This window comes from Schistocerca serialis, chromosome 4 (assembly GCF_023864345.2).
Source record: "Schistocerca serialis cubense isolate TAMUIC-IGC-003099 chromosome 4, iqSchSeri2.2, whole genome shotgun sequence".
Lineage (NCBI taxonomy): Eukaryota > Metazoa > Arthropoda > Insecta > Orthoptera > Acrididae > Schistocerca > Schistocerca serialis.
The window spans coordinates 408,285,131-408,357,219 of NC_064641.1; the positions used below are offsets into that span (position 1 = coordinate 408,285,131).

General features: G+C 41.7%; 1 protein-coding gene across 1 annotated transcript; it reads right to left on the reverse strand.

Moving 5' to 3' along the window:
* Positions 1-7,702: 7,702 nt before the first annotated feature.
* LOC126474105 (uncharacterized) lies at positions 7,703-48,610 on the reverse strand. The gene is made up of 2 exons (XM_050101527.1): positions 48,046-48,610; positions 7,703-8,166 (listed from the first exon to the last, which is right to left on the reverse strand). Exons 1-2 carry the CDS (start codon positions 48,515-48,517, stop codon positions 7,823-7,825), a joined length of 816 nt encoding a protein of 271 aa, XP_049957484.1. The 5' UTR covers positions 48,518-48,610; the 3' UTR covers positions 7,703-7,822.
* Between the last annotated feature and the right edge of the window lie 23,479 nt (positions 48,611-72,089).

Genomic DNA, 72,089 nt, shown 5'->3' on the forward strand with positions numbered 1-72,089 from the left:
TAAGTCCCATAGTGCTCAGAGCCATTAAGTAAGCAAGAGTGAGACCTATCTTAAAATGATTACGTTAATAATTATGTGATAGCAGTTTGTGTTAGTTGATAGATATAGCTTGACTAATTTATTCACCGAATTGTTTTTTGGTCACGAAATTTTTTGGCCATGAGACACAGTCCACCAGTAGAAAAATAAAATCTTACATAAATATCTCATTTATAACTGAGATTAACATATAGATCAAGAAATTACTACGTAAGAAAGTAGCGTGAAACTAATAAATTTTAATGGAAAACGGTATAAGTACATGATGTTTTGTCCACCAATAAACAGAGATCTGTAAATTATGAAATATCAGTTAAATATACAAAATACGTAAAACGTATAAGAATCAATGAAAAAAATTTCGGGAACTTGCAGAGAGATCTATTAAGTAAACAAAGTAGTGCAGATAAAAACGGAAAATAAGCATTTGATACTGAACAGTTGAAAATTATTTTTAATAATTTAGTTCTTAGTGAAGGAAGAATTAACAAAAGAACAGAGTTCTGGGATATAAGAAAGAGGGATGCGAGATATTACATTCCAAACAAACAATGAACTAAGCATTTTTTTCTTCAGTCATCGCATAAAGAGAAGTTTTCTAAAAGTATTCCTTCATTCCAATTGAAGAATTACCGCCTTAAGTCAAATTTTACATTTGAAACTCTGAAAGTATATTCTATCGTAGGCATTTGATTGTGGGATACATCACGTACCAGAGGCGAGCAGGAGGAGCGGAATCTGGGAATCAAGCGGACATCTGGCGGTGGTTACCCAGATACTTCAAGAAGCTGCCGCTAGATGCCACTGGCTCATTTGTGGATCGTCCTTCGTACGAATAATCAGTTTGCAAGGATGACATGTGTATTAATTACCATATAAACGGTAATAAAAGTTCATGTTACCAGCTCTGCTCTGAAAAACAGCTATTTGATGGTTCACAGAAATACTAAATTAGCACGTATAACAAAGTGAGGTAGCCATCTATCCAAGAGCGATTTACCGGAATTATAAAGGCGTTAGAAACATAAACGTCATTATAAAATACCTCTTCAACACAGATAATTTTGTCGGCGAGGAACTTGTGAAGAGCCTTGATCTACAACACAGACAATGTATGGAAATGTGTAAATAATGTTTTATTAACATCATACACATAACTCAAGTAATCTTCAAAGATACTACACTTAATTCCAGTCTAATACATGAAAACACCAAATTGAACAAGTATCTTTCTCGGAAAAGAGTTAACCTATTAAAATAAGTAACCTGGGTAATATGTCACTCAATTCGACAGAACAAAAAATTACAGTTTTGAGTCAATTTTTATTTCACAATTACTTGTCTTAGAAATGAAGTAATTATAACGCTCAAGTGAAAAAAGCTTACTTCAGTTACAAATCGATGTCCTTATCTCAGGGTTTGGATTCTAGGAAATCACTTAGGTCTTTGATTAATGTTTGTCATATTGCTATTTGCAGTGAATGAAAATACATCACCAATATGTTTAATGAGGGACATGCTGTTTAAGGGCAAAGAGTTAAGTGAGTCCTCCTGCATAAGAAGAAGGTCATTACATAGTTGAAAAGCGGCGATCTGCACGTAGGGGTTAATAGGGCGCTCGCGAAAATTAAAACGAACTGTTTACCAACTTCCATCTCTTAATTTAATGTTACAGACTGAAACGGCTATAGACTTGCTCTTCATATATATTTGGCACGTAAGCAAAATAAAAGCACAGTGTTAGTCCCATTAGAAAGTTAAGTGCTGCAGGCAGTTAAGTAGCACAGTACCCCTTTTCGATAAAAAAAAGTAATTTTGCGGGAACAGTTGTGCTTACAGATATTGTCACATCGATGACACGGGATGGGGACCAATCTGAATCTCGTTTCACGTAGTATGAAGTTTTATTTCCGTAAATAAGGAATGACGGAAGATCCGGGTTCTGTCGACGATAAGGTCATTAAAGATGGGGAGATTTAAGGAGATGAAGGCAAACGTCCGTGCTCTTTTCATAGATATTGTCCCGACATTCGAGGAGGAAAGGAAATGTAGCTCTGGAAGTATGCTGTTACTGAACAGACATTATAACCCGTTTCAAGATACATGTATGGACAGTCCAGTATTAAACTCCCCACAGTATTCTATAATACGATCCCAAGAATTGCATACTAACATGATTTGGGTTGAAAAGTAATCCAACCCAACCTCGTGAAAACGAAGTAAATTCAACTGTCCAGCAGTAGAGATGCCAACGGCCTTGCCGCAGTGGTAACATCGGTTTCCGTCAGATCGCCGAAGTTAAGCGCTGTCGGGCTAGGCTAGCACTTGGATGGGTGACCATCCAGTCCGTTGAGCGCTGTTGGCAAGCGGGATGCACTCAGCTCATTTGAGGCAAACTGAGGAGCTATTTGATTGAGAAGTAGCGGCTCCGGTCTCGGGAGGCGCCAGTGACGCCTGAGGATAACACGGCGGTCGGTCGGTACCGTTGGGCCTTCATGGTATGTTTCGGGCGGAGAGCAGTAGAGATACACTATTTTTTCCACACATGTTTTGCTACGTATACCGTGTGCAGGCGTATCCAACGCCAACCAAGAAAAGCAGTGCGACGGAACTTTGCAAAACAAGTGCCATGAACTGATATGTGGAATTAGAATATAAATAAGAAATATGAAAACTTCATACAAACTATTTAAAATGTGTAATGCTTAAACAAAGTGTTTGATAAAAGGTGGGTGAATTAATTAGCCATCCTCGTGAGTGCTGATACACCCTATAAAAGGTAATGGTAGATTAATCAAAGAATGAGGAAAGTTCTTAACTGATTCCGGAGGGAACAATTCAGCCCGTGAATATAAGGTACTTACAGAAATTATATTGTTTACAATTCACATCGAAAGATGAAAAACAAGCTGTACTCCAGCAACATTACCAAAGTAATTTTGTCTGCGTATTTTTCTCTTAGTTTATCATTAGGTACACCGGCACTAAAATTAGAAGCGGAAATCTCGCTCGGCTACACATCGGTGGCTGAGTGAATAAATCCAACACTTGGTGTAGCGAAATCTACTTCTGAATGTTCCAACTGAGTTTGAAATGTGCATCTTGCTAGATAAACATCCCCGACTTTGATATCTGCAGCATTAATTGTGGAATAGCCAGTCATTAAATACGAGCGACTGGAAATTCATCGATAGCAAAACAGTGCTGCTGAAGGAAATACTGATTAACTATTTCAGGAAGACGTATTAAGAGAATCACTTCGTCAGAATTACGTACTTTCCCTTCTCACCAAAATTTTGTCAATAAAATCTAAACAGCTGCAGTGATAATATAAATCACTTTTCGGTCCAAGTCGTGTCTCACTGCTCTATTGATATCGATGCGATTAGATGAAGACCACCCCCAATGTGTAAACAATGCAGGGTAGATGAATTTGTTCTTTAATTGAGGAAAGTGTCGTGCTCCCCGTATCATTATTGGCAGAACCGGTCAAATATTGGATTATCATTCGATTTAGGGTGTTCATGAATATGACTCTAAATGAGACAAGTCCCCTTGAATCACGAGTTCGGTTCAGAAAGCGACGACTCGACTAATGACTTCGAATGGTTCCAACAACGAACACGCTTCGCAGTTGATTTACCAAAATGATTTTGTCGGTAAATGGTTTTCAAACGGTTACTTTGGCATTCATAATCGGTCTTCAAATTTGTTCTTTATGCGCGGCGATCATAGGAACATACCGCCATTTGAAAGGGTTATATTAAGGTAAGAGTTTCTGACTTTTTTTTTTTTTTTTTTTTGCTTAGGGTGGCCTGAAAGTCATAGACCCAGTCGAAATCGTAGACTGCGCCTTCCTTACCGACGAAAGGTGTTCGTCGCTGCACCATATCGGCAACAGTGTAACAACATATGATTAGACGCAGTATCTTCTAGATATCTCATTGGCTAGTAGATAACACTGGAATCTTAGTGTTCAACAATAATTAAAGTTGCATAGACTATCTACTTGAAAGAGTAAAAGGATCGCTCATTTTTGCGGTATATATAATTGGTGTATCAGGTAGCGTCATTAGAATTCTAAACTTAGTCTCTGGTATCTGCAAGGCAGTCTCGTCTCTGTATTATTAATTATAGGGAAAAATACAACCAATGAGTGACGTGCCATAGCATAGTCGTGCGTTAGCGGCCCCGTAAATGCGTCCGTATAAATCAGCAGTTCCCAAACTTTTTATGCCTTTCCCCATGAGTCCAAGTAGACATTAGTTAGTACTCCAGCCTTTCGCCACCGCCCCCACCCTCCACCGTCTGTTGCCTCTCCCATTCCCCCACATTATCACCAACTTTAGCAGCTAACTAAACAGTAGAATGAAAGACTTTACTTGGAATATATTTATTTTTAAAATGATCAAAGGCGAATGATATTTAGTTTGTGTGTGTGTGTGTGTGTGTGTGTACGTGTGTGTGTGTGTGTGTGTGTGTGTTTGTGTGTGTGTGTATGTATGACTTGCTTGACCTACACACTGCAACCCCATTTAAAACCAACCAAGTCAAAATGTGTGCACTATACTTACTGTTTGTAAATCACTTTACTATTGCACCCCTTACATCTGAACTGGCAGAAATTGGAAGACTTCAGGCTGTTAATGCTTTGAGTCTGATCACTAATAGTAATAGTAATAATAATAATAATAATAATAATACTGTGTACAGCTCTACAGCTCTTCTCATGTAGTTACTGCTGTGTCCTGCTGTCAATTATTTCATTTATCTATTTCGAAGGGAGTAACGAAGCAGTTTCTGGACTACTGCAGGTACTATCTGCAACTTGGAGAAGACATTTTCTTGAGATATTTACCATTTGTTACGTATATGTCTCACTTTTATGATCAGATATGTGTAGAACAAAGCACAACATGTGTATGTAGTGGGTGGACTGTGAAGGGAACCTGTAACATCAATCGCATTAATGCACATTGCCGAAAAATAATTATTGATAACTTATATAATCAGTATCATAGTCTTACAAAATAGTGATAATTGTAATGATCTTTTGAAACTAGTTTAGGTTCGAGACTGAAACAGAAGCAAATCGTTTACTTTTTGGTTTTTGCCCCTCAGAAAATTTCATTTTACCCCTCAAGGGGTAATTACCCTCAGGTTGGGAACCAGTGGTATAAATTAAGCACATGAATTTTTACTGGATGTGTTGAGTGACTTTTTCCTGAGAGGTTCGGAACTAATTTCAGAATGTTCGTATATACGCTTCCTGCGGTTGTTATTTCCATCTGAAGGCCACTTGTAACAGGGGCCGAAACTTTGAACTATGAAAAGCCCAAGTTCCACTGAACAAGCTGAAAAACATTTTCCGCAACGTATTAATCGGATTCATTACCACATTCCTGAGCACAAGTGATAATCAAAACCTACTGAGAGTTCAACAGTAAGGGTAAAGTTCTTTTTGCAGGATTGGAAGATGATAACCATGGCTTCAGCACTGCAAAACTCAGATAAAGTACTGGAGAAGTCATACAACTAGTAAGTACCGTTTCATTATCGGTTCGTTTGAAAGGGAAACTGCAACAAGGAAAGTAAAACCACAGTAAAATATTCCGTTGCAACAGAACAAAGTTCCAAGACCACATCAGCAGTCACAAATACCTAAATGAACTTTGAGATTCGAAATGGTTCCCCATCAACTTTGTTCTCCTATTTTACTCTCAGTTTACTAATGTGCTGGAAATAGGTCTTCTACAGACGAGATGAATGGTGTCACTCCTTTTCTTTAGGAGGGGGTGGGGGGGGGGGGGAAGAGGTGGGGCTCCGAAACCTATATCTCCCTTGGGAGATACAGATTTGCCACACTTATCGATCCAAACGCGCAGTATTATTGTACTCCGAATCAAACTATTCCAATCCCTATAGTTTTTACCATCTACAGCTCCCTCCAGTACCACGGAAGTCTTCACTTTATGTCTTAATGCACGTCCTGTCACTTTGTCCCTTCATTTAGTCTATTTTGCCTCGTATTGCTCTCCTTGGCAATTTTTCAGGGATCCTCATTTCAAATTAGTTCACCTAATTATCAGCATCAGCCTATTGCACTATATCTCAGATGCATTGCTTCCAATGTACATTCTTAGATATTTCTTCCCCGAATTAAACCTGATATTTGATACTACTAGACTTTTTTTGGCCAGAATTGGCCTTTGTGCATGATCTCGTCCGATTTTTATGTCCTTGCTCTATCCGTCATGTATTGCTTTACTTCCAACGTTGCAGAACTCTTTCACTTTATCTACTTTGTGGCCCCCAATTTCTGTTAAAGGTTATCGATAGTCTAATTTCTGCTGCACCTCATTGCTTCCGACATTATTTTGGTTTACTCTCACTCCATATTGTGTGCTCATTATACTCTTCTTACTTTCAAAATTTTCTGTCCTTCATCTCCATCTTCAGTAAGAGCAGCAATATTATCAGAGAATACTATGATTAATATCTTTCCAATATTAATTTTTGTTCCCTCTCCTGAATTGTCGTTCCACTTCTGTCATTGCTTTCTCAATGGACACGTTCAGCAGTAAGGAGAATGACCGTGCCCCTGCCTAGCGCCCTTTGTAATACAAGCGCGTGTCTCTTGGTCTTCAATTCTTATTTCTTCTTCTTCTACATCTAAATCTACATGATTACTCTGGAACTCACAATTGACTGGCAGAGTGGTCATCGAGCCACCTCCAAATCATTACCGTTCCAGTCCAGAACAGTGCGGGGGAAAAAGGAACACTAATGTCTATCCCTTCGAGCTCTTTGCCTTATTTTGTTATGACGATCGTTTCTTGCTGTGTAGGTGGGGGCCAAAATAATATTTCTTCGGAGGAGAAAGCTAGTAATTTAAATTTCGTGAACATTTCCTGTCGCAATGAAAAATGTCTTTGTTTTAATGATTTCCACCTCAGCTCTTAGTTCTCCCTCACCTATACAAAAAGAGCTTCCCTTCTTTAAACCACTCGTATTTAAATGGCCTCCGTCTGATGTGGATCTCACGCCTCTACTGCACAGAAGGGCTGACAAGCGTAGTGTAAGCAGTCTCTTTAGCAGACCTGTAGATTTTCTTAATGTTTTGCCAATAAAGCTGAGTCTTTCGTTCGCTTTTGCGGACGACATTATCTATGTAATCGATGACGTTTAACTCATTCGTAACTAAGTGTTTAGTAGAATTCCCAGTCTTTAGATTTGTGTGATTCCTCATGTTACTGAAATTTAGCGGATTCTTTCTAGTGCTTATGTCGATGACTTCACACTTTTCTTTACTTCGAGTCGACTACCACTTTTCGCACAATAGAGATATCATGAACCTTGTACATTCTTTCCTGATGGCTTATGACTATTTTAGGGATACTTCACACATCTTCAAACATTTTTGGTTGTCTAACTTTTTTTCTGAACTAACAAATCTTGTGACAGCATCTTGAATTTTCTGAAGTTTTGCTTCAGTTACCAAGCGTCAGTTCAGAAATAGCTCCCTGGCGCATTGTCCTAAAGCCAAAATAATCATCATCTGAAAGGTACTCAATTTTTCCCAGTTTTCCGTAAATTACGAAGTCGTTCAAATTCGTACCATGGTAAATTCAACGGGTGTCACTGAGAAATAAGTAATCGTGGATATTACTGCAAAATCTTCTTTATTCCGTTTAAAATAGAGGAGTTATAAATATATAATGTGAGTAATGGGTTAAATGAATAAATAAATAAATAAGTTAGGTGCGTTTCGCGTGGCGGGAGCCTACCGGCGAGCGTCGGACCCTGTCGGAGCCTGCGCGCCGTAGGCGAGGTAGTGGGCGTCGTGGCTGGGGGCGGCGCGGCGGCGGCGGTGGTAGCCGCCGTGGTCGCCGTGGCCGACGGGCACCACGCTGACGTGGTGGCCGCCCTCGTCGCCGCCGCCCATCTTCTTGACTGCGGCGGCCGCGGCCAGGATGAGCGCCATGCCGGCCAGCGCGATGGCCTTCATGGCGAGCAGCGCCACGCCCGCCATGCCCATGGCGCCCATCATGCTCGCCATCATGCCGCCCATCGCCAGCACCAGGCCCGCGCCGCCCTTGTCCTTCTTGCGGCCCTCGAATGGTGTTCCTGTAACACGTGGGCCATTCGATTCTGAATCAGGAGCGTCATACAGTAAGTAAGAAGGCTCCGACATACACTCTAAGACAAAAAAAGGACAGATGCATCACGGAAGAATTACCCATATGTGGTGGAAATGGATAGATGTGATGTACGTACACAGACAAAAAAATTATCATCGATTAATAAAAAGAGAAACAATTTCACAATTAACACACTGAATAATGCGTTGGTCCACTTCTAGCAGCTATTCAGCTTGGCTTCGATTGGCGGTGTTGTTTGATGTTCTCCTGAGGGATCATGGCAAATTCTGTTCGACTGGCGCAACAGATCGTCAAAGACCTGAGATGGTTGGAGGGCCCCACTCCAAAAGGTCTCAAATGGGGAGAGGTCCAGCGACGTTGCTGGCCAAGGTAGGATTTGGCAAGCTCGAAGACATGCAGTAGAAACTCTCTCCAAGTGCGGGCCGGCATTATCTTGCTGATATGCAAGCCAGGATGGCTCTAGAGGAATAGTAACAAAAAGTCGCATAGAATATCGTCGACGTACCACTGTGCTGTAAGGGCGCCGCCGATGACAACCAAAGGGATTCTGCTACGAAAAGATATGGCGCCCGTGACCATGTTTGGTTGCTGGGGCATATAATAGGAGACAATCAGGTTGGTATTCAACTACTGTCTGGGGCGTCCGTATCTCCGGTGGTCATCGGGGCTCCGTTCAAAACGGGAGCCATCAGTGAAAACTATTCCACTCGATGGGTTACCTACCTGATTGTCGTCCTCCATATTGCCCGACATCCAGGATAGATGGTCTCCAGTGCCACTTCCTTTCATAGCAGCACCACTTTGGTTGTCATACGCAGCGTCCTTACGGTACGGTGCTATGTCGACGATATTTTACGCCCCATTTTGTTGACCTTCATAGAAATCCATCCTGGGCATACATTTGAGCAAGGTAATGCCAGCCCGTACATGGCGAAAGTTTCTACTCCTTATCTTCGTGCTTGCCAAACCTCATCTTGATTAGTAAGATCGCGAGACATCTCCCCAAATGAGACTGTAACATAATAGGCAGGGTCTTCCAACCAGCTGGGGATTTTGACAACCTAACGGGCCAGTTGAAAAGAATCTGGCACGGTACCCCTCAAGAAGATGTGCAACATGTCTACCAATCGATGCCAGGCCGAATAACTGCTCGCATAAGGACCAGAGATTGACCAGTGTGTTACTGACAGAATCCCTTTCTCTCAAATAAATCATCAAATTTTTCTGAAACTGTAATCATTTGTTTGCCTGTACGTATACATCAAATCCTCCGAGTTCCATCCGTTGGGATAATTTCTTTGTTGTGCACTTTTCTTTTCTGTTTCGTCTATTTTGATGATTTGTAGAGATTTTGCGAAAGCTGAAGTTTCGGTTCCACATGAAGTTAAAAATAAAAGATAAATATAAAATAAGTAATGAACAAATACTCTCCGATATAGAATGCTGGTATTATAGCATATCAAAGGAAAATCCACCTGAATGTACCTTAAAGAGCAAGAGCAACATTTACATGCCATGTCACACGATAAAATTGCAGTTTTTCATAATCCACGTTGCCTGTATAGCCTGCAAGGTAAATGCCAGCTGGTAGCGTCTGCCACATTCGTCACACAAGAACACATGAATGAAAAACATATCTCTCAATTAAATTAATAGCCGGCCGGTGTGGCCGAGCGGTTCTAGGCGTTTCAGTCTGGAACCGCGCGACCGCTACGGTCGCAGGTTCGAATCCTGCCTCGGTCATGGGTGTGTGTGATATCCTTAGATTAGTTAGATTTAAGTAGTTCTAAGTTCTAGGGGACTGATGACCTCAGATGTTAAGTCCCATAGTGCTCAGAGCCATTTGAACCATTTGAATTAAATTAATAGTAACTACGTTGTTGTTCAGAATACTGTGAAGGACGCCCACTAATGTTGAGTATGTGGATAAGTTCATTGCAGGGTGAGCTAAATCAAAGACGCCTGTTATGCATCAGACTACGTGGATATCTTGGCAAGGGCAGGTACTAATTGTAAGTGTCCTAATGTCATTCCACTAATGAGTCAAAATGAAAATTCGCACCACGAAACTGTCATAAGAAACTTTGTTCCTCACATATAAGCATGGTAGAAGGCCTTGGTTAATCTACACTGACGGAAAAAAGTTGCAACACTGAAAATTAGTTAATGTAGAGCAATGAAATTTCGCTAATACATTTGTCCAGATAATATATTTAAGTGATTAACACCGCAAGATCACAGGTTGAAGCGAGCGTGCACTGCAGATGTGAAATACTGATACGTTAATAATCGGCCTAGCCTCCTGAGTGTTGAATTCAAGCATGAAAACGTATATGCATTGTGTTGTACAGGTGCGGGGAGTCAGTTTGTGGGACGGTGTTCCATGCCTGTTGCACTTGGCCAGTCAATACAAGGACGGTTAATGCTGGTCTTGGATGACGACGGAGTTGTCGTTCGATGATGTCCCATATGTGCTCGACTGGAAGTGGGTCTGGTGAGAGAGCACTACAAGGCAACATGTCGACACTCTGTAGCGCATGTTGGGTTAAAACAGCAGTATGTGGGCGAGCGTTATACTGCTGGAAAACAACCCCTGGAGTGCTGTTCATGAATTGTTGCACGACAAGTCGAATCACCAGACTGACGTACAAATTAGCCTTCAGTGTGGTTGGGATAACCAAGGGAGTACTCCTGCAATCACTAGAAATCGCACCCCAGACCATAATTCCAGGTGCAGATGAAAAGTGTCTTGCATGCATGCAGGCATGCAGGTAGGCTCTCAACTGACCGCCTATTAACCAACACACGTCCATCACTGGCACCAAGGCAGAACCATCTCTCATAAAACAACAATAGACCTTCACCCTGCCCCCCGAAGTACTCTCGCTTGACACCACTGAAGATGCAAATGGCGGTGATGCGGGGTGAGTGTAATGCAAGCTACAGGGAGCCTGGCCGGAACTGTCCTTGAAGTCACCGATTTGTAACAATGCGTTGTGTCACTGTGGTTTCAACTGATGCTCAAATTGCTGCTGCAGATGCAGTACGATGTGACATAGCCATATGGCGAACGCGATGATCTTACTGTTCGGTAGTGCCACGTGTCCGTCGTGGGCCCGGTCTTTTGGGACCGTACATTCTCGTGACAATCACTGGACAGCCATCATGTACTGTGGATACATTTCTGCCACCTTTTTCTGCAGTATCGCGAAGGAACATCCAGCTTCTTGCAGCCCTATTACACGACCTCGTGCAAACTCTGTGAGGCGTAGATAACGGCGTCTCTGTCGCCTTAAAGGCGTTCTTTGCTAACATCAACTCACAAGTCCAGCCTCGAAAGTAACTAACGCTTATAACCGTTACAGCATGCATTTAAAGCAAACCTTATTTGCAATCCCATAGTGACGCTACTAGCGCCACTCTTGTGCGACTGGTGCTTAACTTGAATATACAACGTTTTTCAGATGGAGGAAAACGCCTACCAACTTGCGTTTCAGTCGCACATCTCCTTCTTGGTGTTGCGATATTTATTTCCGTCAGTGTGTAACGCCGGACATGCATATCCTCCTATTTCCATCTATTGCACTGCAAATTTCTTTTCCTTATTTTGTTACCTGAAGATATAACATTTCTGTGTCTTTGTATACTGTAATTATTTTACTATTTGTATATATTTATGCATTTATGTCGATGTATAATTGGTTTGATTTGTAAATATAATTTGTATTTTTACGCTGGGTCTTGCCTAGGGAAAACTATGCTATCGAACGAATACGTCGATAGGTCGTGTGGAGAACCAGAGTGTTTAGGATCTTTGGTAGTGTTAACTCTGTCGCGTGGAGCGCGGGCAGAGAGGGTCGGGCTGGAGTAGCGAGTGGAGCAGGTGTGTTGTGTGACGCTCCCGCGAGTTGCCGCGCTTTCGGGGTTTGGCAGCATGTAATTGCGCTCGACTTGCGATGATAGTTTCTGACATGGTGTCGCGGACGGGAGGCATTAGCTGGCGCACATCGAGAGCCCGTTTCGTCTGGTGACCGTGTCGAGAAGAGGGCGCGCCAACATCCAGCTTCTGCAACAGCGACGGCCGACAATGAGTGACTGTCGCCACCTTCTCGATCGACGGTTTCAAACCTTCAATCAACCAACAAGGAAGACTGGAAGCACGTAAAGTTTTAGAACTGTATGGCAGGCCGCAGCTTTTCAAACTTTTAAAATTGTTGCATAACAGAATTACAGCAACTTAGCATGAACCTTTGTTGCTCAATGTCCGAATTGCATTGCCAAGCAGGGTCCCTTCCTTTTCCGAAATGAGCCCGTGTGTCGTTGAAATTCAATCGCCAGCATAATTCGATTTCACTGCTTTAATTTAAAAGTTCAGTTAAGGTATTCATAGCTGGCTGCAATATTTAGATTGCACACGAACAAATTAAGAGCGCGAGTTTTGTTACCGTATTTTAGTTACCTGTGACTGCAGCTCAGCTTGGTACGTACTAAATTTTACTATTGTTAATTGTTCAGAATCATTTAATTCAAGTTCAAACTAAATCTCTTATTTCTAAATATATTCAAGTAGCTTTTGAAATGATTGTTGAGGTAGTCGAAGACTAGCCGTATTTTACTGAATTTCGATGTGCTTCAGAAAGAAAGCTCACTATTAACTTCAGTCACTAAATTAACTTTCGATTTTCCAGTTTTATTAATTCTTTTGCTAAATTAAGTCAGAGTGTAGCGAAATTTGTTTCTTCTGACAAACTTTCAGTTTTCACACTACACGTGTCAACCTTCAGTTGCCACGCTTCTAGTGCTAATTATATGTGTAATAACCTTTCTTTTTTCAGTTACTGTAGTAATTGTCCTTAGGACAGGCGACCGTAATTTCCCCCAAATCTCAAATATCTAATTACCGCTAGTTAATTGTTAACGTAACGGCCGCACATTTACTTTCTTTATTAACTTTACCCCTTTTCAAAATTAATTTCCACCAGTTTCATTTGCATTTTTCCTTTCATTTAGATGTAACCCTTTCCTCCCTCTTTACCGACAAATTGACTTCGGTGACGATTGCTTTTCCCAAATTTCCATTAGGTACACGCGGTTTAATTTTTCACTGTCATTAAGGTCGATAAGTGAGGGGGAGGTTACAAGTGTATACTGGAATGACAACCAATCAATGAATCTTCGAAATGATATCAAGCAGAATTCAAATATTACACATTTATTGTACAAAGGTCTACACACATGGTAAAAGCTAAACGTGGTGAACGAATTCGTTCAAAAACAACACAAAAAACAGTAAGTATTAATCTGTCTCTGCTACAGGTAATGCGTAAATGGCGAGTCCGCAAGATACTGGTAAACACAGTGTAAAAGAGGCGTTACTTCCAGAGATCGCTACTGAATAGGTTTTAAATGATGTGCCAGAAATAACTGCGTTACCCTCGATATTAAGGAGAAGTTAGACACGCACCAGAATTATTACATGTACCAGGAGAGTTAACGAGGAAGTAAGTGGTAACTAAGGATTCACTGTAACAAATGTTGCGTCCCGAAAAGCGAAAGAGTTGAAACGAAGACTTAAAAATAACGACAATGGTCGTGAAACCACTCCAAACTGGCCTCAAAGTTCCAAAGCATGTGATGGAGATACCGGTTAGATCCTAATACTGCAGCGAGAATACTCATTAGTCTGGCTACCGCCTCGAATCTTGAACGCAGAGCAATTGCTCTCCATCGATCTCAGATCAGTCTTTACTCTGCCGCTCTCCGGAACAGAATGTTCCCTGAGTCGCTCACTGAACCTGAAGTTCTGTGTACTCATCCGTTTCTCTAACTCTGGTGTCTCAACAAAAATTGTTCCAACAAAACTCTCGTCAGCCTACAAAGGCTAGTGGTTTTTCCTTTCTTTTTTTTTTTTTACTTATCGATAGGGATAAAATTTTCGACACAAGTCGCCTCCTTTTCCTCATATCGACGCCACTTATTTGCGCCCAATGAGAACCCTAGTCTTGTCGTTATCCTGTGAGACATGAGCAAACGCTCGTTTCTCCCCCAACTGTTCTGAATATTTTCCGAAAACGTTTCAACGCTTCCCATACTTTTGGTAAACACTTTGGGCCCCTGTACATCTGCTGCGGGCATCACTTCCTACCTAATCAGCAGACTGTCAACTTTCTACTGGCTCCAGTATGTCGTCTGGAGGTGGACACAGTCGCCATTCCGGTCGGGAGGGCGGAGCCATAGTGCCTGCAATAGACGTGCCTCTACCGTTAAACAGTGAAACATCCTTCCTGGTGGATTCTTCCGATTACAGGCCATAAAGAACCACAGCCAAGCGAGTAAAGTGACTGGTGTGGGCAGCGCCTCCTCTGAATGCCGGAAAGTGCACGCGACTTGCGTGTGAAGCTCAGCCGTTCTAACATTACCTAGTATGAACGAAAAACTGTTACTTCAATAAGATCTGACTTGTTTGTTCATTGATCCGTTAAGAGGATTATCATATTGTCTACCCAGATTCTATTAAAATTAGCTAAATAAGGATGTTAAAACGAGCTAGCCGGCCGGGGTAGCCGAGCGGTTCTAGGCGCTACAGTCTGGAACCGCACGACCGCTACGGTCGCAGGTTCGAATCCTGTCTCGGGCGTGGATGTGTGTGATGTCCTTAGGTTAGTTAGGTTTAAGTAGTTCTAAGTTCTAGAGGACTGATGACCTGAGAAGTTAAGTCCCATAGTGCTCAGAGCCATTTAGAGCCAAAACGGGCTAATTACGCCTGTGATTGCAATTGTTTCTACTCTGTTCACACTGAAATTATAGGAGTAAACCAATTTTACTGACTTCTAATCATAGCACGGTAGAATGCTAGTTGTGAGACACACTCAAACACCTTCCCATATTTCTTTTATTAATCTTCCTCTTTGTGATTTGTTGTCACATTGGATTTTCATGTTACTTGGATTAGGAAGGAAGTTAAGAATGCGGATATAGTTTGTCATTTATCAAACATACGTCTTTCTGAAAGGCCGGTTCTTTTTGCAAATATTTAGAAAATGACAAGCGCCCAAAAACAATTTAGAAAATCACGAAGATGTGGGAGCGATCTGACAGAATTCTCTCAAATTTTCTTCGCAATACTTGATTAAAATCTGTGGTTTATCAGGAGTAAAATCATTAGAAAAATGTGTCCAAATGTTTAATTTGAATGATGGTCTGTGGCAACACGTACGCTGTGCCTGAAACCGCGAAGGGGTCATCTTTCGCGGTCCTCTGCCCACAGCAGAGGTTAGTAGACGAATGTTTGGCTCACAGAACAACAGCAAAACAGCGACCATAATGGGGAGTATGGCATGGCGACGACAGGCCTGCGGCAACGCCCTGCATATGGTCGCCGTCTGCCATTGAAATTATTTGATCTTTTTCCTTTTTTACCGCTAGTAAATCACAAATTTTAACCTGTTACTTCCAATAACGTGATTCTCAGTATAAACATTAAAATCACTATCAATTTAATTTAGAAAAGTTTTCTCATTCAATGAGTAAATCCTGCTGGTAGTTGCCTTGCACAATGTCGATTCTACCAGGCGACTACTTTATCCTCTGACGTACCACTTAAATTTTGCTGATAGGTTCGATAGGTTACTCTTGTAACCACTTGAGACATTTGATGTGTTATAATAAAAATGTTGTATATTCCAATGCATTTGTCTACAGATAAGATAAATGAAGAAGCCACATCGTTCCATATCGAGTGGAAATTGCCTTACTTTTTCGTATTGTTTGAGGGCTATGCAGACTGCTTAATATGCCATCACACTACTATGATTTGGAAAATTCCTTACTGGCACGTTATTACAACACCAGCCGCAAAGACGACGTGATACACTTGTTTACTGACGAACGAGATCGAATGCTGGCTGAACTGAAAACGATCATTAGGAAAAGAATGAGTTAAATGTGAGGAGACAGGTGACAAAATGTTTCATGTTTGACATCACCAACTGTTTGAATTCATTTTCTTAATGCAAGGGGAGGAACATTTCGTGATATATATGGCAGATGATATTGATGTTGTCACATAAAATGTAATCAAAAAATGTTTCAAATGGCTCTAAGCACTATGGGACTTAACATCTGAGGCCATCAGTCCCGTAGACTTAGAACTACTTAAACCTAACTAACCTAAGGACATCATAAACATCCATGCCCGAGGCAGGATTCGAACCTGTGACTGAACCAGCAGCGCTGTTCCGGACTGAAGCGCCTAGAACCACTCGGCCAGAGCGGCCGGCTAAAATGTAATCCTATGGAAAGTCAACATCAGATTCAAGATACGGAATATTTTCCGTAACCTTAGATAGCCATTTGTGGACCAGACATGATTGACTAAGTTTCAGTTATTGAAATGTTTCTTAATGAGTTCTCAAAGAGATTCCAAGACACAACACGGTGGAAGACGGATTGAGATTTATTTGGCACGACTTTGGATGCAATTGAACTCCATTACTTCCACCTTCAGCTGACACACGTATAGGTAGCACCTAGTTCAGCTGCGTCCAGTTTAGAGATTTGCAAGGCTTTTATAAAATGTTACTCCAAGACCAATAGCATATACTGTATAGACAATCTGCTAAAGAGATTTAAGTGTCTGGTTCAGCATATGTGTGCTATGTGTGCAACGTCTTTTTTCCGCTATAAAAGTCTCTCCAGATTTTAATCTGCAGTGTCTGTTTGTATCAAGAACCATAGTTACAGGTGAATTACCTATTCTAAAACCGAAATATGTGTAAATTTATAAACGTCACAGCATAATGTTAAATGCCTTGCTGCAAAGGTTCTGCTAACCGTATTAGAACTATCTAATCTATTTATTTACCGATGTTATTGGAGTTAATGCTTTGGTGGAAAACTAAAAGCCTGAAAATAAACACAAGCCATAAAACCCTGCTTATAAAAGTATGCTATGATATTCTTCCCTCATAAGTAGTTGTACTGCGTTCCAAATACGTCTTAGTTTGCCACATGTGCAACATTAGGCGTATAGCCGTCTCACTCGCACACCTGCTCTGGCTAGCGCAATGATCAGGGAAGCCGGAGCGCTGGGAGACTCGAATCCTGACGAGGGATGCCTTTTAACGTCCTGGTTGCTTGTCAGGCCTACTGCAAGAAGTTTCGCTTGTGATCTGTCAGAGTACAAGCAAATGCTCGCTATCCTCATTGATCGTGAGGAAGAATTACAATACTTGTTACTCGAAATTCACAGTCTAATGGACACATACTGCAGACTGTGCGTAATGCAAATAAAGACGAAAGTAATGAGGGGTGGCAGAAATGAAATTAGTGATGAACTTAATATCAAAATTGCAGACTGCGAAGTAGACGAAGTGCACGAATTCTATTACCTTGGAAGCAAAGCAACACGCGACTGCCGAAGCAAGGGGAAAATAAAAAGCATTCTACACAGTGCAAAGTGGGCATTCCCGGCCACATGAAATTTACTAACATCAAACATGGGCCTGATATGAGGAAGAAATTCCTGAAAATGTATATTTGTATTAGAGCATTGTATGTAAATGAATCATGCACTGCAGGTAAACAGGTAAAGAAGAGAACTGAAGTATTTGAGATACGGTGCTACAAAATGAATCTGAAAGTTAGGCACATTGGTAAATGACAAATGAGCCTCTGTAGAATCGGCTACGAGAACGTGAGGGAAACACAGACAAGAAATATTAAGACTTCAAGCCATAACTTCGAATATACTTGAATGAGCTATAGAGAGTAAGAACTTGAGGTTAAGACGAAGATTTATACATATATACATACGATGGATGATGTTGGGAGGAAGTTGTTGAGTGAAGCAGTTGGCACATGAGAGAAATTCGTATCAAGCCGTATCAAACCAATCGGAAGACTAATACACCCAAAAGAACGTCACGAAAGGGTGACTCGTGACGTGTGTTGAGTACTGCTGACTTTAGCGCCGAGTGGCGTCTGTGGATGTTAGTTCCCGGACGAAAGATTCCTATCCTCAGTTGCATCCTCTACCAAAGTGATAACTGAAGAAAGCTTCAAAAGCCAAGGTTGATAGAAACGTATTTTATTGTTGACCGGTTTGAACAGAGCTATGCTGTCGTCATTGGATCCTCTGTCGAAACTGTTCATCCAATAAAAAGCTTTGTTAGTGATCTCCGATTGTGAAATTTTTTTCAGCTATCGTGTATTACAAATCGCTTCCGGACTGACAATGTCAGGAATATATAGCGCTGCCATTAAATGTGTTTATTATTTGTTAGATCCATATGGTACTTCCAGATAAAACTGTGGGAAGATCTCGACCTTGCACGTAAGGAGTGAGCTCTTTCAACATTTTAAATATTTAAATATTTTAGGATTGACGAATACTTTCTCTACGTTAGGTTCTTTACACGTAGAAATTGAACAGCTTTCAATTATTTGCTGGATATGTTCCAATCTCCGGCTTCCTCTAGTACCATGGAACTAATCCATTGATTTCCTAAGAGATGTGCTACCATTCTGTCTCTTTTACTTGTCAGTGTTTCCCATATATTCCTTTCCTCGCCGATCCTCGGAGAACCTCCTCAATCCTTACCTTATCAGTCCACTTAATTCTGAAAATTCTTCTGTACCATCGCGTGTCAAATGCTTCGATTCTCGTCTGTTCCGATTTTTCCACAGACCATGTTCCAGTACGATACAATTCTATGCTCCAAACGTACATTCTCAGTAATTTCTTCCTCAAATCAAGGACAATGTTCGATACTAGTAGACCTATCTTGGCCAGGATTGCCATTTCTGAAAGTGCTACAATGTTTTTTATGTCTTCCTTGTTCTGTCCATCATGGGTTATTTTGCTGTCTAGGTAGCAGAATTCCTTTACTTCATTTACTTCGCCCCCCATGAACCATGGACCTTGCCGTTGGTGGGCAGGCTTTCGTGCCTCAACGATACAGATAGCCGTACCGTAGGTGAAACCGTAATGGAGGGGTATCTGTTGAGAGACCTGACAAACGTGTGGTTCCTGAAGAGGGGCAGCAACCTTTTCAGTAGTTACAGGGGCAACAGTCTGGATGATTGACTGATCTAGCCCTGTAACACTACCCAAAACGGCCTTGCTGCTGTGGTACTGCGAACGGCTGAAAGCAAGGGGAAACTACAGCCGTAGTTTTTCCCGAGGACATGCAGCTTTACTGTACGGCATGGAGAGCTGCATCAAATCAGTCTCAGGACTCAAGATTACAACAACACAACAAGAACAACATTTACTTCGTGATCACTAGCCCTGTTGTTAAGTTTCTAGCTGTTATCATATCCTCTGCTTCACATTTGTTTCGTCTTTTTTCGATTTACTCTCATTAGACTGTTCTTTCCAATCAACAGATTTTGTAATTATACTTTACTTTCACTGAGGACATCAATGTTATCAGCAAATTTTAACACCGATTTCATTTCACCTAGACTTTTAATTCTACTCTTCAGTCTTTCTTTTATTTCCGTTATTATGAGAGTTTTATGATCGTGGAACTTGCGATCAGCATATCCTGAATTTCTCCAAAAGGTATTGGCGGTTGATGAGTTCTGATGATGCCTTGTTTCTTTATTCAAGCAGCTCCTTAGTTGGTCTCACGAAGCTCCCTACCTCAGAAGAAAATCTGAGAAGGTACCAGGAATCGCACCCTGGTCCTTGCGCACCAGGGACAGCAACGCTGATCATTCTTTTTCTTTTTAGTTCGAATAATTAACTAAAAAAACTAAACTCCGTCCGGACAGGCCGTGAATTGACATAATAACAGGAATTCGAGTGCTTTTTTTTAACTAATTGGAAACATGTCATCATGCGTACGTCCTGTTACATTTAAAATTATGGTGTGGCACGATAGACACAGCATCGTTCCGCGACTACCAGCTGCGCAGTCTTGAATTTCGTAGCGAGCGCTGCGTGACCACGAGAGGGCGCTAAAGTCCATACGGCTGATTAGCCAAGACCGGCGCACGGAAGGACTGCTGTGGTAGAGCTTATGAGGCCATTTGCTTCGGTTCATTTTTGGGAATGAAGCCGAGTGTGTTGGCACCGTCCTACATAGCCACGTCAACAGGAATTGTGATGTAACTTCCAGCTACTCAGGAGCATCCTTGAAGAGTTTCCTTGGAATAAAGTGCTTAAGGCTGTCTCCGAATTCACATGTGTGGAAAATGATTGATCAAATTTGCGTGTTAATATGTTTCTCTGTCTGCATTAGCGCTAATTGCAGTTTCGGTGTAGGGTTTATATTTCGGGCTGTTGTATTTACTTTCTAAGGGTTTTGTTAAAATTTTGGTAAAGTGGCCGTTGGGCCTAACCATTGAACTTAAATTGCTTCCTGCTACAGTACATACTGTGTATTGGTCGTTAAATTCATCTCTCAAATTGTTTGGTGAAGTCGCCACTGGACCAGACTGTTTTAAATGTGTTACATGTGAAAGCTGTACCTTATATATTTCGTTGAATAGAATATAACATTTTCTTGATATATGTATCTGAACTATAAAAATTCGTGAAAATGTTGTATAGAGAAGCATGTTCAACAGTTATGTATAGTAATAAGAAAAGTAAATCAAAGTAGCAACTAAAACTACCTTTTCGTTTTCACAGATTTATAGATTTCAAGGTAAATAACACGTTTCCACAGCCAATATGTCTCCCAATTTTTCAAGGTCACAGAAATCTCAGTAAAAACGAAAAAGCTAATGATTTGACAGTAGCAGTAACTTTTAAATCGCTGTAGAGAGTTAAAAAAAAACAATTAAAAAGTTAGAAGAATAGCTAAAAAACGTTAGTTCAATTTTTGGTTCAAATTTTCGCTGTATTGAAATTACAACAATGTGAAAAATCCTTAGGGGCTGCAGTTGTCAAATAGTAAAAGTACAAACCGTATTGCTCAGCACATGTGTTATTGTTGAAATAGCTTCATGAATCTGGTGACCGTGTGCATACATTTTCATTCGATATTTGTTTCCCAAAATAAATCTTAAAACCGCTAAAAGTTGTTACATTAATATTTTTCATTATTTTCGGCAAAGTTCTTCTTCAATCACGATCGGGTCATCAGGCATTATGAATATAACGTCGAAGGGCGGTTCGTTGAAATTAAGAGGACACACTGATCAAGGAAGTCCTCCGTATCAATCATCGTGGTTTTACAAAGTAGTTTCATTTCTTAACATTGTATGAATAAGTCATGCGTACCCACTCTATCGTAAACAACCACTGGAGGGGTCCCGTTGCCATTGTAGATTCGTCTCCTGGTGTGGTGTTACCTTCAGTTGGTGCACCTTATTGAATACTGTGATGAATATCCATGTCAGTGCTTGGACAACTTAGTTAAACGAACGTGTTTGTTTATTTGTGTTGTTTAACGACTTTGTATTTTCCAACATCCATCCAGAGCTACTCTGGGCTGGTCGTTCAAATCATCATTCACTTTCTGCATCATCTGTGCACATGGATTACGCAGGCGGAAGAGCCGCGCGTGCTAGCCCGCCGCTAGCGGGTTTCGCTAAGGCGACGGCCCCAGACCGATACCACCCGGCAGATTATCTACGAGGTTCGGGGTGTCGGCCAGCATAGGTGCGGTTTTTAGGCAGTTTCCCATATCTGGAAAGGTGAATACCGGGTTGGTTCACGTGTCTCCCCTCGCTTACGCAGTTTTCACATGGGATAACGCTGGATGCAGACTGCTAGGGCACACAAAATTCCGTCCTGGAGGGAAAAAGTGTGTCGACAGTTAGAGAATCCAGCCACTGTCTACAGCTGCCATTTCCAGATCCGAGAATTACCTTGCCAACCTCGTGAAGACCGGGGATAAAGGCAAGAGAAGAAGAAGGTTTGTGCTCATGGATTCCGGCACGCAAATGGATTTCGTCAAGAGAATCAAGTTTGTTCAATTTGAGCACCTTCTGCTCGCCAGGCCACTGTATCCCTAATATGTTTGTGCGATTTGAATCTAAAATACTGTCGTGTTTAAATGCCTTTACTTTGACTTCTTTGCTTCATGGGGCCTGACAAGGGGAATTTTATTTGTTTTACACTACGTACGAGTAATAGGGTGTCATAAATAAAGTAATCCAAAGTTTCGATAATCTCGTAGAGTTTTTGCATACTACTTTCAGAAGTACATTTCAGCATATCAGCATCTACCATGTAAGGAAATCTGACACGAGATTGATGGTTGCAGTGAAATTAGTTTTTGAGAAGCAGACAACGTAGTAAGTTTACCTGAAACGAACGACGTCAGCGGATACTGAGTTAAATTTGATAGGACTCAAAGATATTCTGTAAGACCAGTATACTTCATGTTCTACACTAATGTAAGTGTGACACGGCGTTAGCTGAAAGCTCGACGCTTTTTGGGATTAAGTAGTTATCTATAAGAAAAGAGTTCTCGTAAGAGAAATATATGCACATATCCTACTGAAACAAGACAAGGCTACCGTCGCTACAGATAACTCTAAGTGCGAGGATGCATAAATCTACTCTGCAGGAGTTACTTCAGTAGTCGATGTCACTGAAGCACGACTGTGCGTGGGTCTCGACTTGGAAGCCACCGATTCATATTCTAATGGTAAAAAATTTACATCGCCGGTATTTGGTCGATGGTCGAGCAAAATTTGTGATCACGATATTCATTGAACCGATGTCAGCAGACATCTGCTCGTTTACAAAGCTGATAGTTTGAGAGTTTATTGTAAAGTCGATATTGGAATATTGGTGCTATGTAAGAGTCTGCACAACGCTTGGTAGCCAAAATTTAGGGGGAAGCAGTGAAACTGAAGTCGTTTCTCAGTGGTTGCTGAAACCTATACGGTGCATTTGTTTCCATACAGTGGTGGCAGAAATGTGGCCTTAAGGCTTCACAAGCAAATCGGCTGCGATCAGACGCCCTGTATGGCTCTGAATGTATCTTCGGAGGATAACGTTCAACTGTCAAACACTTGTGGTCGTACTGCGCGGCGATTTACGCATGCAGAAACAGTGTGTGGTAGTGAACATCCAACCTAGCCACTGCTGAACTCGGAAACCCGAATTCCTTTCGAAATCTCCGATATGCTCTGACCTATGCGTCTTGATCAACCCACGTTCGAAGTCGGTTAACTCTCGACGTGCTGGCGCGTTCAGTACACTTCTGTCTGTAACAGACTGCTCAAGTTTTGGTATACACTCATGCCATAAGCTGTTATCAGCAGCAATTTTAGGGCGTTATACACGGCACAAGATCAGGTGGGACAAGTTTCCACATGACCACTTTTGGCCACTCACTTTAATTTGGTAAACAGATGATATCAAACTTCTAGAACCGAAGGTAACACCGATGGTCGCCTAACTGGAACACTACTTTGAAATACTGGCGAAGTCTCAGAGGAATCAAATAAAAATACAATATTTGAAAAATCGGATTTCAGTGAAGTATTTAGGAATATTCCATAGACTGCTTGAAATGTGTGTTTACGAATTACCATAACAAGGTAAAACGAATTATTTCGCCAACAAGGCTGCATTCACTTGTAGTGTTGAAAAATGCTAACAGACTTATGCCCTTAAAACTGTCGTCATTCACTAAAAGTCGACATCGTTATAGACTGAGAAATAGACCAGATGATGTTCTACCGGCTGCTAGCCGAACACTTGGAATGGTAGTAGAAGATACAACGGTTGAAGAAACGCAAAATGAGCAACGTAGCTAGTTGCTGGTGATTTACTTCTTGTGGGTCTGACGTTTCGTTGGGAGCCAATTAATGCCGCCCGCTGGCAGAGGAACGCTTGTTGAACTCGTGAACAGCCAGTGAACTCACTTGGAGCATCCACTGGCACATGACAAGTTACGGCTGCTGCTAATTGCCCTAAAGTTATTATACAAATGCGTGCACCACTGGTTGGGTTCCGTCGTGACCAGCGAACGAGACACGCGAGAAAGGTGTCAAATATAATCACTCTCGTATTCCTCACATGCTTGGATGAATGTGTGTGTGTGTGTGTATGTGTGTGTGTGTGTGTGTGTGTGTGTGTGTGTGTGTGAGACACGTAATGTCTCAGCCAGTAGGACACATTCATAGTGCAAATGACCATCGTGCTGCAGTATAACATCAAGTCATGTATACTTCTGGTCTACAGCACATTCAATAATAGAGGTTAGTTTCGATTGTGAGTATTCCGCAGAATAGTATCATGCGAAACTAGCTACAGGCACTTACATATACATTCTTAGTAGCTCACTGACTATATATTCACAAATTCTCTCAGGGAACTTCTACAAGATTTGAAGAATCTACAACAGTTAATCAAACGAATGGGAACTCATGTTATGGCGTGCAGTAGAACAAAGATACAAATCTGCATTAAAGCGTTATGATACGTATTGTGACTTCGGAGCTTTTCACTTTCATAACGATCTCACCTGATAACAACGGCCAGTGATAACATACGACCATACGTAGAGCGCCCACATATCTGCGATTGGCTTGAAGAATTTTTGATTGATAAAACCCGTTGCATTATAAGGAGCTCCAGTGTTCAGCAGCTGGAAATAAAATATCGAATATGCCCGAAGGAAGCGTAATACAATGATTAATTTCATAGTTTTTCTCCAATAGGACCAGCAGTACTATCAGATGCAGTCTGCGAGAAAGTGTCGTCGTTGAATGATAGTAGCGAAAAGCACTACTCTGACAGGATTCCCACATAGTTAAAAAAAGGACAGCTATCTTTGAATGTTGATAAACGTGAGATAATGTCTACAACAAACAGAAAAAGCCCGGTAACAAGGTTTGTGGTAAACATCTGGATAATATTACAGTACTGAGAAGCGGTAAGAAAAAGAGACTAAAAGGTGAAACCATTTCTTGAGAATGAACTGATAATTAAATCAAGACCCTAAGCTGCCGACAGGCGTTGATATACATCAATGGGGACAGTTGAAAATGTGTGTCCCGATCGGGACTCGAACCCGGGATCTCCCGCTTACATGGCAGACGGTGTATCCACATTTTTTTTTTTTTTTTATCGGTATTGCTCGTTGCGTATGGTCTGGGCGGACGTCATAAGACATCCGTGCAAGTTGATCGTTGATTCCTTTTGCTCAGATTTTTATTACAGAGAGCCAACAGCCAACTGACCGAACACGCTGAGGTATCGTTCCAGCTTCTATCTGAGCCACCGAGGGCACAGAGGATAGCGCGACTTCAGGGATTTATCCCTTGCACGCTCCCCGTGAGACCCACATTCCCAATCTAATGTCCACACACTACATTCGTAGAGCCCCTCCTCATTACACTTATTATTCGGGAAGACAATCTTACCAAGTCCCGTAAGAGTTCGGGCAATGCGTGTGCATCCGCACATTTTCAACTGTCCCCGTTGATGTATATCAGCGCCTGTCGGCAGCTTAGGGTCTTAATTTTATTATCGTTTCATTCTAGAGAGCTTCACGGTCACCGATTGTATCTGTCCTTTCGGACATGTCCGAAGGAACAGATACCATCTTCATATTTCTAGATAAGGCAAATGGATGGCTTACGTATGTTGGAAGAGTTTTTAGAAAATTCAGTGCATCCGCAAGCTAAATAAGATGGAGGACGCTTCTATGTCGAATTCAAGTATTGTACCCGCGTTTGACGAATTCCGTGACGCACTGCTAGGATTTTTTCATCCTTTTCCTGTTTTGAAGCCAATAGTCAACTGACTGATTTGATGCTGCACATCACGAATTCCTCTCCTGTGCCAACGTTTTCGTCTCAGAGTAGCAGTTCTAGCCTACGTCCTCAAATATTTACTGGGTATATTCCAATCTCTGTCTTTATGTACAGTTTTTACACTCTACAGCTCCATCTGGTACTATGGAAGTTATTCCCCGATGTCTTAACAGATGTCCTATCATCCTGTCCCTTCTTGTCAGTATTTTTCATATGTTTCTTTTCTCGCCGAATCTGAAGATTATCAATCAACTTCATTTTCAACATTCTTCTCTAGCGCTACGTCTCAGAGGCTTCGATTCTCTTCTGCTCTGGTTTTCCTACGGTCGATGTCTCACTGTCATACAATGCTGTTCTCGAAACGTACATTATCAGAAATTTCTTCCTCAAATTAAGGCCTATGTTTGATGATAGCAGACTTCTCTTAGCCAAGAACGCACTTCTTGACAGTGCTAGTTCGCTTTCTATGTCCTCCTTCCTCTGTCCGTCATGGGTTACTTTGCTGCCTAGGTAACAGAATTCCTTAAATTCACTTACTTCGTGATTCCCAATTCTGTTTAAGTTTCTCGCTGTTCTCATTTCTGCTGGTCTTCATTTCTTTCGCCTTCCTTCGATTTACTCTCAATCCATAGTCTGTTCTCGTTAGACTGTTCTTTCCATTCATCACATGCTGTGATTCTTCTTCACCATCGCTGAGTATAGCAATGTCATCAGCAAATCTTATCATAGGTATCCTTTCACTTTGAACTTTTGTTGAACCTGTTACAATGTATTGATTGAACAGCAGGGGCGAAAGACTGCATTTGTGCTGCACCGACTTTAACCTGAGCAATTCCTTCTAGGTCAACCACTCATATTACTCCCTCTTGGCTCTTGTACACTTTGTATTTTATCCGTCTCTGCCTATAACGTATCCCTATTTTCCGCAGGACTTCGAACATGTCCCATCTTTTTACATTGTCGAACGCTTTACAGGTCGACAGACTCCTTAAACGTGTCTTGATTTTTTCCTCAGTCTTGCTTCCATTATCAACCGCAACGTCAAACTGCCTCTCTGATGCCTTTACGTTTCCTTAAGCCAAACTGATCGCCATCTAATAGATCCTCAATTTTCTTTCCCTTTCTTATGTATGTTTATCTTGTCTGACACTTCTTGGCTCAAGTTGCCTTCGTAATGTGGGTGATGTTATTCCGAAAGTCTGGTGGTATGTCGCCACTTTCATACATTCTACACACCAACGAGAATAGGCGTTTTGTCAATGATTTCAGAAATTCCGATGAGATGTTATCTGTCCCTTCAGCCTTACATTATGTTACGTCGTCCAAAACTTTTTTTTAAAGTTTGATTCTAATACTGGATCCCTTATCTCTTCGCTATCGACTCCTGTTTCTTCTATTATGTCATCAGAGCAGTCTGCCCCCTCCTAGAGGTCACATCCGCTCCCTCTTCTGCATTTAAGAGTGGAATTCCCTTGCTTTTAATTTCACCGACGGTTGTTTTTTTTCTGTATGCTGAGTTCGTCCTTCGGACAATCATTTCTTTTTCGATTTCTTCACATTTTTCATACAGACGATTCACCTGCTCGATGACCTCAGCAGTTTGGTTCATCAAGATCTTACCTACCACAATTCACCTTAACTTCCCGCCTCTTCCTGTTTGTTTCGTTCCTATGCGACGTGTGTTTTTGTATCCTGAATTTCCTTGAAAATTTTTGTATTTCCTTCTTTCGTTGGTCAACTGAAATACTTCTTTAGTTATCCATGGTTTCTTTGTAGTTACATTCCCTGTACCTACGGTTTCCTTTCCAACGTTTGTGATTGCCCTTTTTAGAGATGTCCATTCCTCTTCATGTCAACTGCTTACTGAGCTGTTCATTATCGCTGTATCTATAGCGCCAGAGAACTTCAATCGTGTCTCTTCATTCCTTAGTACTTCGGTATGCCACTCCTTTGACCATTGATGTTTCCCAAGTAGTCTGTTAAACTTCAGCCTTCTCTTCATGACTACTACATTGCGATCTGAGTCTGTATCTGCTCCTGGACGCGCCTTACAATCCAATATCTGATTTCTTTCTCTGCCTGACAAAGGTGTAATCTTCTCGTATCTCTCGGTCTTTTCCAAGTATACCTCTTCCTTTTGTGATTCTTGAATGGAGTATTCATTGTTACTAACTGATATTTATTCAAACTCATGTAGTCATCCTCATCTCTCGTTCCTACTAGCAAGCCCATTTCTGCAGCATCCCTTTCTTCTACTCTCCTCCATACAGCCACATTCAAATCCCCCATGACATTAGATTTCATCTCCCTTTTCGTACTGATGCCCGTTCAATATCCTCATATACTTTCTCTAACTCTTCATCCTCTGCTTGCGACGCCAGCAGGTATACATGAACGATTGTTGTCGGTGTTGTTTGATTCTGATGAGAACAACCCCATTGCTGAACTGTCGACAGTAACTCACTCTCTGCCCTGCCTTGCTTCATAGCAAATCCTACTCCCGTTGGCCACTTCACTTCACCCCCCCCCCCCCCCCCCCACTACCCAAGTGTATCCAGACTGATCCTCTGTATTTCCCTTTTCAGATTTCCCAGGTTCCCTACGACGTTCGACTTTTTGACATTCCTCGCCACGACTCGTAAAACGTCATTTCGTTGGTTATTCAGTCTTTTTCTCATTGTCACCTTCCCCTTGGCAGTCCCCTCGCGAAGATCAGCCAAAGGAGAGATTATCATGACACATTTTCAAGTACATACCCCATGTCTTGTGGATACATAGTCATTACGTGTCATTAATGCAATGGTTTCCATTGCCTTGTGCATCGCCATGCCATTGACCATAGCTGAATCTTCTCCCTTGTGGGAGAATAAAACTGTGTGCCGGACCGAGACTCGAACTCGGGACCTTTGCCTTTCGCCGGAAAGTGCTCTAACAGGTCCCGAGTTCGAGTCTCGGTCTGGCACACAGTTTTAATCTACTGGGAAGTTTCATATAAGCGCACACTCCGCTGCAGAGTGAAAATCTCATTCTGGAAACATACCCCAGGCTGTGGCTAATCCATGTCTCCGCAATATCCTTTCTTTCAGGAGTGCTAGTTCTGCAAGGTTCGCAGGAGAGCTTCTGTAAAGTTTGGAAGGTAGGAGGCCAGGTACTGGCAGAAGTAAAGCTGTGAGGACGGGGCGTGAGTCGTGCTTGGGTAGCTCAGTTGGTAGAGCACTTGCCCGCGAAAGGCAAAGGTCCCGAGTTCGAGTCTCGGTCCAGCACACAGTTTTAATCTGCCAGGAAGTTTCGAATAAAACCTTGTGTGACACGCCTGGCACTACCTGATTTATATGCAAATCGCGAACAATTCTTTTTAAAATCTCTTGTGTAAGTTGGTGTTTCCACAACGAACCCTCCACAAAACGAAAAACTAACATGATTTATCAACACTTTGAAGACGTAACAGACGCTCAAGCCAATGCGACGTGGGAGTTGAACATAATCACATAGGAGGACTTTTCTGACACTTTAACTTGATTGTATGTACTTACTGCGCGTTCCAATCAGATCGTGGAGACTATGTAAAACGCCAGAAACATTAAACAACCATCTTAACTTTTATCTCTCTTTTTTTCATTATTAATCCAGTCTCGAGACAGGACACGTTCCTATTCATATCATTCAGTTTTACAAATACCAACTAGAGCCCTCAACATTTATTAGACGGTCATAATGGGAAGAAAGAGAAGCGGCATATATGTCCACACTTTACTGTTAATTTAAATATTTGAAGTGAACTGATGTAGGAAACTCGTCTTTCGAAGACAACGCTCCACTATTCAGCACACAACAATTACAAAATGTGTTCCCCTTTGAACTTCTCAAGAGACTTGCGTGGGGCTGGATGAAAGTCATATCGATGCTTTTGTACTGAATAGATGAGATGTCTGTAGCCAGGACTAAGTTGTGATACGCTTCATTTACTCTCTAGTATAGGACACTGGACCGGTCTGGCAACAAGGTCCAATGTAATAACTGAGCATCAAACGCGTTTTACGTCTGAAGTTAGTCTACACAGCCATGAAATTGATTCGATAAGCTTAAATACTTCAATAAAGCATAATTTGTTTTTCTGTTCTGCATAAGTTCACAATATTGCGGACAGAATGTATACCTAGAACGTACCGTTTTTGAGCCAATCGTCACTGTATTCCTGATGAGGTACAAATTATTGTCCTTTCTCTTACTAGCATACTCTTGTATTATTAATCCATTTGTAGATACTTAGCAGAGCCACGCTAATATCTTATTTTCATAATCGGACACAGAATTCATCAACGGATGTGGAATTAACCGTCAGCGGATAAATCTATATCCTGTGATTTTTTTCGGGTGCTATATCAGAGATAAAGTGTGTGTGTGGGGGGGGGGGGGGGGGGAGAACCTAACTGACCTCACGCTGCACAAAGTGTCTCATAGATTGAGGTCAAAATTCTACAAAATTACAGGATACTAAAACTGAATATTTTGAAACAATGGAGCTAATAATCGAAAAAGGATATTTAATTTTAGTGAAATCATCCGCCTGCTGTTGAGGGCCATACTACCAATTTACGTTCGATGAACTCTCTTTGAGGAGACCCTGTCTAAGGCCAGTGGTGCACCACGGTTGCTTCGGCACCGGTTTGGATAGCGCCATTTTGCCACGAACGATAAGCTTATACCATAGTGGTACGCGAGCAATTTACAAACGTAACCGTTCCGAAAATGCTTCTATCCTAGTCCCGAGAGATAAAGAACATGCTCTTTTGGAAGTCAGATAAATTGCTCCGCTTCCGCATCACAACAACGTCTGCACAGTTTTCTGCGTTTGCCCGACACCCTGCTAATGCTGCCACCTGCCATCTGTGAGTGTTTATTGCACCTTGACGTCATGTTAATGTGACTGAATCGTCTAATATTCTTCTCCTAACGAGCAATGCTCTCTCTTTCTGTGCTCGTCTGCTACTTATTTCCTCCTTGCTTCATCCGACAAGCTTTTTTTTTTTTCTTTTTCACTTGTTAGTTGGTCCCTAATTTTCATGTGAAGCTTAGAGCCTATCTTATTTCTGCTACTCCTCATGACTTTGATATACCGTTGGTTTACTCTGACCCAACGTCATATGCTCAGTAGATTGTTCATTCCTTTTGACAGGTTCCGTAGCTTTCAGTGAACCTTATCAGTGATCTCCATTTACCCAGAATTTCAACCGTACTCCTCAGCCTACATTTATTTCCATCACTGCTTCCTCAGTGTACAGTTTGAACAACAGAGGAAGATGATCTCACTTCTCTCCTGGCATTGTATTCTTATTCTCCTCCCTTGTTCCTCCAACGTATTGTACATTACGGGCCTCTCCTTGCAGCTTGCATCTATTCCACTCATAGTTTCGAATATCTTCCAGCATTTTACGCTGTCTAACGCTTTTTCTTCATCGTTAATTCCTACAAAAGTGTTTTGAATTCTTTAAAGTCTTGTTTCCATTATCAAGTGCATCGTCATAACCTTTCCCTAAAGCCAAAGTGAATGTCATTTGTCCACATTTATTTTTGTTTCTTCTGTATATAGTTCTTTTCGCCAACTTATTCCTGACGAATCCTGCTCTGGTTACACCAATTACTGCTTATACTGATTTGATCCTATACCCATCTCATCTCACCAGAAATACTTATCTACTTTCACTTCACTGACCTCCAGAGAACGAGCCGTTACACTTTTCTTTTCAGATTTCCTAACTTCCTTCGCACTTCAGACTTCTGGCAATGCAATGCACTCTCTGCCTCTGACAATGTTATCCTTTGGTTGATTATTTAGTTTTTTTCTATCATGGTGACCTGCTCTATGGCAATCCCCTACCGAAGATCCAAATGGTTACCTCCCCCTCCCCCCCCCCCCTGCAGTCCCTTACTGGAGATCCGTATGGGAGACCACTATCGGGTTTATATTAGAGACTCAAGCTTTAATTACAAGCAAACCAATAGGCCTACCGGAAAATGAATTACATCAATATTTTTCTTGTTTTATTCTGCGTTACATAAACTGACATGCGGCCGGGAGAACGGTTTGCTGACCAGATGGCCCTTCATATCCGCATCCAGTGACGCCTGTTGGGTGAGGATGATACGGTGGCTGGTCGGTACCATTAGGCATTTTTGACCGGTTGTGACGGAGTTAGTTAATTTTGCGTTAATCTATATGGAGCAATTTGGTTTTGAAGTTCAATGTATATTTTTTGTTTTAGATTTTAGCAAGGTATATCCGTCCTTCGGATCTTTGCTACGAACTGCTCACGTCAGAACTATACAACTTAAAGTGTATTTGTCCGTGGGAATAACAGAGGGAACAAACAACTCTTCTTACCTTTTCCTGTTTCAGAGGGCAGAAAATGCAAAACGGTACAAGAAAGTAATAATTTATTCCTTTTCATAACGTACATATAATACTATTTTGTCGACGTTTCTTCATCATTTGTGTGAATGACTTGTAACAGACTTCCACTGAGAGACCAAAACATAATGAAGACCGACTTAAGAGTGTGTTAGTCCAACTCTGAGATGCAATACAACACGATCATCTATGGCACTGATTCTACAAATTCTTCGTAGGTTTGCAGAGCTTATGGCAACAGATGTCTACACACATGTCAAGCATTTCCCTTACATTACGGGCTGCTGGTTCTTACAACACTGAATTGGTACTCGAGAAGTTCCCACGCTCTTTCCATCGGGTTCAGAACAGAGTGAACAGGGTAGTGGACAAGATATCAACATGAACTGACTATGATGCTCCTCGAAGCGTGTAGCATGATTCTGACCTTGTGACACGCTATAAGATGCCAACGCCGTCGGGGTAGACATCAAGCTTAAGGGGAAGCAATTGGTCTGCAGTAATGTTCACTGAGACCACATCTTTCATGGTGCCTTTAGTTACTACCACAAGTTATGCAGAATCCAAGGTGAATGTTGGCCGTAGTGGAAACGCTGGCCGGCGTCCGTCGTTCGGTGCACGATTCGAGCAGCCGTGCATCTGGATGACGTGTATCCAGGCATGACCTGGTGTAACAAGAAACATGGTTCACCAGCCAGGTGATACCTTTCAATTGATGATATTTGGTCAACATAGGAACACGTAGGGGCCATTATTTGAGGAGCCCTATGTTCAACTATATAAGCTGAACGTAGTCCTACGAAACATTCTGCCTGCACCCGCGTTGTACTTCTCGTCAGATCTGTGACAGATCTCCGCTTATCCTGCTTCACGGAGCGGGCAAGCTTCTGATCTCCACTTTCTCTGATGAGACGTTGACGTCCAGCTTGTTGTCGCTTAGATGTGTTTTCACCGTCCTTGAAACTACTTTCCATAGATAAACACTGCAATAGATAGCGGAAATCCAACAAATTTTTCCGAGATGCCCCGGGTTGTAAAAGCCTGCTCCCCATCAAAGTCACTTATGTCAGTGGATATGTGACGCAGCCGAAATTTTTCTACCTATTCAGCAATTTACTGTTTTGGCTGCTTAATAACGAGTGCTGGGTGCCTCGCTGTGACTCATAGGTAGTGGAACATGACAACCAGAGGAAAACAAGGCAAACAGCTATGACCGGGAAAGGTAATGCTGAGTGTTTTTTGGGATTACGATGGGGTGGTGCTATCAGATTATGCTCGTAAGGGGCAAACCGTACGTGAGGATACCACAGAGACCTCGTGTCGAGCTTATGGGAGGCCGTCAAGACCAAGCATTACAGAAGCTGTGCCAACGGATGATTTTCCTCTACGTTAACGCCCCAACTCGGTCAGCACATGATATAGACGCACATTCTGCTTCTCTGGGCCGTCAAATTTTCGAAACCCCTCCGCCCCTTTTTCTCCTGAAATGGCACATAATGACTTCTTCCTCTTTCCCCGGATTAAGAAGCCACTGTTTGGCAGGCAAGAATAACCATGTGATTTTCGTGGTGTAACGTTCCTCAACTGCCAAAACGGGAACTCCTACAACCGGTGACTCAACCACGCCAGCCATCGTAGGGAAAACTGCGTTACATTGAAGTGTGGCACCGTTGCAGTTAGAATTTTTGTAGAGTACTCCTAATAAAGGTTAACCTCGACAACGATGGCTCAGATAGTCGGTTGCAGTATTTATAACCATGACGGCATTTACCTGAAGTAATTTTGGGAAACTGTAGGAAACAAAAATCAGGATGATCAGATGGGAACTAGAGCTCCAGAATTCATGGACACGTTGTTTGAAACAATGCAGTATCTTTCGGTTTGAAATAGTGTACAATACTGTTCTGCTTCTACGTTCTTTCAAAGAAGTTATCACACATTACGCAATATTTTTCATTAATTCAGAAGAAAAATATTATGTGCAGATTCGTAGCAGATATACGATTTTTCTAGACATAGCAATTTCGCTGTTATTCTTTATTGTTTTTATTTGAGTAAATATACAAACTCGCCTTTTCCTCTCACTCACACATGTGTTCAATCCTCCTCCCCCTCGGCGTCTGCCTCTCTTAATCTCTCTCTCTGTCCTCCCGATTCTCTTTGTCTCTTAAGCTTCTCCTCCCCCTCTCTTTGTCCATTTCTTTCATACTGTCTCTCTAATTATATCTCTCCCCCTTCTCTCTGACCATATCCTTCACCACCTCTCTCCATCTACACATCCCTTCTTCCTTTTCTGCCTGCCCATTACCCCTCTATACCTTCCACCTGCATCGTGCATCTCTCACTCCTCCAGTCTCTCTGCCCATTTCTTACTCCATTTTCTATCTACCTCAACCTGTCTCCATATGTAGCTCCTGCAATACAGTTTAATAAAAATTGCCAATATTACTCTTGCCTGTCATGCAGAGCAAGCCACACATTAGGGACTTGAAAATTATTTATTTGCTCCTGGCATATAAAATGGGCTGCCATGCAAAGCAGGTCCATAAAGGAGGCCGGTACTATTCTGGAGCATGGAAAACCGTTTCCTACCCCTGACATGTAAGCTGCCTGCAAAGCAGGTTTATTTGGCATGCATGTTGTTCAGGGCAGATGGTACCCAGGATCTGGAAAGCGGCTGGAACAAATGTTTTTGCCCATATACCCGCTCCTATTGGGGCTAGGAATTTATAAACACCACACTGCTGATACTCATGAGGCATGCTGTTTCATAACAAATTTGGTTGAAATAAATTCAGGGGTTTGGGAGGAGATACCTGACATACACACTTATACACATTTCTTTGTTTTACATACGTAACAGATGTAGATAAATAATGATAAATAAATAAAATAAGAGCAATGAAGTGTAGCCTTGGTACTGGTATTTCTTTGGAAAAAATTTATCTATAATGTAAAAAAGTAATGCTGCAATGTTCATTAACTTTTCTCAGTCCACTTTCTGTAATAATGGATGGTTCATTCTTTTGCTTTCACCGAGGATGGCATTGTCATCAACAAATCTTATCACTGATATTCATTCGCTGTAAATATTAACCACATTTATCAAACTTCCTGTTGTTTCCTTTATTGTCTCTTATATATACAGGATGAACGCTGCAGGACATAGATCACTTTTACAATGAGCATTTCTTTCTTAGTCTTCCATTCTTATTTTTTCCTTCTTTCATCTTACAAACATTTAATATTATTCATCTTTCTCTACAGCATATATCGATTTTTCTGAGGATTTCAAACATCTTGCACTGTGCCAGTGAAAGTGCCTTAATTTTTCTTAAATCTTGTTTCTGTTGTGGAGTACAAAGTCAGATATTGGAAACTGTTATTTGCCTATGTATGTTATCCATCCCTTATGGTGCTTGATTGGGAGCCTTCCAAAGTCTTTCAACCTGTGACTCCTGACTCTATCATTGGACACTATGAATCTTCCAAAGCGACACCCATTTCATCTTACATTACGTTATTAGATAGGTCCTATCCTTCCCATCCCTCCATTATCACTTACTTACACTTACTATTGTAATCATAATGTTCATGCTCTTGCTTTTAGTTTCTTACAAAATTGTGTAAGCCTTTCTGTATGTTGAATCTGTCCTTCAGCTCATTATTTCACTGTCAGTTTCTTTACATTTTTCCTGTAGCCTTTTCGCGTAAGCTTTTTTTACATTTCATATCCACTTGTATTCCTACGAGTTTCTAAAGATTTTTATATTTTCTTCTTTCGTCAATCAGTTGAAGTATATCTCCTCTCACCCATAGTTTCTTTGCAGACACTTTTATTATACATATATTTGTATGCATTTGTAGATATCATCTTGCTTTTCCCATTTTGGAAATGTCCATTCCTTCTGAACGCCACTACTGACTGTGGATCTACAACCTCAGAGAACTTTGAGGAACTTCAGAATGCTGCTTCCTTGTTCACTGGTCATTTCTATTGATCCTCTTAAACTTCAGGCTACTCTCCATCATCACTCTGCCACTGGGCACGTTCCACAAGCCGATGTCTAATTTGGGAATCTGTATCTCCCCAAGACATAATCCAGCTGGTTCTTCCAACTTTCTGACCTATTCAAGTAAACTGCCTCTTGCGATTTTAAACAATGTACTTACTGTTACTAGCTTGAATTTGCTGCAGAACCTAAGGACACTTTCTCCTCTCACACTCCTGTTTCTTTTGCTTTCACCGAGGATGGCATTGTCATCAACAAATCTTATCTCCTCCTTCCAATACTCCTTCATCTCTCTGATAAGACTTAACCATCTCTCTGTGTCATGTCATTGTCTGCTTGTGACATAGACATGTGTACCTGAACTATGGTTATTTGTGTTTGTTTCGTTCCGCTCCGAATCTAATGAAAAAAACCCTGTAGCTGAACTATACACAGTAAATCCCTCTTTGCCCTACCATACTATATATAAAAACTCCTACAAAATTTTCTGCTGCCGATGGCGCTTATATATATATATATATATATATATATATATATATATATATATATATATATATATATATATATATATATATATATATATATATATATTCTTCCCATTCACTTCACTGACCCTCAACTACATGCAGATTCAGCGTTTTCAGATTTTCTAGCTCCTACCACCTTCACAAATTCCAAACTGCAACTTAGTTTATTTTTCAATCTTTTTGTTTTGGTCACATCTACCTTGAAGTCCCCTCCGGAAGGCCGAACGATGGACTAATTCGGGATCTATTGCAAATGGTTTAATGGTGCCACATTTTCAATAAAAGACCTAGTTTCTGTGGACACATGCAGTGGTTTCCATTGATTTCTTGATCTCACTGACCTGGTTTAACGGAAGTTTCCCATTCCGAAACTGCTGGCCTGAGCCTCTAATTGCCCTTCTGTCCTCTTTAGAAAAGATTGTTTGAAAAATGAGGACAACTCTTATACTGGAAATCTGCGGCAGGCATAGCAGATAAATTTTGTCCAAAATTTAAGCAGTAGCTGGGATTGTTCCCAGATCTAGTTCTTTTTGGTTGGTAGCCGAATATGTTGCCCTGTAATATAGGGCAACATACAATTGGAGTCACGCCAGGTTCTTGCTTGCAAGAGACTTCATATATTAGTGAAATACCTCAAAAGTAAAAGAAGCATACCAAAAACTGATGTTTGGCCACTGACCAGCTGTCTAAAATTATACGTACTTCATGGTTATTGAAGAGATTTTGAGAAACATAATGGGGCTCGTTAAGAAAAATTTTTGTCTTTCAAACAGTTGTATGAGAGATGTGTTAGGTTAATTAGCGTTATGATGCCACCCATTCTCACTCATACAAAGCAACGAATAGACTATGGCACAATTTACGGCAGAACAGAAGGGTAGAGGATATGGTATCAATCTGTACCTTCTAGCATTCAAAAATGTGCGGCGGAATAGTGTTTACGGTGCTGAACTCGTATTGGCAGCGGTTAAAATTCACATCAAGCCGCCCAGATATTGCTTTTCCATGATTTCCTTAAATCGCTTAAGGAAATGCTGTGGTGATTTCCCTTGAAGAAAAAAAGGTACACCCGACATTCCATCCCATCCTTGCTCATACCGAACTTTTGTTCCTTCTTTAATCCGGCTTAGTCAGCAGGACATTATATCCTTCTTTCGTCGACTCCTCATGGGTTCATTCCATATGGTGTATGTGCAAATCCTTCAGTGTTCGCTCCTGTCCACAACGTAAGTCCACCATCACGAAATCCATACGTTCCGGAAACAAAGGTGGTTTTGAAGCAAGAAACTGCAGAGTAACGACTCCTTTCTCAACAATACCTCGTGTCTAATAGTTTGAAGCATCATTGTGTGAGTCAGAAATATTATCAAAAAGTGACGGTCGCCTGGAAATTTCCTTATCTCATAATAAATACGTGAAGTTCCAGAAGATCCACTGAAATGTGAGCGTTCCGAATATTAGAGAGTAAATTAAAGCTGCGTCTGGTGAGACGACGACGATTTTGGGTCACTGTGTTGTAGTGCTGTTAATAGGAAGAAACGCTCTGCGTGGATGGCAGTCACTTTCACGAAGATGGATACAGCCTATTCTGTTTCATATACAGCACCTTTCTCGTTTTTTGAGAACCTCTGCAAGAGAGCTACAATATTTCGCTTGTCAATTACATCATTCGCAAGGACCGACAATGGCCTCCCGGTGAGGTTGCTTATGTTTTCCTAATGCGTCACGTTGCTTGAAACCGATATCACAATTGTGGGATTAGGAATTCGAACCTTACGCTGAAGATGGCCAATTTCTATCTTATCAGCCACAGAGTCCGGTTAATTAGATAATAAGGTTTGTGATCTGTCTTATTTTCTCGGAGTTAAGTCAGCGCGTACGCATAACAACACATCTCGGAACAGCCGAAGAAGACAACTCAGCCGCTCGTCGAAAGATAGTGCATAAAAGTTAATCATCAAGTCGGTTGTAAACTTGAAAGCACACCATCAAGTAACTGGATAGATGAGCCTTTTTACTGTTACATTGTCTCACATCAGAATAAGTGTGGCAGCGAATGCAGTGATCTGCATTATTTGAGAAAAGTGATCGGAGTGCTGTTAAATCCTTAGTCCGGTTTAACGTCTGTGTCACCTGTATAACCGTGTTTTGTCAAGAACAGTCGTGAATAGCAGTTAACTAAAATGTCGCGTTTTTAACATATATAGTTCTAGATGGTACAAAATCTTTTTGCCTTATATGACAGTAGTGACTTTTCTTTTTCTTGAACACGCTCTAGCGCAGCTGTTTATATTTATACTCAGTAAAAATTAACTGGAAATCGTTTCTAACATCTCATTTTGAATAGCTTCTCTACGCTTAGAATTCTAGACAAGAACTCTTAAATACGCTGTAATAGAAATGAGGGCAATTCAATACTAAGGAAACGAAAGAACACAATTTTGAAACACACAGAAGAATGTTTCAGAAGTTGTTATTGACTGTACTGCAGAATTCGTTCCTCAATACTACTTTTTTTTGTAATCCATAACTACAACTATTATGGGTGCAATCTGTAAGACAATCATTCGTTGTCGTAACGTTTTTAGTTCTTAAACGTTATTTTCTCTGAAAAAGGAATACAATTTGGAGAAACAACATATTTTTAAGCAATCTGGCCTGGTTAAAACACATGTAGGCTACCCGATAACGATTAGATTTAAGTTTGTATACTTTCAGTCATGACATTCATTTCGGAACACTGGAAGTATAAATTTAACAGTCAGTTTTAACAGTCGTTAAATATCACTATAACCCGAACGATCTCCGACGTTCATGTCTAAATCTTCTACGTCTGAAGTCTCATGAATAGAACTTGTATTCGATTACGGCCAATGAGCTTACGAATGACAGTGCAGAAAAAGGATTCCAGATTGGTGCACGAGAAAAGGCAAGGATTATGCCGTCGCAAGAATCCTCAGTTCACCTGAAAAAAATCCATCATTATGCCTCCTGTCTAGCTAAGAATGAAGTGACATACAGGAAGAGCTGTAAAAGTTAAGTAACAAAATTGCTAGACATTTTCTAATAACTGTCGAATGTTGTATAGTCTGTAATGTTTGCAGTATGGCATGGTAAAAAGCTTGAGCTTCGTGAGTCAGCAAATTAATTGGTTAAACGATTCATATTTGATGCATATTTTGTTACTTCCCACAGTTTTTTCTTTCACATGAATAACATCCGAGAGTAGGTTATTTGAGGATAAATTGTCTCGTTAAGTCTCAGTAAAAGTTAGTGTTGCATGATCGCAGTCTCTCCTATAGTTTCACTATTTCAGAAGTTGTCGAACTAAAAAGTGTATTTATTTTCTTCGAAAATTATTTGTCACACGTCATCACAATGGATGTTTGTCATCAGGCAGTGATATTTGAAGTAACATTTTATGATTCACGACGACTTTGTCGACGATCTGCACTCAGCTGCTGCTTATGCTCGATGCTGTCAATATTTGCAGTGCTGTCGAAGTGTTCAATAACAAAGATAACAATGAATTATTGATTTAATGAAGGCTGTGTATTCACGCATAGCGTGCTGCACGAATATCAAGTGCCTGCTACGTTTAATATGAAACTGTCGATCATTGATTCCAGCATTGTGGAAATATGTGCGAATGACACAATTTCTTCGTGAAGTGAGCTGATACGATATACTCGTGATATTCATATTCTACATTTGTGTGTTGCTTTATTAATTTGCCTCACTGTAATTTCTCATTAAATTTGAAAAAAATTAGAGCTTTATAAGAGGCGCAAGGCACAAGATTTTTACACTTCTCAATACTTATTATACAGAGTGAGCTGAAAATTCAAAGACAAAGTTTCGTAAGTTGCATATATTGGTGCATGGGATCTGTGGCCTCCATTGGTTAGTTACACAGTAATAAAGTAATTATGACTCACCCGAAACTGTTACCATATTTATCTTTGTTTCTGTGGAAATACTTTCACAGCAGTAAAGAGGCTTGTAACACGTAATCAACAACTAGTAACACGCCATCGGTGCGGGAACAGCTGGGCTTTTGGTTGACGAGCCGCTTTTGCGTTGCATTCACTGAACCCACAGACGAGATGCAGATGGGTCGATTCTTTAACAGTAAACTTGTTCATACTGTTGCTGTGTTTAACTTAACTTACAACTAACACCCCAGAGAAAACAAACCCGAGATAGGACCGAGCATTACTGAACGCAGTATCGGGGACCAATATAGGCCATGCAGGGCAAAAGCAAGAGACACACCGAGATACACAGCGCATACCGACGACACTTTGACTGCTGTGTAGATACTTTCAATTCAATAACGATTCAAAGGACAAGAAATCAAAGGAAATGTAATTCCTCTGTAACGAGCCACCGAAGACCATGAGTCTCTTACGTAAAAATACTCTCTAATCATCAATAAACAACCTACGAAATTTGTCGGTGGAGTTCTGGTTCACCCTACGTAAGAATTTTTCGCTATATACTCTAAATTCTTTAACCATGAATAAGACTAAACGCAACCTGATCAGATCAGTATGTCTAAATTCAAGTTCCTGAAGGGTAACTGTGACTGCTTTGAGTCCTGTATCAGGTTTTTGCCATCTACGGTATCTTACATCAAAATATATTGTCTTACATATTAATATATAAAGTTACTTCCCACATTGTGCAGTCAGAGGTAGAGCCTACGCAGCTCCAGAAATGTAGTGACTAACTTCAAGTATTTGTACAGGGTGTCTCAAGGCACAAATAAAGGATAGGAAACTCCAGGTGGGCAACAGAGCATCGCATCCACAGGAGACAAAGCCCTTCTACTCTGTCTTCTCCATTGGCGATAGCGACGATCAGTCGCAATCAATCGCAATCACTGAATAACAAACAACAGTGTGAGGCGTTCCACCTAAGGTCCGTTAGCATAGAAAGTCACGTTTACTGCCGAAGGGGTGGCGTAGAGGTAGGCGCCGTTGCTTGTAACTTCGACGCCCTGTAGCATAACTGGATGATGTTTCCGCACACTATTTCCTATCTTCGATTTGTTCGTCGAGACACCCTTTACAACCCCTTGAAGTTTGTCGCAACATTTCTGGGACGCACTGTATTTTGCTTATATCAAATCATAACCAGATTACAACTTCAATTTTCTACCTGATTGTTCTAAAATGATTAATGAAGCTCTGCAGTGAGAATATTTCGGTCGAATTTGGCTGCCTTTGCTACTTATCTCGAAAATTGCAGAAAATAGTTCTAACGAAGCAGTTGAAAAAGGCGTAAAGGAATATTTCGTACTACATTTTGACAGTTTCCCTCCAAAACATTCAATGTTCTATTTCTTTTCTTGTTCACAGCCTGTTAGAACGATCTGTACAAATCCAAGGAGACGTCCTTTCCACTGGACTGTTCGTTTGAATGACTGCTTTATCAAGCTATTTCCGATCGTGTGCTCATTCTCAAGATCACAAATCTGTGTGGGTACGTCATCGTCCACATCCACTTATTTTCTCAAGAAGTCAACACTTGCTCGGAACTAGATAGTAGTGCTTGATAAAGTACTCAGTTGAACTAACAGTTCAGTAGAAAGGACATGTTCTTTCAATATATCAAGAATATTGTACCCACCCAGAAAGACTCAGTTAACTGTACAAAAGTAGTTACGTCAAGAGATGGCAGTCTCTTCTAGAGTAGAACTTTCTGTATAACTTATGCTGGGTTATTTCCTCCTTGTACAAATTCTAGGGATTGATCGATGAGAGGATAAGGAACAAAAAAGGTCTAATGAACTTACATCCGGAAAAGCATGGTTTCCATGCTCCATACCATTTATTCGGTCGTACATTGTTACAGAGACTGCGGTCTAATACTCGCTGTACCATGGAGCCACAGTTACAGTATGTGCTGAAAATGGTTTCTATGTGCCTCAAAGCATGTGTGTAGCATGTTCTGTCTGACACGTACACATGGGCCAGGCTGCATCGGAACAGTAACAAAGACAGCGTGAATACACAGCTCCAATGTCTCCACATCTGAAATGGGCTTTGCATACACGATACTTCTGAGATATTCCCATAACCAGAAATCGCACGGGTTGAGATCCAGTAAACGAGGAGGTCGTGCAAGTGGACCCGGCCGTTAACAGGGAAGTGGACTGGAGCACCTTTATGTAGCATCTACAAAACCTTTCGAATCATCAATGGCACTTCTTCCAGCAGGGGAGGCAAAAATCACCCGCATGAAACGCCGATAGTTGCGGTCTCTTAGGTGACGTGCAAGGAAGACGTCCCAAAATACGATCGGCAACTATCCCAGCCTGCAAATTCCGGCAGCACCGATGCTGATGATTCGGTCTCATCTTACCACTGGGGTTCTGCATACTATATCACAGATGACTGTTATGAAAGTTGAAGATATTACTCCGTTTAAAGATGGCCTCATCTAGAATAGGATGGATGACAAATTCCGCAATCGTGATTGCTGGTGAAGAAACCAGTGACAAAACTGCTCCCGATGTGGAAAGTCTGTTGCTAGTAAGCCCTGCACACGATGTAAGTAATAAGGATAGTAAAAATTGTCATGGAGAATGTTCCACACGGTCGTATGGCTTACCCTGTACTGGTGGGCCAACTGCCTGGTGCTGACACGGCGGTCGCCTTTCACAGTGTTAAATCACATTTTCCTCCAAGTCTGTGGTCTGCACATTTCGGGTACGTTCTTCCTGAAACGACCTTGTCTCAGACAAACGGAGAAACACTGTTGCAAACATTGATTGCTGCGGTTGTTGTTGGCGGGGATAGGTCTCCTGATACAACCTTTCTGCCCGCTGTCCGTTGCCATTTGCCTTTCCGTAAGTAAACACCATGTCGGCAAGCTGTCGATTCGAATACGGAACTATTGTTCACAACTCTGTACCACATTCACTACAAGGTGAGTTAACAAGAGAAGTTAACCGGGCATAAAATTACCATTTAATATGGCAGGAGAGACGCTAGGGCATAACGTATGGGGGACAGTACCAGCCACCCGCTAGGAGGAGATCATGCATATTGAAACTGTGGCTGCATGATACAGCGAGTATTAGACCGCAGACTCTGTAACAAAATATGATTGAACAAATCATTTCTAGCTTGGGAACCATTCATTTCCCGACAGAATTTCATTAGACCTTTTTTCTTCCATATTGTCTCATCGATCGACCCCTGTAGTTTGTACACGAGGAAAACATCGCTCTGTATAGTCATTAATGTGGACTGAACTGGGAATATCCCAGATGGGCACCAACGACGATTGGCCATTTCTTATTGTGTTAATAGTAGGATGTTTATAATATTACTACCAGTGTGTATCCTGTGTTCCATCTTCTTTACTGGTTTTCGTATCATCTGATTGTAAATCTTATTTTATGTCTAATCAGTCCTTTGTTAATCCTATGTTACATCATTTCAAGGTGCTACTTAAATAATGTCTACACCATGAATTGTGAAAACCACTTGTAATATCACATTTCCTGTCATTAGCTGGCTGAATGGACAAGTTTTGAGCGCCAATGAATTGGAAAGAAGAAAACTTCCTGGATACTCGCACGCCTCTTCGCCAACAAACGAAGCTAGCGACCTGATATTACGGTTCAAGAAAAGGAAATTATTCGGTGGAAAACATTAAAACTTTGGATTAGAACCTTTACTTTTACCTGTGGCTGTCCCACGAACCTAATTTAAAGTGTCTTTCACGGAAAATTCAGAAGATACCTGTTAATACACTTTCTCTTCTAATTGCGCTGACGTCACAAGTACAAACGGTGCTAAACGCTGTGTCGTGATGAACGCGGGGCACCGTTCCGCCGGTGGCCTCTGGGCAGGTTTGAGTTTCGGGGCGACGCGAGGGCTCTGGCGGTAAACATCGGCCCGGTGGCTGACGCTCGGTACAGCAACGGTCGTACGTCGTGGGCGCACTTGGAAGTCTTGCCGCCTGTGATGGAGGTCCATCTACATGGTCACGTCAACAGAAGTTCGCATACAAGAGGAACTTCACAGTTTTCATTAATAAGATGCTGAAGGCCGCTGCTGAGTTTTTTCCACGGCAAAGGAATTGTTCGCTGAGTTTGGTATTGGTTCCAATGGCAGCTTCAGTGTTGCTTTTATACATTTGGCTGGGGTTATTTGTTAATTTTCATAAAGTGCAATAATACCAACTGCGCTTTTCTCCGTTGCGCCTGATAACCTTGGCTGTGTTCTGATTGTATAAAAATTACCGTTCAATATTGTATTAAATTGTTTCTTCTAATAAAAGTTGCTAACAGAAACCCATTTAATCAACCAGACCCTTCCACTCTCGCTCTGTTGGGAGAATACCACTCAGAAAATTTAGGAAACCGGCATTTAAAACTGACATAGATAGATTCTACTGCCACCAGTATACATTTCGCGTAAGGACCTCGAAGACATACGAGAAATTAGGGTGCGTGCGAAGGCGTATAGACAGTCTTATTTCCCTCCTCCTATTTACGAGTGAAACAGGAAAGGAAATGACTAGTAGTGGTAAAGGATGCCCTCCACCACCCTCTGTAAGGTGGGTTAGGGAGCCGGCGTGTAGATGTAGATAAAACCGACCGACAACACTTTTTTTACGGTATTTACTACTTCCAGTGATTTGTCGTCAATTGTGTAAACGAGTAGTAGTGGATCTCTTCGCCTATTTACCCACAATAAGATACATTTATTAGTTGTTCAGTAGACAATAAGTAGTTTCAAGCTATCCAGAAAAATATTTGCTTTATCAAAATTTCAGTCTAGTATCACATTTTAATTTGTAATCTTTTAAGAATAACATTATGATCCAAGAGTGGAGGCGTTACGTTTATTTTCGTTCAGGGTCAACAGCCAATTACTGCAGTAATCATCGACCCCTCGTAGGTGTTTCAGTATTTCGCTGCACTCTTGAGGCGCTGCAACCATCCTACAGACAGCAGTGTGGTCAGGTAATAGCATCACAGAGCATCTAACGTTGTCCAGTAGACAAAAAATGGTTCAAATGGCTCTGAGCACTATCGGACTTAACATCCACGGTCATCAGTCCCCTAGAACTTAGAACTACTTAAACCCAACTAACCTAAGGACATCAGACAACACCCAGTCATCACGACGCACAGAAAATCCCTGACCCCGCCAGGAATCGAACCCGGGCGCGGGAAGCGAGAACGCTACGCACGACCACGAGCTTTGGAGTCCAGCAGACATCTAATATAAATTGAAAATAATAACTTCCCTATAACATTCCTTGAGGAACACCCGAAACGACCCTTACGCCTGTCAGTTAAAAATGACGCATTAAGTTCTATCTGCAGGAAAGTCCTACATGCAGTCATAGATCTAGTCTGATACTCTGTAGACTCATATTTTGCTCACTATAAAACAGTGGCGAACTGAGTCCAGAAAGCACATCATCAATCTGAGCATCTTTGTGTACCCTGTCCTGGATTTCATGGACGAAAGAACGAGCTGTAATTTGTTTCAAAGCACAGAGTTACGATCGCGTTCCAGTTGTTTATTTTTAATTTTAGGTGACCGTTTTCGATCTTCTAATAGATCAACTCAGGAACCGTTGGCGTGTAGCAGGTCTATCTGTGCAGTTGTGGACAACAATATTCAATATGCATCAATATATGGATCTGAGTGTTCATCTGAGGTGAGGGTATCATCTCGAGTGCCCCAAGGAAGTGTGGTAGGTCTAAATGGCTCTTGAGCACTATGGGACTTAACTTCTGAGGTCATCAGTCCCCTAGAACTTAGAACTACTTAAACCTAACTAACCTATGGACATCATACACATCCATGCCCGAGCCAGGATTCGAACCTGCGACCGTAGTGGTCGCACGGTTCCAGACTGTAGCGCCTAGAATCGCTCGGCCACTCTGGCCGGCGTGGTAGGTCCGCTGTTGTTTTCTATCTACATAAAAGGTCCTTTGGATAGGGTGGATAGCAATGTGCGGCTGTTTGCTGATGATGCTGTGGTGTACGGGAAGGTGTCGTCCTTGAGTGACTGTAGGAGGATACAAGATGACTTGGACAGGATTTGTAACTGATGTAAGGAATGGCAGCTAACTCTAAATACAGATAAATGTAAATTAATACAGATGAATAGGAAAAAGAATCCCGTAATGTTTGAATACTCCATTAGTAGTGTAGCGCTTGACACAGTCACGTCGATTAAATATTTGGGCGTAACATTGCAGAGCGATATGAAGTGGGACAAGCATGTAATGGCAGTTGTGTGGAAGGCGGATAGTCGTCTTCGGTTCATTGGTAGAATTTTGGGAAGATGTGGTTCATCTGTAGAGGAGACCGCTTATAAAACACTAATACGACCTATTCTTGGGTACTGCTCGAGCGTTTGGAATCCCTGCCAAGTCGAATTGAGGGAGGACATAGAAGCAATTCAGAGGCGGGTTGCTAGATTTGTTACTGGTAGGTTTGATCATCACGCAAGTGTTACGGAAATGCTTCAGGAACTCGGGTGGGAGTCTCTAGAGGAAAGGAGGCGTTCTTTTCGTGAATCGCTACTGAGAGAATTTAGAGAACCAGCATTTGAGAATGACTGCAGTACGGTTTTACTGCCGCCAACTTATATTTCGCGGATACACCACAAAGATAAGATAAGAGAGATTAGGGCTCGTACTCGCATATAGGCAGTCATTTTTCCCTCATTCTGTTTGGGAGTGGAACAGGGCGAGAAGATGCTAGTTGTGGTACGATGTACCCTCCAGCACGCACCGTATGGTGGATTCCGGAGTATGTATGTAGATGTAGATCTGCTCCCGCCAACGTTTCCTGCGGTCATCAGGGAATGTGAGAGCTGAATACGATCTCTTAGAAGATCAAAAACGATATTCCATAAATAAAAACAGACAACTTAAATGTGATCCCGGCAGTGTGTATTGAAATATCTTGTAATATTGTAAAAATCTGTATTTTTCCTGGAACAATATTCCAAAAAATTTTGGAGCGAGCTGCGTTTCGCGATATCTTTGTTTACGGAAGCCATGTTGGTTTTCATAGTGGAGGTTTTTCTTCTCCATAAACGACTTAATCCGTGAGCACAGAACACTAATACCTGAATCGCTAGTACTGTCGCTGAAGCCAAATAATGAAGCTTACCAGAGCGCACAAGCGATGAGTTGACGAAGGAGTCCCATTCTTCCCTGCCGACGAGCTGAGCTAGCTCAATGCGGACCTCGCGGCCCTGCAGGAAGTTGGCCACGGACGCAGCGACTCCGCCGTCTGCAGACATCCCCGTGTCGCCACGCGCCCCCTCCAGCGTGGCACCACCGACTTTGACGAGGGTGACGCCGCGCGCCAGTTCCACGGGACCGTCGCTCTCGGCGATGGCTGCCGCTTGCCGCACCAGACGCAACCCCTGGCAGGTGATGCCGCCCCCGGACTCGGGACACGGCCCCACAGTGTCCATAACAGCGCTCACGACGCCACGTCCCGCCTCCAGTAAGTTATTCTCCAACGCCGCGGGGTCGCCGGTGTGCTGCGCCGAGGCGCCGACCAACAGCGGCAGCAGAAGTGGCAACAACAGGTGTTTGACGACGCGTTTCACTGTGCGCTCGTGCGCGACTGTCATGGTCACCCGGTGCGACTAGGAGGAAGCCGAGGAAAACGCAAATCACGGCGTGCCTGCTGCCTGCTGGCTGCTCTGCTGTCCGGCGCTGCTGCTGTCCGTCCACTGTCTGCGGAATAATTCGCGGTGGGCTTTTATATGTAGCCCATTAAGAATAGCACAGACTGCCCGAGGGGGGCGCAAACAGTAGTCAAAGAAAAGGACGTCACAGGAGAGCGCGCAAGCGACTGTGGCAAAACGTACCCCCGGTCCCCCCCTCCGGCGGGGTACCCTCGAAATGGAGCGTGCTGGCCATTCTCCTCTCCCTCGCCGGCGCTAAACTGTAACGGGAAGTACGAAAAAAAAGGAGAGCTGGAAGAAGGCCAGTAGTTTTAGAATGGTAGCGCGCCGCGTACAAAGAGATGTAATTTACAGGCAATAAAAGCGCTGACGTAGGCAGAAAGGAGATGTACGAACAGCCGAGGCGTAAGAAAGTAATGAGCACTCAGATATATGCCTGTCACCTTCACTAAGGAAACAAAACGCATATGAAACGGCTCCAATCTCGAAGAGTAACTCTTTGTGATTTGCCTCACCTCATAAAATGTCAGTTAACTACTCCGGCACTTATCGGAACGAAATAAACATATGTTATTCGTTTTATGAACTTCTCCCGTGCCTACCTGGAAGTCTCACGTTCCTATCCATAAACCAGATAGAAATTATTTGTTGCACTTCGTAGGCTGAAAGAGATTTATCCCATTGTAAAACAAATTAGAAATTAATCGTCAATATCAATGAAATTCTCCAACAGCCATGTAACTGAGATATTATTTTATATTATTTTGACGATTACCAGTTTTGGCATTCAGGCCCCACATGCATCTCTCAAAATAAGCGAATAAAGACTTGCTATCAAGTCTTCGAATGAAGCACTTGTGAAACAGTTTGAATTCACGACATCTAGTGATATATGACACTGCATTACATTAGCTTTTAATTTGAGAGATGCATATGGAGCCTGCAGATGGCATAGTGGAATGTCGGAATTGGTAGTCGTCGAAATAAAATAAGGTAATAACCCAGTTACACGGCTGTTGGATAATTTCATTGATATTAATAAATACTTAACTAGTTGATATCACTTGTCCATGATGGATCAACAGAGTATTAGACATTATGCCTCTTGGGTAGATATTTTCACTCACTAAAGCTAACATTTCTATTAATTCATTGAACAGTTTTCCTCATGTGACAAACTTCATTTGGCGACCAATACCGATGGCATATCAGTTTCTGTTGTTGATATTGTTACACACTGAATGGAATCACTTTTGGAAGTATCCCCAGCCGGTTGCTTAACTCTAACATGTTGTTGCTGTTGTGGTCTTCAGTTCTGCGACAGGTTTGATGTAGCTCTCCATGCTACTCTATCCTGTGCAAGCTTCTTCATCTCCCAGTACTACTGCCGCCTACATCCTTCTGAATCTGCTTAGTGTATTCCTCTCATGGTCTCCCTCTACGATTTTACTCTCCACGCTGCCCTCCAGTCCTAAATTGGTGATCCCTTGATTCCTCAGAATACGTCCTAACAAGCAATCCCTTCTTTTAGTCAAGTTGTGCCACAGATTTCTCTTCTCCCCAATTCTATTCAATGCCTCCTCATTAGTTATGTGATCTATCCATCAAATCTTCAGCATTCTTCTGTAGCACCACATTTCGAAAGCTTCTATTCTCTTCTTGTCCAAACTATTTATCGTCCATGTTTCACTTCCATACATGGCAACGCTCCATACAAATACTTTCAGAAACAACTTCCTGACACTTAAATCAATACTCGAGGTTAACAAATTTCTCTTCTTCAGAAACGCTTTCCTTGCCATTGCCAGTCTACATTTGATATCCTCTCTACTTCGATCATCATCAGTTATTTTGCTCCCCAAATAGCAAAACTCCTTTACTACTTTAAGTGTCTCATTTCCGAATCTAATTCCCTCAGCATCACCCGACTTAATTCGATTACATTCCATTATTCTCGTTTTGCTTTTGTTGATGTTCATCTTCTACCCTCCTTTCATGACACTGTCCATTCCGTTCACCTTCTCTTCCAAATCCTTTGCTGTCTCTGACAGATTTACAATGTCATCGGCGAACATCAAAGTTTTCATTTCTTCTCCATGGATTTTAATACCTACTCTGAATTTTTCTTTTGTTTCCTTCACTGCTTGCTCAATATTTTTTTTTTTTTTTGGTCATCAGTCTACTGACTGGTTTGATGCGGCCCGCCACGAATTCCTTTCCTGCGCTAACCTCTTCATCTCAGAATAGCACTTGCAACCTACGTCCTCAATTATTTGCTTGACGTATCCCAATCTCTGTCTTCCTCTACAGATTTGCCCTCTACAGCTCCCTCTAGTACCATGGAAGTCATTCCCTCATGTCTTAGCAGATGTCCTATCATTCTGTCCTTTCTCCTTATCAGTGTTTTCCACATATTCCTTTCCTCTCTGATTCTGCGTATAACCTCCTCATTCCTTACCTTATCAGTCCACCTAATTTTCAACATTCGTCTATAGCACCACATCTCAAATGCTTCGATTCTATTCTGTTCCGGTTTTCCCACAGTCCATGTTTCACTACCATACAATGCTGTACTACAGACATACATCCTCAGAAATTTCTTCCTCAATATAAGGCCAGTATTTGATATTTGTAGACTTCTCTTGGCCAGAAATGCCTTTTTTGCCATAGCGAGTCTGCTTTTGATGTCCTCCTTGCTCCGTCCGTCATTGGTTATTTTACTGCCTAGGTAGCAGAATTCCAAAACTTCATCAACTTCGTGACCATCAATCCTGATGTTAAGTTTCTCGCTGTTCTCATTTCTACTACTTCTCATTACCTTCGTCTTTCTCCGATTTACTCTCAAACCATACTGTGTACTCATTAGACTGTTCATTCCGTTCAGCAGATCATTTAATTCTTCTTCACTTTCACTCAGGATAGCAATGTCATCAGCGAATCGTATCGTTGATATCCTTTCACCTTGTATTTTAATTCCAATCCTGAACCATTCTTTTATTTCCATTATTGCTTCCTCGATGTACAGATTGAAGAGTAGGGGCGAAAGGCTACAGCCTTGTCTGACACCCTTCTTAATATGAGCACTTCGTTCTTGATCGTCCACTGTTATTATTCCCTCTTGGTTGTTGTACATATTGTATATGACCCGTCTCTCCCTATAGCTTACCCCTACTTTTTTCAGAATCTCGAACAGCTTGCAGGATTTTATATTGTCGAACGTTTTTTCCAGGTCGACAAATACTATGAAAGTGTCTTGATTTTTCTTTAGCCTTGCTTCCATTATTAGCCGTAACGTCAGAATTGCCTCTCTCGTACCTTTACTTTTCCTAAAGCCAAACTGATCGTCACCTAGCGCATTCTCAATTTTCCTTTCCATTCTTCTGTATATTATTCTTGTAAGCAGCTTCGATGCATGAGCTGTTAAGCTGATTGTGCGATAATTCTCTCACTTGTCAGCTCTTGCCGTCTTCGGAATTGTGTGGATGATGCTTTTCCGAAAGTCAGATGGTATGTCGCCAGACTCATATATTCTACACACCAACGTGAATAGTCGTTTTGTTGTCACTTCCCCCAATGATTTTAGAAATTCTGATGGAATGTTATCTATCCCTTCTGCCTTATTTGACCGTAAGTCCTCCAAAGCTCTTTTAAATTCCGATTCCAATACTGGATCCCCTATCTCTTCTAAATCGACTCCTGTTTCTTCTTCTATCACATCAGACAAATCATCACCCTCATAGAGGCTTTCAATGTATTCTTTTCACCTATCTGCTCTATCCTCTGCATTTAACAGTGCAATTCCCGTTGCACTCTTAACGTTACCACCGTTGCTTTTAATGTCACCAAAGGTTGTTTTGACTTTCCTGTATGCTGAGTCTGCCGACAATCATATCTTTTTCGATGTCTTCACATTTTTCCTGCAGCCATTTCGTCTTAGCTTCCTTGTAGTTCCTATTTATTTCATTTCTCAGCGACTTGTATTTCTGTATTCCTGATTTTCCCGGAACATGTTTGTACTTCCTCCTTTCATCAATCAACTGAAGTATTTCTTCTGTTACCCATGGTTTCTTCGCAGCTACCTTCTTTGTACCTATGTTTTCCTTCCCAACTTCTGTGATGGCCCTTTTTAGAGATGTCCATTCCTCTTCAACTGTACTGCCTACTGCGCTATTCCTTATTGCTGTATCTATAGCGTTAGAGAACTTCAAACGTATCTCGTCATTCCTTAGTACTTCCATATCCCACTTCTTTGCGTATTGATTCTTTCTGACTAATGTCTTGAACTTCAGCCTACTCTTCATCACTACTATATTGTGATCTGAGTCTATATCTGCTCCTGGGTACGCCTTACAATCCAGTATCTGATTTCGGAATCTCTGTCTGACCATGATGTAATCTAATTGAAATCTTCCCGTATCTCCCGGCCTTTTCCAAGTATACCTCCTCCTCTTGTGATTCTTGAACTGGGTATTCGCTTTTACTAGCTGAAACTTGTTACAGAACTCAATTAGTCCTTCTCCTCTTTCATTCCTCCTCCCAAGCCCATATTCTCCTGTAACCTTTTCTTCTACTCTTTCCCCTACAACTGCATTCCAGTCGCCCATGACTATTAGATTTTCGTCCCCCTTTACATACTGCATTACCCTTTCAATACCCTCATACACTTTCTCTATCTGTTCATCTTCAGCTTGCGACGTCGGCATGTATACCTGAACTATCGTTGTCGGTGATGGTCTGCTGTCGATTCTGATTAGAACAACCCGGTCACTGGACTGTTCACAGTAACACACCCTCTGCCCTACCTTCCTATTCACAACGAATCCTACACCTGTTATACCATTTTCTGCTGCTGTTGATATTACCCGATACTCATCTGACCAGAAATCCTTGTCTTCATTCCACTTCACTCCACTGACCCCTACTATATCTAGATTGAGCCTTTGCAATTCCCTTTTCAGATTTTCTAGTTTCCTTACCACGTTCAAACTTCTGACATTCCACGCCCCGACTCGTAGAACGTTATCCTTTAGTTGATTATTCAAACTTTTTCTCATGGTAACCTCCCCCTTGGCAGTCCCCTCCCGGAGATCCACATGGGGGACTATTCCGGAATATTTTGCCAATGGAGACATCATCATGACACTTCTTCAATTACAGGCCACATGTCCTGTGGATACACGTTACGCGTCTTTAATGCAGTGGTTTCCATTGCCTTCTGCATCCTCATGTCGTTGATCATTGCTGATTCCTCCGCCTTTAGGGGCAATTTCCCACCCCTAGGACAAGACAGTTCCCTGAACCTGTATCCGCTCCTCCGCTCTCTTTGACAAGGCCGTTGGCAGAACGAAGCTGACTTCTTATGCAGGAAGTCTTCGGCCGCCAATGTTGATTATTTATCAAAATTTAGGCAGTGGCGGGGATCGAACCCGGGACCGGAGACGTTTTGATTATGAATCAAAGACGCTACCCCTTTTTTTTCATTTTGTTCGTTATTGATCTTTGTGTTTGGTCGTTGCGGATGTCGCAAGACATCCTGTTCAAGTTCGGTGGTTGATCCTTCCACTCAGTTTTTTATTACAGAGGCCAACCGGCTCTCTGACCGAACACGCTGAGCTACCGTGCCGGCTGTTGTAAATCGCCTTTCGCTCCCTGAATTTTACCCCTGCGAACTTCAGAATTTGAAAGAGAGTATTAAAGTCAACATTGTCAAAAGCTTTCTCTAAGTCTACAAATGCTACAAATGTAGGTTTGCCTTTCCTTATGCTAGCTTCTAAGATAAGTCGTAGGATCAGTATTGCCTCACGTGTTCCAACATTTCTACGGAATCCAAACTGATCTTCACCGAGGTCAGCTTCTACCAGTTTTTCCATTCGTCTGTAGAGATTACGCTTTAGTATTTTGCATCCGTGACTTATTAAACTGATTGTTCGATAATTTTCACATCTGTCAGCACCTGCTTTCTTTGGGATCGGAATTATTATATTCTTCTTGAAGTCTGACGGTATTTCGCCTGTCTCATAGATCTTGCTCACCAGATGGTAGAGTTTTGTCAGGACTGGCTCTCCGAAGGCCGTCAGTAGTTCTAATGGAATGTTGTCTACTCCCGGGGCCTTGTTTCGACTCAGGTCTTTCAGTGCTCTTTCAAACTCTTCACGCAGTATCGTATCTCAGATTTCATCTTCATCTACATCCTCTTCCATTTCCATAATATTTTCCTCAAGTACATCGCCCTTGTATAGGCCCTCTATATACTCCCTCCACCTTTCTGCTTTCCTTTCTTTGCATAGAACTGGGTTTTCATCTGAGTTCTAGATATTCATACAAGTGGTTCTCTGTTCTCCGAAGGTCTCTTTAATTTTCCTGTAGGCAGCATCTATCTTACCCCTAGTGAGACAACCCTCTACATCCTTAATTTTTGTCCTCTAGCCATCCCTGCTTAGCCATTTTGCACTTCCTGTCGATCTCATTTTTGAGACGTTTGTGTTCCTTTTTGCCTGCTTCATTTACTGCATTTTTATATTTTCTCCTTTCATCAATTAAATTCAATATTTCTTCTGTTGCCCAAGGGTTTCTACTATCCCTCGTCTCTTTACCTACTTGATCCTCGGCTGCCTTCACTATTGCATCCCTCAAAGGTACCCATTCTCCTTCTACTGTATTTCTTTCCCCCATTCCTGTCAATTGTTCCCTTATGCTCTCTCTTAAACTCTATACAACCTCTGGTTCTTTCAGTTTATCCAGGTGCCATCTCCTTAATTTCCCACCTTTTTGCAGCTTCTTCAGTTTTAATCTACAGATCATAACCAATAGATTGTGATCAGAGTCCACATCTGCCCCTGGAAACGTCTTACAATTTGAAACCTGGTTCCTAAATCTCTGTCTTAGCATTATGTAATCTATCTAAAACCTGTCAGTATCTCCAGGCTTCTTCCATGTATACAACCTTCTTTTATGATTCTTAAACCAAGTGTAAGCTATGATTAAGTTATGATCTGTGCAAAATTCTATCAGGCGGCTTCCTCTTTCATTTCTTACCCCCAGTCCACATTCACCTACTACGTTTTCTTCTCTCCCTTTTCCTACTACCGAATTCCAGTCACCTATGACTATTAAATTTTCGTCTCTCTTCACTATCTGAATAATTTCTTTTATTTCATCATACGTTTCTTCAATTACTTCGTCATCTGCAGAGCTAGTTGGCATATAAACTTGTACTACTGTAGTAGGCGTGGGCTTCGTCTCTATCTTGGCCACAATAATGCGTTCACTATGCTGTTTGTAGTAGCTTACCCGCACTCCTATTTTTTTATTCATTATTAAACCCAATCCTGCATTACCCCTATTTGATTTTGTATTTATAACTCTGTATTCACCTGACCACAAGTCTTGTTCCTGCTGCCACCGAACTTCACTAATTCCCGCTATATCTAATTTTAACCTGGCCATTTCCCTTTTTAAATTTTCTAACCTACCTGCCCGATTAAGGGATCTGACATTCCACGCTCCGATCCGTAGAATGCCAGTTTTCTTTCTCCTCATAACGACGTCCCGCCCGGAGATCCGAATGGGGGACTATTTTACCTCCGGAGTATTTTACCCAAGAGGACACCATCATCATTTAACCATACAGTAAAGCTGCATGCCCTTGGGAAAAATTACGGCCGTAGTTTCCCCTTGCTTTCAGCAACATGCTTTCATGCTTTCACTCTAACGTAGTGTGGTGCAAACTCACGTTCGGCTAGTGTTACGTGTCTACGATTAAAAAAAAAACTAAGTCCCGACATCCAGGGGGTTTTGGAATAACTGTTATTAGCTGTGGTGACCGACACACTGCCAACGCGCCCTCTTGCCCTTGGGAACAAAACTAACTCAAAAATATGGAAATGCAAACCACGGCACTAAATATCGAACAGAATGTAGTATGCTATTCTGAACGGAGAAAACTATTCAGACGTAAAAGCAACTTCAGACGTGCCCAGCGGAGTGCTATAGGCCCATTATTTTTAACAATGTATGTAACTGATATAGTAGATAACATGGGAACTGCCGAGAAGCTTTTCACGGATAATGCTGTTGTATACAGAGAAGTAACGACGATAGAAAATAGGAGCGAAAGGCAAGAAGACCTACAAAGAATCGATGCATGGTGCAGGGGCTCAGAGTTGACCCACAACATAAACAAATGTAATTTATTGCGACTACATACGCACAAGGACCGTTTATTGAATGATTACACAGTTGTAGGATAATCAACGGAAACAGTTACTCACACTAAATTTTGTATTGTAAAACAAGCTCACTGCTTCTATAGTCCCAGGAGAGAATACGCTTGTTGTTCTATTCATACGATTGTAGAAAATTAAAGTCTGAACTTTGCACACAAACTGGAGAACAGCTCACGTATGAAGGATTAGCGAAGTGAATCGGAAACACAACACTGATGTAAAGTCGGACGAGTACGATAACAAAAATAAAATGCGGTGGTATCATTATGAATAGAAAGGTAACTAACAGGGTGAGTTACTACGAGCAATAGAGTAACCGAATAATTCTTCTAATAAAGCAACAACCAACAATGAACAACTTAACATGCCCATATCACAAGCCGATGTCCAACTATCCTGTCTCTTCTCCTTGTCAGAGTTTTCCACAAATTCTTTTCCTCTCCGATTCTGCGCAGTTCCTCCTCATTCCTTATCCTATCAGTCCACTTAATTTTCAACATTAGTCTGTAGCATCACATCCCAAATGCCTCGATTCTCTTCTGTTCCGGTTTTCCCATTGCCATGTTTCTCTATCACAAAATGCTGTGCTCTAGACGTACTTTTTTAGAAAATTCTTCCTCAAATTATGGCCTATGTTTAATATTAGTAGACTTCTCTTGGCCAGGAAAGCCCTATTCCCCAGTGCTAGTCTCATTTTGATGTCCTTGCTCCGCCCGACACCGGTATTTTGCTACCTAAGTAGTAGAATACCTTAACTTCATCTACTTCGTAACCTTCAAACTGAATTTAAGTTTCTAGCTGTTCTCATTTCTGCTACTTCTCATTACTTTCGTCTTCCTCCGATTTACTCTCAATCCATATTCTGTAGTCATTAGATTGTTCATTAACTGAGCAGATCATGTAATTCTTCACCACTTTCACTCAGGATGGCCATGTTATCGGTGACTCGAACCATTGATATCCTTTCACCCCGAACTTAAATCCCACTCCAGAATCTTTCTGTTATTTCCATCGTTGCTTCTTCGATGTACAAATTGAACAGTAGGAGCGAAAGACTACACCCTTTTTAATCCGAGCACTTCTTTCTTGGTCATACAGCCTTATTATCCACTGTTGGCTCTTTTACCTATTGTATACTTCCCATTTCTCCCTATAGTGTAGCCCTATTTTTCTAAGAATTTCGAACATCTTATACCATTTTACAGTATCGAGCGCTTTTTTCTGGTCGACAAATCCTATGAACGTGTCTTTATCTTCCCCAAAGCATAACTGATTGTCATCTAACACATCCCCGATTTTTTTTCCATTATTCTATATATTGTTCTTGTCAGCAACTTGGATGCATCAGCTGTTAAGGCTATTGTGTGATAATTTCTCACTTGCTAGCTCGTGCAGTCATGGGAGTTGTGTGACTGATGTTTTACCGAAAGTTAGATGGCATGTTGCGAGACTCATACATTCTACACAGCAACCTTAAATTCTGATTCTAATACTGGATCCCCTCTCTATTCCGCATCAAATCCTGTTCCTTCTTCTATCACATCGGGCACGTCTTCCTCTCATAGAGGCTTTCAATGTACTCTCTCCACCTATTCGCTCTCTCCTCTGCATTTAACATTTTCCTTTCTTACCTCCTAGTCAGCGGACCCTGCATCAACTAATGCTTTACATCCCAAACGCCTCAGGTGTGTCTCATGTATTTAATGTCGAGACTGTTAGAAACGGAGCTCTATTTCAGTTACATGAAGCTCGTAAAGAGGAGTGACCGTAATTTATTTAAAGTATTCCTTCGCCTGAACTGAAGAAGTTGTTAAGGAAACATAAATTGAAATTGGTGACTCATATTTCAGCACACCGTCGCGCTAAGTACCCTAAGCAGTGCGTCGTTGGTTCTCGTGAGTTAAGAAGACACCATACTGTTGATGATAATTTGTAGTTCGTATGATGGCCTTAACCTAGCTGATCTGCTTGGTAATATTCTGCTGAACTGCGGCACTATGCCAGTATTACGAGTCACACTCGCCAGAGAAGTTGCTGAGGTGGACGCTAGGGTCTGGTGAGAAGTCGAGGTTCTAACTCATTCAAAACACGTTCCATCTGGTACAGGACAAGACTCGGGGCAGGCCAGTCTATTTCAGTAATGTGAGATCCAAGTTTCTCCTGGCGTACACAACTTTCAAACTGTGCATCGGGTGACATAATAATATTGAGTGGACACCTTTCTGACCTCCATCTAAAATTAGAGTGTTTTGGGTTCTGTTATGGATGATCTTGTTTTGCGTAAGGCGGGTGTATATAGCATTCCTTGCAGTTGTGGCATGGCATTCATTTATCAGACTATTAGGACAGTGGAGGACCGATGTACTGAGTCTAAGTGGCACACACGATTAGAGCAGCCAAGTAGATTTGCTATTGTCGAACATTGTTGGTATACTGGTCACCCTATGCTCCATAACAATTCCCAGCTATTAGGACAGTGTTATTAAGGAAACTATTGAGATTATATTAGCGAGCAACCTTGTGAACAGGGAAGGAGGTTTTTGTTTAAACTCTGCTTGGAATCCTGCTCTCTCTCTTGTGAAAAAACAGAGGGACAGAGTCAATGTTACCTCACCTGCTTGATCTTAGTCTTTTACTATCGGTGCCTTTGACTTTGGTCTTCTTTGGTGGCATAAGTGTTCAGAGTGTGTGCGTGTGCGTGTGCGTGTGTGTGTGTGTGTGTGTGTGTGTGTGTGTGTGTGTGTGTGTGTGTGTGTGTGTGTTATCTTTCCTGAATTACTCCAAGAACCGAGATTTTAAATTTGCTTGTACATCGCCAGTCCGTTGCACTTTGTGCCTTGAAAACTGCGGGGTGTACTCTCGCCGAAATATCGGCGGTCGCTGTAAATATTGCCTGGATGAATTCCCTTAAGCAATTTCAGTAATTGTTGTCCGCAAACCATTGGCTCCTGGATTCTGCTTTGTGACAGGGAGCATGGGTCATGCTGACACAACCATCGTCACCGAACTGTTCCTCTACTGTACGAAATACACAATGTTGCATGGTATGTTCACATCCTTCCACATTTAGCTTTTTCTTAAGCGTAATAAGGGAGCCACACCCTAACAATGAAAAATACGCCCACGCCACAACACCACCTTCTCTGCAGTTCTCTGTTGGTACTACGCATGTTGGCAGAAAAGTTCTCCAGGAGTTCAACAAAACCAAACCTTTCTATCGGATACCACATGATATAACGTGATTCAGCACTCCAAGCGAATCGCTTCCAGTCATCCATTGCCCAGAGGAGTTGCTCTTTACATCATATCAAGCGTTGCTTAGCACTGATTTCAGAAACGTGTCGTTAATCAGGAGCCATGTACCCACTGCAGCCGATTCTTTTTAACTCCCTGAGCAGAGTCATCGCGCTACCTGGACTTGTGGTAGCATTTTGGATCCCCGCACATTTTATGCGATTTTTCACAACCACCCTGAGCAACGCTTGACGGTCCCTGTCAGTACATGGTGTCTGCCTGTTCTTGGTTTAGCTATGGTTGTTCCACCGAGTTTTCACTTGGCGAGCACATCACCAACAGTCGACTTGGACAGCTTTAGAGCGCTTGAAATATCCCTGATGGATCTGTTACTCAGGTGACATCCAGTGACTAGTCCATGCTCAAAGTCACTGCGCTCTCCTGAACAAACCTTTCTGTTGCTGCCACTTCTCTACTGACAGAACAAACTCCCCACTTCCTTTTATACTGAGGTGTCCACGTCCAGTGATATCTAGTGGGCAGTTCCGCATTAAATAGAGGTACACGGATACTCTTAATCAGGTAGTGTGTATCAGCTGCCTTACTTCAGCCGGCCGGTGTGGCCGAGCGGTTCTAGGCGCTTCAGTCTGGAACCGCGCGACCGCTACGGTCGCAGGTTCGAATCCTGCCTCAGGTATGGATGTGTGTGATGTCGTTTGGTTAGTTAGGTTTAAGTAGTTCTACGTTCTAGGGGACTGATGACCACAGATGTTAAGTCCCATAGTGCTCAGAGCCAGTTGAACCATTTGAGCCTTACATCAGCTGTAAACAGCAAAGCTTTCCTGCTATGGACAGCGATGTTATAAATGCGAATGCGAACGAGGTGCACACCATTTCGCATAGTACCGACTGGGCGTGTTGTCCTTTGATATAGAATAGAAAACTGTATTTTGTTCTCTAGAGCTGAGAGATTAGCAGTAACTTCGTCAGACATTTTACGTTCGAGATTTATTAATTTTGCTGTCGGTGTCACAAATTCCACGGGGAGACGAATTTTCTCTTCAACATTTTTGATTCATTTGATCTGACAGTCCACTAAGTACTGTACTCTGACTATAAAAAAAAAACCTCAGCTTCGGATTATCAATTGGACGTCAATTTCTGTGTTAGCGCGCAACGAATTAATTCTCCTTTTTCATGCCGATTTTCTCTTGGAATTAATAAAGGCGTATGTGTGTGTTTTATTTTTTTTTTTTTGTACACTTATTCTGTTTTCACGAAGTTGCACCTTTATTACACAGTTTTTAACAATATTCACTGTGAGAGGAACTATTTAAATGACTTCCTCCCTGACAGCTCTTTGTTTCAGAAACAGTTTAAATTGTGGTGGGATTACCTACACCCAATATGGGACACGACCGCTCTGACTTCATTCGCTGTAAGAGCTGAAGGAACCATCGGCCTATTAAACACCCCTCGCAACGCACTAGCGTCATCGCGGCACTGCCAACGGGCTGCTTCGCGCGTGTGTTAAGTTCGTAGCTTAACTCTTCCTTTTGCAGGTGAGCAGAACCCAGGGACATCCGCTTAGTCATCGCCATAGCTGACATTTGCCATACGTAAATGTCAACTAAAATATCCACCAAGTCTTTTGCTACCGACTTGGAAACTGCGTGAAGAACTTGCAAGGATGTTGCAGGGTAGGTTTCGCTGAGAAAAAATAGTTAAGAAAGAAATTCGGTACCTTGCGCCTTTTTCAGCAGACAACCTAAGCTGCAACACCTCTCTAAGCTTTTCGACCTGTTTCTAACCACCCTGTATGTTTTTTTTTTTTTTTTTTGTTCTCTGTTATAATTTAATTTGTCAATTTTGAAAGACCTAGGTTTAATTTCTATTATGAATTACAATGTTTATATTCTGATTGCGGAACTCGTTTGCTTTTTTAACTGACATTAGACTCTCCATGAGATTAAGCAATGCACTGTGTAAAATACTGGGTGCACTGCAACCGCAAATTACTTACATAAAATTACATATATCGGAGCTCTACAGAATTATGGATCGTGGGAGGGAGACGGGGAGGGGGGGGGGGATGTCTAGAAATTGTGAAGGCATAGCAGTATCTTTGCACTCTCTGTATCCAGGCCACAAGTGGCCCATCGCGACCATCCGACCGTCGTGTCATCGCCTGCTGAGGATGCGGGTAGTAGGGGCGTGTGGTCAGCACACCGCTCTCTCCGTCGTTATGATGGTTTCCTTTGACCGGAGCCGCTACTACTCCGTCGAGCAGTTCCTCAATTGGTATGACGAGGCTGAGTGCAACCCGACGGCAAGGCCGTTGCCACTGTCACTGGCTAATGGCCAGTTACTGTCATATTGTAATTTATGAAGTTAAATGAAAAATTCCCCAACAAGCGCTCGATATGATGTGCAGGTTCTAGCCACTCATCTACTTTCCAGTAATACCTCCGACCTACAGTCGGCATTTACTTACGAACATGAGTCAAGATAATCCTAATAAGAAGTCGTTGAAATAACGATATCACCTTGATGCTTATTTTGTAGAAAATACAATAAAGCTATTACCTAGTGTAGTGCTGTTCTGAATAATATTGCTCCCACCCACAATCTGAACAGCTTTGAATGATTAAAGCTCCATTTGCATGATGTTACAAAAGAGAAAATTACCTTTGAGTCTATATCATAAGATGGCTAATAATCGAACAGATTTTTTTCCTTTCATCCTAAGAGCCACGGCATAAAACGATGGCCACAGATCTCGGAACTCCCAGAAAATTCTACGCTCGCAGGCAGTGGACGCGAACTGTTATCTTTTGCGCACAGCGTGTGCTTATTAGACAAAATATTGCACTATATATTACAAAGAGTGCTGTATTAAATGTAAGCTATTTTGCGCACTTATGGGTCTTTCGTGAATTGCTTTAGGAACCTCCGATCGACTTTACAAGCTGACTCAGAGCAGCCCACAGGTTATCGTATTTCTGTCAAAACGTCTACCTTTTTGTGAGCAAAGCATGAATAAGCATTAATTCCAATACGCTGCAAGGGTCCGCAATTTTCAAGAGCAATTTTATATCCGATTTGGTCCCCCAAAAACACATTTGTGTTCATCTGTAGCTGAAATAAACACTAACGAATTGATGTAGATATGTGTGTTGTGTGTTTATTGTACTTGTTTGCTTTATAATGCTGTACTACTGGAGGCAACGTAATGTAACCATACAGTGACGAGAAGGTGATTTGTGGCAAAGCAGAACCCAGGGTTGCACAAAATACCTACCGTGCAGCTGTCCACAAGCGGGCGGACGTAGAAAATAGTAACTTGACTGTTAAAAGTTGAGGAGAATGTTGTTCATTTGCCTGGAAAATGATTACGAATAAAACTAATTTGGGGCTTCTCGTCAGTACGATGTTACATGAGAGGTGGATACTTTAATTTTGGCTTGAGAGTAAATCGTTCGGAAGCAGTAGCGAGCACTCAGGATTTGGCCGCAGAAATTGTGGTAGCTCACCCAAGATCTCTTAAAGTCAGCATTCCACATAGGGTAAGTCGTGTGAGAGACGTAACTTACTCGTTAGTGAAGAATTAAAGATTTAGTCTATCAGTAAACACTCAGGTGACAAAAGTCACGGAATACCTCCCAATATCATGTCGGGTCTCTTTTTGCCCGGCGCAGTGCAGCAACTCGACATGGGATGGACTCAACAACTCGCTGGAAGTCGCCTGCAGAAATATTGAGCCATACTGCCTATAAACCCGTCCACAAAGGCGAACGTGCTGCCGGTGCAAGATTTTGTGCACGAACTGACCTCTGGATTATGTTCCGTAAATGTTTGATGGAATTCATGTAGGACGATCTGGGTGACCAAATCATTCGCTCGAATATTCCTGAATGTTGTTCATACTAGTTGCAAGCAATTGTGGCCGGCCGGGGTGGCCGTGCGGTTCTAGGCGCTACAGTCTGGAGCCGCGTGACCGCTACGGTTGCAGGTTCGAATCCTGCCTCGGGCATGGATGTGTGTGATGTCCTTAGGTTAGTTAGGTTTAATTAGTTCTAAGTTCTAGGGGACTGGTGACCTTAGAAGTTAAGTCCCATAGTGCTCAGAGCCATTTGAACCAAGCAATTGTGGCCCGGTGAAGTGACGAATTGTCGTTCATAAAACTTCCGTGGTTGTTCCGGAACATGAAGTCCATGAAATGGTTTCCCAGTAGCCGAACATAACCACTTCCGGTCAATGATTGATTCAGTTTGACCAGAGGGTCCAGTCCATTCCATGTAAATACAGCCCTCGTCATTATGGAGCCACCACGAACTTGCACGATGCCTTCTTTGAAAAGTGATTCCATAGCTTCGTTGGATCTACGCCACACTAGAACCCTTTCATAAGCTCTTACTAACTGAAATCGGAACTCATCTGGCCTGGCCACTGTTTTCCAGTCGTCTAGGGTCAAACCAATATGGTCTTGAAACTGGGATAGGCGTTGTACGCGATGTCTTTCTGTCAGGAAAGACACTCGTGTTGGTAGTCCGCTGCCGTAGAGCATTAACGCCATATTTTGCCACACTCTCCCAACGGGTACGTCCGACATTGATTTCCGCAGTTATTTCACGCACTGTTGCTTGTTTGTTAGCACTGACAACTCTACGCAAACGCTGCTGCTTTCGGTCGTTAAGTGAAGTCGGCGGCCACTGTCTTGTCCGTGGTGAGAGGTAATGCCTGAAATTTGGTATTCTCGGCACACTCTTGACACTGTTTATATCGGAAGTGCACTGTCCTTTTATATCGTGTACGCGAAACTGCCGCCATCTGTATGCGTGCATATGGCTATCTCGTGACTTCTGTGACATCAGTGTTGGGCACAAAGGGCAGTATTAAGATATGATTCTGTCGGTTTATCTGAAGGGAACTAACGTGATATCATTCAGTAACATTAGATGTATTGCAGTTGTTGTTATCCTTTTGTGTACTGGACGAGGTTAAATCGATTTGTTTGGTGATATTTGGTTCGGATCGGAGAACCATTGTTTTGAAGTGACAAAAGAAGTGTTTCTGACGAATTCGCTCGAAGTTAGTTGAGTCGAAGCTTTCGAATAAATTGTAGTATTGTTATGGATTTGCGGGCAATGTGTAAGATTGTAGCATGAATAGTTGATGTTTTGACAGACACCACGTACACTTCTGTGGAACTTTGTACAGAAAAATCAGATTCAATTTTACGGCTCAGATGTCAGTGTTTGACTTTGTCCTCAATGGAGCTGCATTGATAACCATAGAAGCATTTGACTGAGCAAATACAAGTGTCCCATTCACTTCAACTAGAAAGATACGAGTGGCTTAAATTAACGTCTTTAATTTGCGCGATATGTTGGTCCAACGTCTGAAACGACTGTGTAGTCTAACCTGTTAAATGTCAGAGTTTAAGTGGCTGTTGCTCCAAGGGGTACATTTTTATTCCTTTCTTTAATATTCAGTACGCTTATCAGGGTGTTCCCAGCCTTCCTAACAAACCACTGTACCACTATGTTGTGAAAGAGAAATACAATATCATTCTTTAAAAAAAACTGAAATTTTAGTAGACTGAAACCAACCTACCGTCCGTTGATGCAAAGTAACGAAAACAAATTACTAAGGAAAGTAAAAATTTTAAGGAAGAAAATATTACGAATAGGTATCAGACATGTTTTCCAATAATTGTGCAATAAACAAACATATATTAAGTTATTTGTTGTTTAAGAAGAAATAATTTACGAATAAGAGTCTGAAAAGAAAGATGAAATACGCTTGAAAGAGAGATGAGGAATAATTTGAGTATTACGAAAAGAAAGTAAGATTTGTATGAGAAAATTCATGACATATTAAAACTGTCTGTCGGACGGAGACTCGAACTCGGGACCTTTCCCTTTCACTGGAAAACGCTCTGCTAACTTGGTAGAGCACTTGCCCGCGAAAGGAGTGAAAATTTCATTCTAAAGATTTGTACGGTTTGTATTATGAAACCTTCTGTAATTCTATTAAAAAAAATGATTTTCAACACACAATCTGGTAAGAGTTATATCGCTGACGTGTAGTTGCATTCATCGCTGACTGTAGAGGAAAGATTTGTAGACTTTAAACGTGAAAATTTAACACTGAACTGCAGTATGAACACTGGAATAAAAATATGGGGGCTTACTTATTTCAAGAGCATTTGAAGAGGTTTTTGTGAGTACTTAATCTGCGGGTTGGTAAGTGTCACGATGTAAACGTACAGCGATGTAGACCTGCGAGGCCTAAAATCGTATGGCTGATCGCTATTCAAGTTTGACTTAAATTGAATTACTAAAGTAGTGGATTATTAAGCATTCAGAGATCTAGCCCCAAGACGGACTTTGTTTAGAAAATGAATATTATTTATGTAGTACAGTACCATCATATTCACTAAGGCAAGTCACATTAACAGATGACGTTACCGTTAACTCATTATTTCGTTTGTTTCGATGTCATTATGAGAGCAATATTTGCGAAACATTTTGGTCACTCGTTATAAGGCTAGTTACCCGCAGATTAATATTTCACTCGTATGCTATGATTCTTGATTACTTTAACGAAATCAATGGACGAGCTGCATATGTGCTGAAGCGCTATAAGCGCATGATTAATCTTGAAAAGCATAGAAAAAGCTAAATTCTAAGTAACCATAGTCATTGAAATAGCTAGACTGTATGAGTGACCGCATGGCAAGATCCTGTGATCTTTTAATAGGAAAGCGGTCAGTACAGGATTAACGTTTCGCTCTTACGACAGTAGTACGAGCGCGCGCTACATTTGAAGTTGGCGCAGCAGGTTCTCAAGTGCAGCACTGAGTGATTGCAGGTGCCTAAGTTAACACACTCTTGGAAAAGAATAATTTTAACCAAACACGACGTCTTGTAGAGCTGTAGCCACTGTGACTAAATTTGGTCTACTCGCGTTGGTTAAACGGAGTGATGTGAGTAACCAAAGGCACAACAAGAACAACCAATAGTGGCATAAATCGAAGTGTTACATTCGGCCTAGACTATTTGTTTACTAGACTGCGCATTATCAAGGTGGAGGTTCTTCTTTAAAGTAGTGTTTGTGATCACCACCCGTGAATCTTTAAAGAACCGAATTCCCATATTTTTGAGGTCACATCACCTGACCTGTGTGTCGTCCAATAATACAATTTTGCCGATACGTTCAGTGGTATACATGGGTACTGCCAGCAAAATTTGATGCTAATAGAATTGGTAGTAAAGAAGTAATAGATCAAAACGTCATGCTGAAGCTTTACAGCAGTAATGTGAAAATGTTAGAAGCGATAAACTTATTCATTTCTTGTGTGCGCAGGAGGGGGCCGGGGGAGGAGGCACGGGTCGGTGAAGAAAAGTTTCGAAAAGGTTTAAAATTATGTGTAATGTTTTTTGGAAGTCACTAAGTGCTCTCATTGTGAAACACTGGGAGGCGGATGATATTAATCATGCTCGATGTTAATAATGTCCTAACAGACCTAGTTTCTTTTAGAAAGATTATTGGTTCGAATTATTAGAGATTATCTGAAATTGTCGTAAAGTGTACTTTCTCACGTTTAACGCCCCACAATGCATTTCAAAGTTCAGATCTTTTTCTAATTGACGATTTTGTCCCGCATGTCTTCCAAACCAAAAAACTGTGAGAAATTCTGCACGTAAGTTCTATTGAAACGTATACTGCTTCCATACAATAAAGTAAACGCTCTGTTACAATACACTTTTATTAATCAGTTACACAAATTACTTTCATGTGTTCACTTTGTAAAGAGCTACTAGAAAACTCTTTGTATGTCAATGTACGTCGTTGTTCTTTGATCCAATTCTAGCTGCTAGTGTAAACAGACACTTTCACATTCACGACAGCATGCTGCAATTGCAGGACTTACTATTGGTCCATGCATTATTAACTTAAAACAGCTTCTTTATCGAAATCCACTTACAAACTCATTTTTCCCATTCTTATTGTGTGGAAAGCTCATTCATTTCATGTTGAATCTGATTTTTATTTGGGCATGTTGCATTATATTATGTACAAACAATGTGATTTTAAAAAATGGTTCAAATGGCTCTGAGCACTATGGGACTCAACTGCTGAGGTCATTAGTCCCCTAGAACTTAGAACTAGTTAAACCTAACTAACCTAAGGACAGCACAAACATCCATGCCCGAGGCAGGATTCGAACCTGCGACCGTAGCGGTCTTGCGGTTCCAGACTGCAGCGCCTTTAACCGCACGGCCACTTCGGCCGGCAATGTGATTTAACACAGATTGTCTCAAGAAATCAGAAAATTTTGTAACGAAGGCTGCCAGTGTAGAGAGTCGTCAACCGAACTTTTCGAAAGTGAAATAGTACAGAGAACTCTCTTATATCTGATTTCACCTCCTTTTTTGAAAGAAACATTTTTTTGAGTCATCAGTCGCCTGACTGGTTTGATGCATCCCGTCCTCTCCTGTGCCAATCTCTTCATCTCAAAGTAGCACTTGCAACCTACGTCCTCAGTCACTTGATATCAGTCTCTGTCTTCCTCAATAGTTTCTGCCGTCTAAAGCTCCTTCTAGTACCATGGATGTCTTAACAGATGTCCTACAATCCTGCCCTTCTACTTGTCAGTGTTTTCCAAATATACCTTTCCTTCCGTTACTAGGCAGAACCTCCTCATTCCTTACCTTATCGGTCCACCTAATTTTCAACATTAATCAGCAGCACCACATCTCAAACGCTTCGATGCTCTTTTGTTCCCGTTTCCTCACAGTCCACGTTTCACTGCCATACAATGCCGTGCTCCAAACGTACATTCTCAGAAATTTCTTCCTCAAATTGAGGCCTATGTTTTATACTAGTAGACTTCTCTTGGCCAGGAGTGTCCTTTTTGCCAGAACTACTCTGCTTTTGATGTTGTTCCTTCCGTCATTGGTTATTTTGATGTGTACGTAGTAGAATCCCTTAACTTAATCTACTTCGTGACCAACAATTCTGATGTTGACTTTCTCACAATTCTCATTTCTGCTACTTCTCATTACTTTCGTCTTTCTTCGATTTGTTCTCAATCCATACACTGTATACATTAAACTGTTCATTCCATTCAACAGATCGTGTAAATCTTTTTCATTTTCACTCAGGATAGAAATGTCATCTGCGAATCGTATCACTGGTATCTTTTCACCTTGTATTTTAATCCCGCTCCTGAAGCTTTCTTTAACTTCCATCAGTGCTTCTTAGATGTACACATTGAACAGTACCGGCGAAAGACTCCAACCCTGCCTTACATCCTCTTTAATACCAGTACTTCGTTCTTGGTTAACCACTCTTATTTTTCCCTCTTGACCCCTGCACATATTATATATTACCCGTCTCCTCCTATAGCTTACCCCTGTTTTTCTCAGAATTTCGAACATCTTGCACCATTCTACATCCTATGAATGTGTCTTGATTTTTCTCTAGCCTTGCTTCCATTATCAAATGCAACGTTAGAATTGCCTCTCTGTTGCCTCTATCTTTCCTAAAACCAAACTGATCGTCATCTAACACATCCCAATTTTCTTTCCGTTTCTTATGTATATTGTTCTTGTCAGCAACTTAGATGGCCAGCCGCTGTGGCCGAGCGGTTCTAGGTACTTCATTCCGGAACCGCGCTGCTGCTACGGTCGCAGGTTCGAATCCTGCCTCGAGCATCGATGTGTGTGATGCGCTTAGATTAGTTACGTTTAAATAGTTCTAAGTCTAGGGGACTGGTGACATCAGATGTTAAGTCCCATAGTGCTTAGAGGCATTTGAACCATTTTGAACCAACTTAGATGATAAGCTGTTAAGCTGATTGTGCGATAATCCTCACACTTGTCAGCTCTTGCAGTCTTCGAAAACGTGTGGATGGTATTTCTTCGAATGTCAGACGGTATGTCGCCAGGCTCATACATTCTAAACACCACCTTGAATAGTCATTTTGTTGCCGTCCCCCCCCCCCCCCCCCCCCCGCCCCCAAATGATTTTAGAAATTCTGATGGAATCTTACCGATCCCTTCTTCCTTATTCGAACTTAAGTCTTCCAAAGCTCTTTGAAATTCCGATTCTAACACTCTATCCCCTGCCTCTTCAAAATCGACTCCTGTTTCTTCTTCTATCATATCAGACAAATCTTCCCCCTTACAGAGGCCTTCAATGTACTCTTTCCACCTATCTGCTCTCTCCTTTGCATTTAACAGTGGAATTAATGTTGCCACCTTTGCTCTCAGTGTCACCGAAGGTTGTTTTAGCTTTCCTGTATGCTGAGTCACTCCTTCCGACAGTCATTTCTTTTTCGTTTTCTTCACATTTTTCATGCATCCATTTCGTCTTAGGTTCTCTGCACTTCTCATTTGTTTCCTCCCTCTGGGACTTGTATTTCTGTATTCCTGAATTTCCCTGAACATTTTCGTACTTCCTTCTTTCATCGATCAGCTGAGGTATTTCTTCTGTTTCTTTGCACTTACCTTCTTTGTACCTATGTTTTTCTCTTTCCAGCTTTTGCGATTGCCCTTTTTAGAGATTTTCATTCCTCATCAAGTGTACTGCTTAATGAACTATCCCTCGTTGCTGTATCTATAGCATTACAGATCTTCAAGCATATCTCATCATTCCTTATTTTTTTCTGTATACCGCCGCTCGGGGTAGCCGCGTGGCATCAAGCGCCTTGTCACGGATCGAGCGGCTGCCCCCGTCGGAGGTTCGAGTGCTCCCTCGGGCATGGGTGTGTGTGTTTTCCTTTGCGTTACCACAAATTTCAAAAAAAAAATTTCTGTATACTACTTCTTCGCGTATTCTTCCTGACTAATCTCCCAAACATCATCATATTCTTCATCACTACTGTACTGTGATCTGATTATATCTCTGTTCCTGGATACGCATTACACTCCAGTGCCTTAGTTCGGAATCCTTGTCTGACCGTGATGTAATCTAACTGAAATCTTCACCTTGCCTTTTCCAAGTATACCTCCTCCTCTTGCGATTCTTGAACAGAGTATTCTTTATTACCAGCTTAAATTTATTACGGAAACTCAGTCTTTCTCCTCCCCCATTCCCTGTCCGAAGCCCATATTCGCCAGTAACCATTTCTTCTACTCCTTCCCCTACAACTGATTCAAGTTCCCCAAGATTACTAGATTTTCATAATTACATTTCCTGCATAATTCGAACACACCGTGTTGCGGAGAAAAGAAGGGAAACTGGTTTTCAGAGAGAGACTTGGTAGAATAACAGTGATGAAGATGTACATTTCAGAGTTATTGTTAGAGACTGAAATGATATGATGAGAGCGATGGATGGACTCCCAGGGGGCTTGGAAGAAAGTGTCAACTGGAAATCAATGAGAACAAAACATTTTCCTCCAAATGTGAGAGACCAAAGGCCATATTCAGTTATTGCTAAAAACATCCCACCTATTTTTCAAAACAACCTGGAATAATAATGTGATATGGCTATGAATTATAGGTGAAAGAATCTGAACCGCAAACCACTTCGTACCAAACAATGTCCCGCTCCTGTAGGTAAACGAGCTGCCGTCGTCAAACACATTTAACAATGGAAATGCAAATGGTTGCAGACACTTATCTCAAATTTATTACACATATTTAAGGTCATATAAGTCGTCTAGCTGTCGATACTTAGAGTTGCTCTGTGAAGCCGGGGCGGGTCGTTAGTAAATTATACAGGCAATCATTTCTCGTGAATCAGACGATCTATGCTGACAGAAAAACAAGATGGGGGCTTCAAATTGTAAATTGTATAGCAGAATACGATGTGTATACATTTATATACTCCGGTAATAATAATTTCGTGGGGCACAAAAGTCTCGAGCAAGTTTTCCAATTAGATGCCTCCACGGCTACTTGCGTGCTCCTAACCCACCTCAGTTATTCAACCGAGGAAAGGGGATGTACGGGTTAGCGAGCAGTCCAAGTCTCATTTCTGGCGAATTTCCAAATAACTGAGAGATGAAATCTAGGTCCAGAGGCAGACTGAAAAATGCG

Bases quoted from the DNA above. Each gene is read 5' to 3' on its own strand.
- LOC126474105 (XM_050101527.1), bottom strand. From the start codon at position 48,517: ATGACAGTCGCGCACGAGCGCACAGTGAAACGCGTCGTCAAACACCTG. The intron at 8,167-48,045 runs GTAAGCTTCATT...CACGTGTTACAG, and splicing joins CTCATCGCTTGTGCGCTCTG to GAACACCATTCGAGGGCCGC.